The following is a 72,089-nucleotide window of genomic DNA, read 5'->3' on the forward strand; positions in this document are numbered from 1 at the left end:
AATTGCTTTTTAAGATTAGGCATACCCAAGCCATTAGCACAATGTCTGCACGTTAACACATCAGCACAAAGATAGGGCAAGGGGGAGGGGGAAAGAGTTATGCAAAAGTGCTCTGCGACTGCCACTGGGGCAGTTCATCTCTAAAAGGAAACACATGTTATCCAACCCTACACCTAATAGGGTTGGACAGTAATTAAAAAATATCTTTTATTTGGAGAGCTGGGTCTTGAAACTACCAACTCGCACCATTAATCTTTTTGATCTACTGCAAAGACCTGCAGCAAGGGTCAGCGAGCAGGATCTCTGCCATTTGTAGAGGGACGAGCACACTGACAGGACAGGGAACTGTAAAACACAACATATAGTCATGACATACAGTTATCGATTAACAGTGGTTGGGAAAGGCATCGTACGGTAACCATGACCTGATCACATCACCATCTGCTCTCATATCACAGGGCTGCCTTTGGTAAATCACCTCGAAAACTGCCAGCAGCTCCTCAGAAACAAAATTTAGGCGAGGCAATTGCACGGGGAAAATATTTGGATTGGATGGGAAGCAGGAAGAGGGCTCAGGGAAAGGTCTCATTGCCCTCAGGCTGCCTTGTTCTGCTCACCAGAGATGGCAGAGCAAAACCTACTGCTAGGCTGGAAATCTTGAGATTTGCTCAAGACATTTACACTCCCACATGTGAATGTGTAAAATGGGTTGGCTGAGCTTCAAGCTACACCACGTTAACTGTGCCGTAACAGTTGAAGCAGCGAACCCAGCTCGTCTGTCCCGTGCTACCCGCTTTCCTCCCAGCATTAACACGGGGCTGCTCCACCAAATGGTTACGTCGGTCCGATTTGCCCCAGCTGGGGGACCCTTCTGGTCTAAAGCACCTTGACATCCTCCACCGGTAAAACTAAATCCGCAGAGGGACTACTACCCATATAACCAGGCAGAGCTTGTGATCAGGGGAAAATCTATCCATAACCAGAACAGTCACCAAAAAAACCAGTTTCCTAGCACAGCTTGGAGGGCAGTGTTTTAGCCAGTCTCTAATGCTATCTTGCTGTCTCGGAAGATGTGTCAGTTTAGGCCCTGTTGTCATTCAATTAATCTCCAGCGTGGCTTCAGTAAAGAGAGAAGCTCTCCACTCCAGATAGCCAGGATGATCATTAATTAACCCATTAGTCCTGCTCACTTCACCATTCCTATCCTTTCTGTGCTTTACTGTCATGACACCACTAGATGTTTCTCCTTATTTTGAAGGGGCTAAGAATCTCTCTTTGGTTTTGTTTTAGATTTTGGGGTGTTTTTAAAAAGAATTTGATGAACACCTGTGATTTCATCTGGAAGTTGTTTTTATTCTCATGCTGTGAAGAGCTAACTTCCAGATCACCCTCCTGTCCATGTGTCTATCAGATGTGTTCGTGCTGTGCTGGTTTGGGTAGGGTTGGGGGGGGTTCACTACGAACTATGAGCTTATCTGACCCGTAGCAATGACTGCCGCAGGTGAGTTGTAAAGCTATCTGCTGTTCAGATAAAACTCAGATGCTATGCTACAGGTACGACCTCTGCTCCCAAGAGCCTTCTCCTGTGCTCTGTGCAGAGGGCCACCAGCTTTTGCTCCCCAGGGAAGGCTCCTTTGCCTCCAGGGAGCCTTATCGGCTACAGCAGAGTCAAATATTATGGAAACTCTAAATAATCGCTATGTTTCCTTGTGCTTTTATTTGTTATTCATCACTTGCCCTACAATTCTGTATCACTGTAAAAGATAGATTATCAAATAAAGATCCCGTGATTATTTCTTTGAATTCTTTCTCCCCCAGGACAGAGCAAACCGAGATGATTGTGTGAGCAATGGATTAGTTTAGCTTGAGCAAGTGTTCCCAGATCTGGCTCTAGGGTATAATAACACCTTTCTGTTGTCTCCAAAGTACCTCCACTCAGGAAATATGGGGGGAAAGACACCCTCAGATACATTTTCTTTTTCTCCTTAGACAATAGAAGTTAGCAGACTTAGAGCTAATCATGATCCCTCTTAGGTTAATAGTGTTTTTATGGCTGACTTCAGCAGCTATGATGAAGAGCCCACATACTGAAATACTCTGGAAAGGTCAGTTCACAAGAACACTCGACTTCAGGGGACAGGGCAAGTAAAACAACTCTGATGTAAAGACAGTTGATATCTTCTTCTAAATAAAAAGTTACAAAAAATTAGGACCAATTTGCTGGTTCAAGCCCAGTTTTATTTAATTTACATATTTAGCTAGCATACTTGTGCAAACAAGATAAAAAAATGCACTACTACTTTACCGCAGGTAAGGTTCTTCATTATAACCACAGACTTCTAAAATACGGTTTTCAGGCTATTCTGCCTTTATATACTATTCCACCATTATAAATCTTTAAACATATTATATAGCTATGTTTCCTGAGATTTCCAATGTATGGATATTTTAATGGCACCTGCAGTAGTGTTTAAATGAGTATAAAGAAATAAAATTTATGGATTTCAGATGCTTGTGAGTTTAAAAGCAGACTGAAAAATACAAAAATGAGGAAGTGATGAAGTATAATGAACTACAATTGCTTTGCATTTGGGATTTTCAAACATCTTTAAACCATTGGAATCTCTTCTTGCATTCAGATGTATTTCGATGAGCTTTAAAGATTCTTTCTTCCTATAGATGCTGTGCATGGGGAATGGGTGTGAACCAAAGCCTTACTCTGAACGCTCCTGTTCCAGCCCGTGGCTCTGCACCACAACCTGAACTTTGCAGCTAAGGTCCCTCCCTGTTACATCCAGGATTGCCAATTCTTGTAACACTTTGTGTAAGGTGCCGTCTCGAGTACTAAAATTGTATCAGTGACCTCTGAGGGCTACAACTGGGAAGAAGGGATGCTGAACTTCAGCTGCAGCCTCCAGACTGGTGCTTGGAGACTGGACTGCAGGGACAGCTGGTGTTCCCAGTGACTACCTGTGGAAACTGCAGTACCGCTAGTCATGCCCTGCAAAATATGATTGCTCTTCTGCCTGAGCAGTGTGTACTGAGCTAAAAAACAGTACACGCTGAGATGAGTAAAGATACAGGAGGTATGTGGCCTTCACGTCCAGGCTGCTGGAACCACTGTCAGAGAATAACTGGGACAGAAGGGAAAGAGGAGCAAAGTCTGCCTTTAGACACAAAGGTGAAGTGAGCTGGATGCAAGCAGGAGGTCTTCTCCTGTCAGGAGAAGAAATGGAGCAGGTGATTGAAGGAGTACAAGGCGGAGCCATGTCCAAGTAAAGATGAACAAATTAAGATGGGGATTTTTCTTCTAGGAAAAAAAACAGGACTACACAAAATCAGAAGTGGTGAGAAGAGGTTAAGCCTACCAGAAGGAAGGAGTCGCTGTTTGCAAGATGAGGAGGAAGATGCTGAGATACAGCAGCGTTTGAAAGAGTTGCTGTACACGTATCATACTGATGAAAAAGTCACAAAAGAAAAAAGAGGTATGTCAGTTCATATGATTTTAGACATTTCAGGAGTTACTGTAGAGTCTACACAGGGAAAAAAAAGGCCAATGGTGTTGGAAAAAGGAAAAATAAAACAGGACAGAGAAGTGAATGAGCCAGCCTCAAGAACTATGATGCTGGTGATACTTTCCACATGCTCAGTAGGGGCTTCCTAAAAAGTAGAGTGTCTTCTGATGCTGAAAGAAAAACAGATAAGAAAAGCACCAGTAGCTACAACTGTATCTCCATAAAACTTAAAGGTACACTTGCACATACAGCTTCACTATGAAGCAATGGTCTAAAAGGTCTGGGTTACTGTGTGACTTCCTAGGTTAATTTATTTATAGTCTATTTTTTCATGTTAAATATTTCCAAGTTAGTGATAATGGAGCATGATGCTTTTTTTTCTTCTCCTCTCCTGAAGGTATGCAGCAAGCTGAGTTTTGTATCCAAATATATGTGTCTCATTTGATATTGGTTTAATGACTACTTTCCCAAATACAATAATGCCTAGCCTCAACAGCATTTCTACTGTAATTTATATAACAGCCAAGTGCAGGGCCATTTCTCCTTTTTCTCTTTGTCTGACAATATCTCCTCATCTTTTTTTTTTCTTGTTTATTTCAACTCAAGAGTGACTGGGGACGGGGGGGGGGAAGTGAAAGTTATGCTAATGAAATTCTGTGTTTCCCTTTTAAAGATACAAGCATAATCTTTTCCTACCATGCCTATTGCAAATTCAAGCATGCAGGATCAAAATTCAAAATTATTCTCACTCTCAAACAAATACATAAAAATCTCTAGAACACAAATTTAAACCACAGCAGAGAATACCACACCTTGAAATCAACAGACGAGTTCAAATATAAACCTGAAATCCCACCACTAAAGACACTGCGTGGTGAATCTAGCCCAAGACTTTGTCTGTAGATGCACTTTATCAAACAACCCCACCTGGGACTGGGAGAATGAAGCCATAGCAGAGACCTCTCCAGAGTCACCTCTCCAGGAACTAAACTGACTGCAACTTGTCTGGAGTTGGATGTCTGGTTCTGGTTTTATTTCTACAAGGCTGAAGTTAAACTGTATATTCTTGCCCTCTGTCATTTGACAGAAGAATGTACTCAGACCCCTAACATTTGCACTGCCTGTCTTGCTGCCACGGTTAAGAGAACCTACTGCCTTGTAAAAATGTAACTACACGTGTTTCATAAAAATCAATATAAAAATAACAACACTAGGGTACTTCTTGCTGGAACAATTGAATTCTGAAACAAGCATCTCTGGTTCTTCCTCCTGCAAATGGATCAAATTACATTTCACTAGGTAATAAAGTGTGGTACAATAGCCTGCCCAATCTGTTTTCATCTTGTCTTGTACAAAGTCTCAGATATACTTACTCATTATTCAACCTAATGGGCCTGCATTTGGCATATATTGAATGTTAGCGCTCTCCTTGGAAGTTGCAGAGGTTAACTGCTCCTAACAGTCTCTTTCCTTCCTTTCTGGGCATGTTTTCACCATGAATAATAGGAAAAACAGAACGGAATGTCATAATACCCTAGAATGAAGGTGCCGGTACAAACCACAGAGATGAAGTAATGGTAGCAAATGTTTGTCCTAATCCCTGATCATCCCAATGGAACCTAGCCCATACCTGGAAATATTTTAAAATGTATCGGGGAAGGAATCTGCTCCTGCCAAAATGCTTGCAGAATTGAAGGCCCACATTGTTAAGCATTATTATCATTCTTTATTCACTTTATTGGTAGTGTTTGCGTGATTGTGGCTACGCATGAGAAGAAAAAATGCTGTCAGAAGCTGAACTGGAGATGTTACACCCTTCATTCAACTATCATTTCAGAGGAGGAAAGAAATATTTCTAAATACAAATGACCTTATTTAACTATGAGCTAAATCATGGTAATTGTAGTCCTGGAAGTGGTCCTGCTGCAGCAAGTTAGAAGTAAAATTACTTTTGAAAACAGAAGCTTGAAAAATATTTGTATATAATTCCTAGGGTCTATAGCAAGGAATTACACAAACTGCTAATCACGCACAAAAAATGAAAAAACTGTTGATACAGCTGAAATTTTTTCTTTGCTCTTGTTTTGTGCTATAATATTTTTCTAGTCCCTGCACTCAAAGTAGATACATCACATTTTGATGTAGTTAGGCTCTTTTCAAGGTGTGAAATTGGTAAGTACCAACACCAAAGGAAAAAAATTCTTTTAATACTGCACTGTGCCACTTGAAGCAGTATTACCCTTTGGCTTCAAGCCAACAAACTCCAGTGAGAACTATTTTATAGCACATGACTATAATAAAAGATATTTAAACATGGCCTAACAATGGATTAAACTAGTAAGACATAGTTTCTGTTAGATCCCAAGGATGAATATCAAAAATAGAGGCAATAGTTTTGAAACAACAGCCAGCAGTGAAAAGTTTATTTCTAATATAAACCAGACAGTCCTCAAAATAATTTGTGGTTTATTTAATTCTTACCGTTCATCTTGTGTTCTTTTGAGTAAGCTAAAGTAAGACACCCGCCTAAAAACACCAGCTGGTTTAGATTTTGATTCTGGATCTCTAGTGAGCTGAAAAACTGTAATCTGCATCTGCAAGGGTGGGGAGTCATTTCTGTAAACAGGGAAAATAAGGATTTGCTGGGGGCGGGGAGGGCAGCTTATGAGAAGGTGAATTTTGGGAGAAGAGAGAAAAACCAACCTCGCTAATATATTATAATAAATTACTGTTTTGTCATTATCTGGTTATGTTTGCACAAACATCAATTGCATGTGAGCCCTGAAAAAGAATGTCTCATTGCCTTTAATATGCACTGCAGTGTGCACCCATACAAAATCATTACTGTAACAAAACCAGCTGCGTGTAATAGAAAGCAAATGATTTGCAATGTTACTATAAGAAACTACTTTATTTCATATTATCATAAAAAGCACAGCACTGAAAATTTGCATGACAAACACAAGAATCCAGGAAATTCCAAATCTAATTCATTTTTAGGTTTTAATAGGTATTAACTTACGGAGGTGAATTGTTAAGAACATTTCTTGAAGAATATTTCCAGAGAGTTTAGCTGCAATATTGGAACTCGTATTTAGTGAAATGTGAACTAGTCCAGTAGATGAAGAAAATGCATAAGCCTTAAACAGCGGATTCACTGCTGGACCTAAAAAAGCATATTTATTTTTATCACCACGCTATGGCTGAAGGTTTGGGTCTATCAAGGACCTCTCTCTTAAGTCATTGGGACTTCACTCCTCTGAACAAAGACTGCTGGATCAGATGCTGTTCTTCTTAAAATTTCAGTTCTGTTATCAACCTGCACAGTTACAGTTCTCAACTATTGTGAAATTATAACAAATAAACATGAGCAGTTTCAAACCCATGTTCTGCCCGGTCATACGGAGTAGCTGGGTTACTCAACTGATTTAGCAGATTACGAAGGATCAACTCCCAACTCTATCTCACACAAGTCATGAACCAAGTTTCTGTTGTCTTGTGGAAGGTAAGCCTATTTTATGTAACTATCGAAGGAGATAACAGCTGTTACCAAAAAGGTGGCAGGCATGTAAAACAAAAACTAAAGTCTTGAACAAATGAAGCTTTATAAGACCCAGGCAGGACTCAAACAAATGTTCAATGAAAGTCACTTTTATGGCTTTACTTTGGTTTATCGCAAGGCAGTAATAAATGTGTCTCATTAAAAGCCAGTAAAAGAACACCACCTACACCACCAATTGCTGTAACTGCAGATATAGCAGATCTGGAATAGTTACCTAAAGACCCTCATTTCCTAGCATTTAATGCTTCCATGTCCATATAAACTAGCCTTCTATGGATTTAAAGACTGTTGGATGCTAAAAGCAGCAGCTGTTGCTGGGAAAACGACACTTTCAAAGCCCTGTTTCTTTCTCAAGGTGAAGTTAGAGGGAGGTTGAATGAACATGGAGCTCTCCTTGGCTAAAAAAAAATTGCCAGAGGAGAACACGCCAACAGAAAGACAAGCAATTCCCCTATTCTGGCTAGAGTGTAAGTGTTTTGCCTCAGCTTTATTGCTCAGCGGGTCAAATTCATTCCTGGTGAAATGGCAGTTCCCATGGTGAAGCCGCAAGAAAATTCTGAAACCTTCTGGCACCTGTCAAGAAATGGGGATGTGAAAGTGGGGGGAGGAACTGGCATGTAGAAGCTGGGATTAAGGGTGGGAGCCACCACATAAAAGGTTATTCTTGTTCTAGTTGTTAGAACTTTTTTATTGCATAGAATTTACATACATGCTTATTAAGTGGTTTAAAAAAGAAGCCTGACAGATATTAAACAGCATGCCACACTCTTTATGCTGCTGCCATACAGATGTGTCCAAAGCATAAACAGACTTACAGTCAGCACTCGGTTGCTCTATGGGAGAGTATCTCTGCAGTAAATTTCTCCAAACTTTTCAGGACAATTAACTTGAGAATTGGAAACTTTTTTTTCCCCCAGATTTGATCCTTTGCTTGATCTCTCACTGCTTTCCAATTATGCAGGGAAAATATATAGCAAGTGTTTTAATACCCTAGATTGAATTTCCTAAACCTAAGCTAGCAGCAGAATTACTGGGCCAGGGATTCTGGCACAAGAAGTACAGCTGTGTGTGAGCTGGTGGGAAAACTACTGGAATATCATGACTAGTCTTGGTGTTCACACTTCAAAGAAGCCATGGAAAATTGAAAATAGATCAGAAAAGAATGATTTCAAGAGCTGGAATATCTGCCTTGTAGGGATAGATGTATGCAGCCTAATCTGTTTACTTTATCAAAAGAAAGGTTAAGAGTCTTGATCATGATATATTAATACCTACATGTGGAGAAGATTTGTAATGGCTCTGTGATTTAGCATATAAAAATTCATCAAGACCTAGAAGCTGAAAATGGTCAAATTCTGATTATGGATAAAGCAGACAGGATTAGCAGTGAGGTTAATTAGTCATCAGGAAAATTTCTACAAAAGGATTGTGAGTTCTTCACCCCAGAAGCTTTTCAGTCAAGACTAGATGGCTCTTTGACATAAGGAGACCCGTGAACTGGGCTGGGTGCAGGATTCCCAGGTGAGGCATTCTGGCCAGGGCAAATTTGTTAATCGTGATGATCCCTATGACCAAGGATGTGCTGGGGCAGGTCAATCTTATCCAGTTGAACTAGTTGGCAAAATCAACATTGGTATATGAACCATGGTAAAACCTACATCCCAAATAGTCCCCTCTTCACAGCAACGCTGATGTTCTGGGAAGCCCTGTCACCTGTGCTTGGCTTGGTGTGCAGCTCCTTCCTTCCTTCCCAATACCTCTCATGCCTGGACTTTTCTGTAGAAAATATAAAAATGGAGCCAAGTAATCTGCTTTGTCCAGTCCCACTGGTGCCACACACAACCCAACTGCTCCAATCTTTCTTCTACCTCTCTACCCCTTTTCTGTCACAGACTCCTAAATTTCAGGCTTGCCACTGGATAGAAAACTCTGGAAAAATGTCTTCTTTGGGAACATATGCTGGATACTTAAATGTTGAAGTGAATGTCTGTTTCTGTGATTTAAGTAATTTCAGGGATGAGCCTGAGTAAAGGTTATTTGCACAGTAATGTTAGTTTTGTGCCTCTTTAGTCACCACTCTCTAGGCATTATCATGCTGCTCAAACCCAGCAATGGTGCAATTATCAATGCCTTACCTAAAACTTTCCGTGAGCTCTTGATATTGTCACTAGGGATAGAAGGACCCACGTAGTGGCAGGACACTGTACAAAAGATCCTGAGATAAATCAATCAGCAAGAACATCTGATTGCCAAAGTGGAGCATTTAATTATATAGCCTTTTCTATCACTGTAAATGAAGGTGGACATGCTGTTGCAGTAGTATGGGAGAGAAATGGGAGAGAAAAAAAAAATGAGATTGAGCAGCAGCAAAGAAACAAAGGAGAAGCTGAAGGCAAACAAAATATGGAGATGATTTAAAATCACTTATGAGACCTGTGCCTGCTAATGCATTTTTTCAAATGATTATGACTTACATAAAATACATTCAGACATCTTCTTCTCATTAGAAATACTGAGTTGAAAAAGATATAACCAGTATCCCAGTGTGTTCCTCTTACATGAGCTTTTGAACCACAGCTACGAAGTTGCATCCAACATTGGTATGCCTTAACATCATATGTTCTTGGATGATGAGACATCTGCATTCTTACATGGACAATCATATTTACTCCAAGATCAGTGAAAGTGTTTCTAGAGAACAATGGCTGATGTGTTAGTATGGCTTCTATTTTGCTATTGAGACTGGTATGCTCCATCTTTGATTTCATATTTTTCTAGCAGATGGGAGTTTCAAAAGAGCTGCTATAGAGAACCTTCACTGTTATTCACTGCTTTTTCACAGTGAGATAGACAATGCTGTCAAACATCAATGGAAAAAGAAGGAGCACCATTGGCTTAAGCCATGAAGATGCAGTGAAAACCTAAGGTAATGACCAAAGTAAGAAAATAAATCACTTTTGCTAATGCAAGGTCCATTCAAAGTGGTAGGTGAAGAAGCTCAGAGGGTGACGTCTGTATCCTAACACTGTTAGTATTGACTTTTTTAGTGAGGTTCAACCAGAGAGCGCTCCAGTGGCAAACTTCCACAGCAATTCCTCTTTCAGAAGCAAAGACGAAGGAGCATGAATTGCGAAGCTATATATCCAAGAAGAGATTGCAACACCAGGTAACTGTCTTCATTTTTATTTACTCAGACTCTAAAAAGAACTAAATCTGACTACATCACTTTGCTTTCATGAGCAGGTACATTTTCTGAGCACAATTCTAAAGCGATAGTGGACAGAGAGAAGAGCCTCGGTAGATTTCTAGTGTAGGGGAAAGGGCTTCAGAGCTGCAAATAATAACCAGAGGCTAAATTCTGCTCTCCATCCCACTGGAGAAAATTCAAAGTAATTACCCCACTGACTTCAGTGGAGTGATCCTAGATTTATATTACTGTAAATGACAGCAAAAATTGGACCCAATATAGAAATAATTTATTTAAGGCCCTAAGTATAGTTGCACAATTCAATCTGTAAATAATGCCACTAATGCACATATGGCTAATTTACATCTAGACTATGAGAACATATCCAGTGCTGATTTCCAGGATACTTGAAGCACCAGGCAGTGCCAAAATAAATTTGCAGTATTCCCATAGCCCTCACAATCTTTCCAACTTTTGGTGTTGCGAAGAAGATGCACTACAGATATTTTGAAAAAGTGAAATTTTATCTGTTATATAACTAGGTATTGGATAATTCTTACAAAAAAGGCATAGCAGGCTGTTAAGCAGCACTCCACATCTACTTGCATGAGCTCTGCAAGCTCTCTCCTCTCAATAAGTTGTTTTTATCTAATTTGTCTCTTACTGGGAGCAGAATTTTAGGAGCAGCTTGAGTTTTCTAAGAATAAACCATGCTTCAAAGAAAGAAGGGTTGTAAGTAACATTGGAGAAGAGTGCTTGGAGTACATACATTTAACGCACATAAAACTTAACTACAGCAATTTAATTTAGATTCCTTCTCTAATCACATATTTATATTAAGACCTTGCTGAAGCCAAATTGAAATTTATATTGCTAGGAGGCAAAGATGATATAAAATCTGAATTATTCATCAATTGAGTAAGAGAAAAAATTTCTCCCTAAACACCAAATATTGTTCTGGGTTTCTCTCAGCTCTGCAATGTGGGGTGGAGACTTAGAAAATCCATGTCTTGGTTTACCAGGGCTTGAAAGGATACATGTTAAGTCAAAGTGTAGCAAATACATCAACCCTTCTTCCTTCCTTCCTTCATAAAATATTTTATGTTATGTTATTTTATTTTACTTTTTTTTTTTTTTTTGGTATCATCAGGGAAGAAGGGTTCTCCTGTTACCAACACGCAGGAGGTGTTGAGACCCTGCAGTTAACTGCAGATTAATCACGGCTGACTCAGTGCTGCAGGTGGATTCCATTAGACCCTTCAACAACAGAAGAGACATGGGGTAGTCCTCTTGTAGAAGAAAATCCCTGGGAAGAAATTTTGAGGGCAGCTAAGCCTGGGAAAAAGTCTTGGGAATGAGCAGGAAGTTTAAATGTGTTGTTTTAGTTAAGATGACCAAACTTCAAGAAGGACTTTTCACTTTTTTCAAGGAGCATGCTATACTTTAAGGTGGGTAGGTATTTTACCTGTTTGCTGCAATTTCTAACTTAGTAGACATAGGAATGATGTAAGTATAGCAACTTAATCTTCTTGCAAATAATTCCCTTTTGTCTGCCTGTGTATGGCAGCCTACTGATATTCAATGTGTAGGTCCTGTAAAGTATTTTGAGGCCCGAGAGGGGAAAGAAGTAGAGCAGTTCAGAACTTCCATTACTAAGAACATTTTTTTAGGACATAATTTTCTGGTATTTGCTGTGATTCTCCTTAAGAGAGTTGATAATTTTGGATAATTTCTGAAGTAATGGTCTCTGAGATCCTTGGAGACCTATAAAGAGAGAATAAATGCATGAGTTATTTAACCAGGAAAAATACCTCTGAAGAAGCCTCATACTCAGACAATGATAAAAATCTCTCTTTTTTTTTTTTTTCCCCCTCCTAGTTCATTAGGAAACTAGAAAGAAGGTCATAATTTTGAAGTTGTTTTTTTCTATTGATAAATGTTTCTTAGGTTCTGACAAGAATGAAAAAGATTATTCTCTGCACAGATGGCAAAATTATCCTTGACTTTCCTTATATTTATGTCCATTTCCAATGCATAAAAGTTGTTTGTGACCTTCAAGCATCGGATATGTACTGAAAACAAGACAAGAATGTGCATATTTAAGTCTGAAAATAGATGTCATATAACCAATTTCCATTTCTAATGTAACTCTTTAGTTTGAGCCCCGGTTTGTGGTTCTGTGATTTTTGAACGGGTACTTCTCTAAGGGTCAACTTGGAGGTTTCTGTGAAGTTTTAGGAAAGCCGACGGCAAATCTGAATCTAGTCCTTAGTGGATAATTGTAGAAGAGCTGGATGTGACTGGTCCTGTCCCCCGTGGAGGTATTGCCGAAGACTGTTTGAATTCTGTGGCGTCTGGGGCAGGGCAATGACTTTTCAGTGTGCCTGAGGTATCCCATGGCTATTGCAGGTTAGAAGTGCTCAAGGAGTTGCGTAACAGGGATGCTTTGACAGAAGAGCAAAATGGTTTGCCTGCTTACGATTTGTGCAAAAGCTGCCGAGAGCTATGTGTTTTCATGTTTTTAAAAGACTGAATTGAAATCTAACCCAGACAGCTAACTAACATCTTGAGACACAGGCAGTTTGGGTCAAATCTGGATGACTGGCAAGTTTAATTATAGCATTTGATGACTGTTTTACAGCATTTAAGCCTCTTTGAACTTCACAATGGATGACAGTGTTGAAAGGCTGTGAAAGAAGTTCAGCTAAAAATGAACAAAAAAGATGATGCTTCCAACACTCTTAGTGGTACCTGGTATTCATCTGAAGTCTGATATTGCTCACAGTTCTACTATATCTGTGACTCCAGGTTTCTGGTGGAAAAGTACTGGATTTCTATCTGAACAATGGACTATGGGTATTTGCCTGATTTCAAGCCTTCGCTCCCCTCTTCAGAGACGCATTTCCTTTGCTGTTTTTTGTATGATCCTGTTTATTGCGGTAATGCAAGAAAGACAATGAAGAATGAGGCAGGGGAGACACAAACTGCATCCTAAGCAGAGGGTAGGATAAAACCGTAGCTGGCTAGAGAGAACAACAGCACAGAAGCAATGACTGTGGCCAGTACCTGAGAGCTCAGTACCAGTGAGGTGTCTGTAGGGCTGTCAAAAGCTATTGGAGAAGATTCAGCCCTGGTGTTGAGGCCAAACGCCAGCTCCTTCTGAGGAGACGTTCCGTAAGAGTGAATGTGAAAGGTAAAAGAGAGCACACAGAGCAGGACAGTGCCTAACTCACCCAGACTCAGAAAACCTTGAACGTTTTGGGATGTAAAATTTGGGTTCAGGGCAGAAATATGATGAATATTCATCTAGCTTTTAATATTTACATCAAAATACTTCCAGCTTAACCAATCGCTTTCAAACCAAGAGACAAGAGACAAAAACAGTAGCTTGAGAAAAACCTTCCAATTCACAGTGGTGGGCTTGAGCCCAGCTATTTGATTTCTGCAATCAATTAATTCTAGTGAATTCCTGAAGAAGTCACTAATTGAAAAAATAACGGCAGCTAAGATAAAGTTAACAGACAACAATGCTCAGTCTCAAAATTTGCATAGTCTCTCCAGAAAATGTGCAATCTGGACAGTTGCAACAGCTACTGAAAGTTAGAGTCAGCTAGGCAGAAAGCAGAAGCTTGTTACATGTCTAGACAAAACCAGCCTGTGCCTCACAACTACATAATGTTCAAAACAAACACACTGCCCGAGATCTGCCAACAAAGAATTATTCAGCAAATAATTTCAAAGAAGAGATAGCATTTTCATTAAAAATAACAAAATGTTTCCTACTTCATAAACAGAAATCGGGGAGAAATTAAATCACCAAATTATCTGCTACAGTTTACCACTGTAAGCACAACTGCTCTGATCCTCTTTAGCAAGTACGCAACTGGAAATGAAAAGCAGTGGATGGAGCTGTCTCGGCAGCACAAGCAAAAAGATTTTCTTGCATTTTCTTTTGCAAGGGCAGCCAGAATATCAAGCCTAATGTTTAATCAGATGTACTGTTGGCTCAGGAGGGAGAATTGAGACGGTATTTCAAATTACTGAAATTGAAAAAAATCCACCATAATTCTGGGAATTCCCTTTTTAAAAAACAATCTAGATCTCCTGGGCCAGAAATGCCTGGAAGAATGTGTAATAGAGATAGATGGCGTGCATGAGGATTAAGGTTCCGTATTAAATACACCATAGATATCCACTGTTGTTCTCTGATAAACGATCATTTTTTAAACTCGCTCTCATCACTGTATCATGTTTTCTGTCCCAGTCCACTCACGCTGAGGATGTTCTAGCATGAATTCTTCCAGTCCTTGGTTTTGTTTCTTTTAGAGGATTTTGAGCTCAAAGTGTTGTTTGGAGCTTGCTATCAAAAGTAGCTCCCTTGAGGGCTATATTGTGGTAAAAAGCGTTTCTCTCTGAGGATGGTTGGTAGCTCCTGTATCGTTCTCTGCCTTGCCCCTTTTCCCTGTCCTCCCAGTGCCTGTGTAGGATTGGAGAAAGACAGCCAAGAGAAGCAAGCCCAGAATTCTTGCTGCTGAAGAAAAAGCCATCAAAGCTGGAACATCTGGCCTCAGAACACTGTTTCTCCATTTCTGATTTGCGCTATCTGTATTATGCTCCTGGTGGCTGTTCCAATGCCCCCCTCCCCTTGTAGATAATGTCCCTCTCTTCTGTCGTGTTGTTAGTCCGCTTAGCTATTCATTCCTAAATAAACCACTGAAAATAAACAAACTTGTGGGATTAAGGAGCATTTTGATGACGTGAGCTAACTAGAAGGAATATGGTGACCTTGATACATGAAAAGATGCGAGTCCTTTTCACAGCGAAAGCATGAATTACAGATCTTGCCAAAAACCAATCTAAGAAAAATTCCTCCTTTTACCCAAGAGACATTTGACTTTTAATTATCTCTTTCAGAGTCCCTAGACTTTTCTTCTCTTGTATCTATTTTTGTCTGCGTATTCTAATCTGCAAAGAGACAGTGAAAACGGAATTTGTCCATCACTTCTGTCAGCTTCATGGTATCCTTCCTCACGTGAGCTGTTGTTTGGTTAGTGCCCATTTCAAATTCGGGCAGAAAAAATGATTTCTCAAAGATTAGTCATCCTCATTAGCATTCCCACTGTACTGCTAAGGCAAAGTATTTAATATTAATGACCACTGATATTCCCGCACTGTTTGTCCTGCATCCACAATGCTTGGCCTCAACATGGGGAGGAAAACAAAAGCAAAGAAACAGTACGGTCTCGTCACCAAAATGGTGCATAGAAAACAAAATGGGTTTTCTAATATAACATTCACTAAATCATGGAGAGTGAAGAGCAAAACCTACAGTGCATGCAGCCACTGAGTGGTGGTGGTGGTTTAGTGAGCGGGAATCTGAGTCGTTTCTGGATTAATGCTCTAACATAGTGCCAGGGGATACTGTGTTGCTGGAGATATCATTATTTCTCTGAGATGTTTTGTCATTTCTATCGCACGTTACATTCAAGAAGATGACAATGTCCCTATTCCAAAGAGAACGAAATCAAAAGGCCGGATTGCAACTTGACCCTAGAGGGGTATAAGAGGGAATAAAATGTATCTGGTGCACCTTGGAGCAGAATTTACTTCAAGCACAGGGGTGCTTGAGAGGGCATCTCCCTAATGCCTGCCCCACCAGCTGTGCAGAGAGAGGGAGAGACATGGGAAAGGGAGAAGGGCTCCGCTCTCCTCGTGTGCCAGACTGCGCATGAGGAGTAGAGGACTAATAATCTGCTTATTTTTGAAAGCAGGAAAGGCAGGTTGGATATTGTATTGTTATATTGCAATGTGGAACTACAGAAGTTCTTCCACCTTCCCCTGTTCAGCTGTGTGTGTATGCATTCCAGTCAGCCCCTGTTTAGAAAGAGACAATAACAAGAAATTATAGAATACCAATAAAAGACAAGGAAAAAGCACAAATCCTGCCTGTTGTAAGAACTCATAAAACTTTTCCTAAGACACAGCATGCGAGACATGATGTTTGACTTAAATTTCTGATTAAATAAATACATTCTGCCTACCTAAAATTCATTTCTTGTTTTGATTTGACGAGTGCATCGTGCTTGGTTTCAATTTAGCGCAATGAAGAATATTCTATTAAAACAGAATTTGGATGTGGTAAAATTCATTTAAGAAATAATGTGATGTACATATGTCTCCCTGGTTTCCAACAAGAACCCTGTGGTTTTCTCCCATGGCCTAAGCCTCCTGCAGAACACTGTCACCATAATCCTTCCTGGCTCTTCCAGCTTGAAATGCTGCTACTTTTTCCCTAAGCACAGCAGTTCACCCTGGGAGCTTTGTTGACAGCTCTCTGCAAAACATTTGGGAAAGATACCTGATGATGTGGTACGCTGGCAGCTGGAGAGGAGCGGTAGTGATTTTGAGGTGAGGGGGAGAGCAGTTTATGCCAAAGAGTTGATGTGCAACCATAATTTGACCCTTAGTATCTCACCAATACAAACCAAGGCAGATAACCATAGCATTAGTAACGCTACGAAATGACTACCCTAGATAATCCATTTACACGCTTTTGTCTAAGTATGATCCCAAGACATGTTGTGAAGTTATCATTTCCAACTGGACCATCTATTTTCCAACATCAACAAAAATCAGATACAATGTGGAGAAGGAAAGAAGTGCCAGCACCGTGTTAACTACCACAGCACGCAGATAAATATCGTTCCCAGTCAAAACTTAAGGGTCATTTAAGTAGTTATTTAAATTGCGTACCGAGATAATGCGAGCTGGGACTCAGACTAATGACCGTGTGTAGACTGGTGATCCCCAACCTTTTCTGACCCTGGACAATAACTCGCTCAGCACTGAGCGTTGCGGGCAGCATCATACTTTACTCTCCCTAATGGCCTTCAGCTTTAACTTTTTAATTTCCTGTAGGTCTCAGCAGTATGAGAAGGTCTCCCAAGGTTTTTGCTGCTGGCTAACCCGCGAGCCGTGGACTGGGGACTCATGAGCGAGGGGCGGTGGATGAAGTATTATCTGACTTGGCTGCCGATCTCCCTGCTTGTTATGGTTTGCGGGGGTGGGATACACAGCCTTGCAAACCCTAATTGCGTGTGGGCTTCTCTTCTTTTTTTTTTTGGAGAAACAAAGCTAATACCTGTGGCTCCGCTTACAGGTGCGCATGTAGACGCACACGTACACATGTAGCCTCCAGGTGTACCATCAATAAAGTTACGTCTCCTCAAAACATCTGACAATTATTTCCGCTTTCTCATTTAAATCCAACAGAATTACCAGGGCGGGCGGATGGGGTGGAAAATAATGAAGGACTTCCCAAAGCAGCTCGCAGCGGGACGGGCCGCCTGAGAGCTTGCTCCAGAGCAGCCCAAGCCCGCGGCTGGCCGCACGGCCGCCCCTGAGGCCCTAATATGTAATGTTAAAGAATAATGGTAATAACAACAGATGTCTGTGGAAGTTCCCTCCTCCCCGCAGCCGCCACGGAGATCTCTGTTCCCTCCACAGATAAAAACAGCGACGGGTTAATTAACGAGACGGGGATCTCAGGCGGGAGGGGGCCCCGAGGGCCCGGCTCCCCGTCACCCCCCGGGGGAACCCCGGCCTCTCCCCCACCCGGGGGAATGGGGGGGCCGTCCGCGGCGGCGGCCGGTGACCCTCGGCATCGCCTGCCCCGGGTGACCGGGCGGGGGGGAAGGCGGAGGCGAGGCGGCCGCCGCGGCGGCGATGGCGGGGAGGGGGGCGAACCCTGCCCTCTGCCCTCTGACCGCCGCCGAGGCCGCCGCCGCCGCTGGCAGCATGGGGGAAGGCGGAAGAGGGGAGAGCGGCGGAAAGGAACGGAAGGAGGAGGCGGAGGAGGAGGAGGAGGGGGGGGAGCGCGGCGAGAGGCTGAGGGAGGGAAGCGGGCGGGAGGGAAGGAAGGACGGAAGAGGAAGAAAGGAAGAAAAAGAGAGGGAGAGAGGGGGGAGGAGGAGGAGAAAAAAAAAAAGAACGGCAGAAAAGCACGGAGGAAACGAGCTGTGAGGGGGCAGGGGGAGGCCGCCGGCGGCCTGCGGGCCGGGCCGGGCCGCGCTGCCGCTGAGGGGGCCGCGGCGCTCCGGGCCGGGCGGCGGAGGGGCCCTGCCCCGGGGGATGCCCCGGGGGCCGGCGGGGAGCCGGGCCGGCGGCAGCGGCGGGAGGGGAGCGGTGCCGGCGGGCCGGGGGAGGCCGGGGGCGGGAGGGGAGTAGTGTCGGTGCTGCGGGGGGAGCGTGCGGCCCCCAGGCATGGAGTCGCGGGTAGGGCTGCGCGGGGAGGGGGGGACCTGAGGACTGGCGAGTGCCACCCGCGGCGGGGAGCGGTGGAAGAAGGACCACGCCGAGCCCCTGGCAGGTGCCTGCGCCGTTAAGTGCCCTTAGGCAGGAGCTCGAAGACTTACGGACTCCGTGTTTGTTGGTGCTGCTGCGATCTTCAAAGATGATGTTGGCAGAGCAAGCCCAGAAGTGGTTCCCAACTCACGTGCAAGTGACGGTCCTGCAAGCCAAAGGCCTGAAGCCGAAAGGTAAAAATGGCAGCAACGATGCCTACACCATCATACAGCTGGGCAAGGAGAAGTACTCCACCTCGGTGGCTGAGAAGACCCTGGATCCCGTCTGGAAAGAAGAGGCCTCCTTCGAGCTCCCTGGATTACTCATGCAGGAGAATCCAGAAAAATACATCCTGTACCTGATTGTCATGCACAGGTCGCTGGTGGGGCTGGACAAGTTCTTGGGACAGGTGGCGATAAGTCTGAATGATATATTTGAAGACAAGCAAAGACGGAAAACAGAGTAAGTCGTGGTTGGTTGTTTTCATCATAATTTGTATTCCTTGTACACTTGGGAGGGTGGGAAATAGTAGCCTTAGTATCAGCGTACTTTGAAACGAAATTAGGACGTTTCTCTCTTCTGTGGTGTGCTCAAAGCCCCTAATGTATACAGTCGTGTCATTGTGGCCTGACCTCTTCCAGAGAGAAGTTTACTGTAATCACAGTGGTCGCCCTGCACGGGGAAGGACTGTCAATAACATTAACATTTTTTGACAAATTCTTGTGTGCAACATGAACTCATTACAGTCTGTTTTTCTAAAGTTTTTTTTTTTTCGTTCTGCTCAGGGCCATATCCCCGTTCAACTCCTACCTCAGTTCGAACCATGTACGAGACTCAGACTCCCTCGAAGCCTGGTGTCGTTCTCTTTAAAAATGTTTTCCTTCAGTTGCTGCAACCAAGTGTCTTTAAATATTTTATATTTATGTTTTAGTGGTCAGTGAACCGTCACTTAATGAAGGCTTACCACAGCAGCGCAGTGCTTTTCTCATCCTGATTAGTCTTAGGCCGCGATCCTGCAGGCTGCTCTGTACAGCAGGCCTCAACAGAGAAGACTGAAGAGAAATTTCTGCTGTTGTGGTAACCTCTACCGTTACCTACATAAGCCTTTGTCAAATAAATTGGCCATTTGCCAGCAAATTCTGGCACTGGAATGCAAAAAAAAAAAAGCATCACAGCAGTTTTTTAGGCTGAACTGTAAACGTATCTAACTCTCTGGGTTTTTCAACTAAATTAGTAAAATTGTTATAATTCCTAGTTAGGACATGGTTGCACGAAGATGTCTGGTACCTGTGTAATTTATTCTCCAAAGTGTATGGGAATAAACTGTAGGTGTAAGCGTACAGCAGGCATGCCTGTGACTATATGATTTGTGTGTGTTTTAGCTATGCTTGTCCCACAGAAGTAGTCTGAGAACAGCATGGAGACCTCCAAGCTAGCTATATGTAGGCAGAGACGTATGAGAGCTGACAAATCTTTCTGCAGTGGTTAAAAAGTTCCTGCCCCAGGTGCCTTTCCTCCTCTAGTGTCTCTTCAGTGGAGTAAAAAGGTTCCTGTGCCCAAAGCTCAGCTGTTAAGGTTAAAGTCTGGTATTTCTTCTGTTAGTGATGCTGGGTCTATGGTAAGATGCTGGACTTGGCATCAGAGTGACCAAGAGGCTGGCATTGTTGTCTGTCACTAATTGTGCTGGGGAGGCATGAACCTCCAGGAGAGTCAGAGCAGGCAGCTGGAAGCAGAAATCAGTACAGCAACACCAGCCAGGTCTAGTTGATAGGACAACTGTTTCTGCAGCAACCATCTCAAAACCTGGTCCTGCTTATGTGCAGTGGCTGGGGTTGAAGGAGCACCAAAGACAAGTCAAGGCTGTCTTTGCCCTAGTGGTGTTTTGGTGGTTTTTTTTGTAAACTAAATTTTTAGCAAAACAGCATGTTCAATAACCATATAATAGGAAAGAACGTGTCTGTGCAGAATCTCTTGTGGCTTCATGGTCTGAAGTATTATACTTTTTAATTGCTTATCTTTTTAAGGACAAACCAGTTATCTTGATGCAATACATGGTAATGCCTGTAGCCTTAGGGTCTTAATTTCTATTTACACTTGATTCAGGAAGTTTCAGTGCTCTTTAGACATGCATCTTAAATATTCTTTAATCATCAGTGGTAATTATCTTGCAAGTCAGTAGGCAACTGCCTTAGTTTAAATACCTAGCTGCTCTACAGAAAAAAAGGTGAATGAATGAAGTAGAAATTCTACTAACTGTAAAAACTTTGTAAACCTAGGTAGAAATTTGTATTCAGAAACTGGAGGAAAATATGTAAATTATTCATGTATTACTGTGAGTAACAAAACATCTTTTCCCTTTGAGGAACTATATGCTTCTGCACCAATTTTAGCAAAAGTAGTGTTGGAGTCTTACAAAATTATTGCAAAAATTTGTAAGTGGTGTAATTAACATAGTCCTCGTGGTAGTTAAACAAACATTCAGATCTCTTCAGTATTTTTATATGAAGTTGTGCTTAGCAGGGCTTCATAGGTCGTCTTTATTTTTTTATTTCTTTCTCTGAAGTGTGAGAGGAACTCACGCTATGTAAACATGCAGCAGTGCTTCCCTAGACCACTGCTGAAATTACTAGGGCTCCCCAAGAAAGCCGTGCTTTGCCTGCGAGCTGTACTGCACAAGATGGGGCCTATGGGGAAATTTTTACAAACAGCCTTAGTCCTATTTTCAGAAGTTACTTGAGCATTTAAGATTGCAAATCTTATTAAAAGTTGATGGGTGTTAGGCTTCTAGAGCTGAACAGCTGTACTTGTAAAAGTCTTATATACATGTAAAAGTGCAGATAGGTGGTTAGTGGGATTTTTGGCAGCACATACTCACTTAATGCCAATTTAAATTGTTATGAGATAAGAGCCACTGAAAGTCCTGTTTTCCCATTGGTGTCTTTAGGTGCTTAGAAACCTAGAAAATGTCCTTTTTGAAACTCACTTCTGAAAAAATAATTCTGAGTCCTTAAGCGTTTAGATGTTTTTGTAAAGTTATCGTGGTTTTCTACTTGTATGCCTTTGTGCAATGCGGTGTGTAGTTGCTGTCTCCTTTAAGCATTAGTTGGAGACGTGGATGCAATATTTGTACGTATATGTGGGAGGAGGGCAAACTTTCAAGAATATATTTGCAAATGCGATCTCAAACAAAATGCTCTTTCTTTTTTTCCTTTTATTAAATCCTTTTAGATACAAAATATTCCTAGTCCTGTGTTGGCAGTAAACTAAGGGTAATATATTTGGACCCAAAGACCTTCTAGCCGTGACTATGGTGTGGGAACTGAGACACCCAGTGCCTTTCAAGACCAAGTCCAATGTCTTTATTACCAAAGCATTCTGATGGTTGAAAGCTATATTCATTGTTTCAGAAACACTAATCTGTTTTATTAAGCAATGTTTTTACTTTCAAATATGTTCAACAGGCTTGTGGTGTTATTAAATCCAGAGTTATTTTCTTATGTTGATGTAACCTTAACATTTCTTGCTTTGTTTGGGGATGAATGAGATCCAGTTATTTGATGAAGTGTCTATTGGTAATATTTCTACTTTTTAATATATTTAATAGCTTCCTCTTTCCAACACAGCTGTACATATGGTGCTGTAAGAGACAGACTCAAGAGTCACCGGGGTATTGCAAAAAAGATATTTAATATTCTGCACAATGCTGAACCCTGTCAGCAATTCCCTAGTGCTTTTTTAGTAAGGAGGTATGAGAAGTGAAGGCTACCAGCTGATTTTTGAATTCCTAGGAAGACCGTAGGGTGTGTGACATTCAGCTTTTTGTATTTTTATTTTTTTTTATTTAGCATTTTATAATTTGGAATAAAAATTTAAAAATTCACTGCAGCTTCAGAGACATTATGTTAGGGAAAAATAATCCTTTTTTCTGTATAGTTTTTTTTTGTTACTTGTCATATCTTAAGAAAAATACTCTCTGCAGTAAAGTTTTCAGAGAGAGGCCTCACGATAGGATTTGCGCGTCTTTGTTCTAGTAAACTTGCTCTGGCGCAGGACTTAATGAAACAAAGCAGTATATTTACCATAATTTGATAGTGAAAATTTTGTACGCACCATCATGCAATGTCCTTTCTCTTTCTTTCTGAAACTAATGATTTTTTGAATTCTTAAAAGTGAAAATTCCTGGGACAGTTAGATCCAGATGTGGCTCAGATGGTCCCTTACGTGGTCTCTTCCAGAGACTTCAGCCAAAGCATCTGCAGGATCCTAGTTAATTTTCTTTCTGTCTTGGTGCAAAAATGCCCATCACACTGTGCTAACTTTGTAAATTTATGTCTCTGGCATCTCTGCTGTAGTTGGAAATGGACAGGCTCTTTTTACTTCTTCTGCTCTTTTCTCCAGAGTTGAAAACTACGCTGCAGATGCTGAGAGGTTTTACTGAGTTTTTTTTAACAGTTCAAAAAGCTTGGGAGATACTGCTTTATTGGAAGTATATTTTGCGTAAGTTTTCAGATCTTAGATTTCTGACATGGTTTTTATTTTTTGCAGTAAAATCTTGTGGGTTTTTTTTTTTAATTCATCCTGAGAAATACATGACAATTTTTTTGGTCTGCTGTTGCAGAATAAATATACCTCTTTTGCTCTTGCAGTTTAAATGTACATGATGATCAATGAATGTGTTGTTTTAAAGTATATATACATTTTTGTAATAATTTCAATTCAGTTATAATGCATAGTTGCCTTAATACTGCTGATGATCTGACAATGCGTAACATCAAAACAAATTTTTGAGTGATCATGGAATAAAAAAATACTCATTTACTGACATGTCTTAATTTAGTATTTTTCAGTAGTTTTTCTTAATGACTTAATTTTCCTAAGGACTTTTCTTAATGCTTAGGGTTTTTTTTCTAGTGTGCTAAATGAACAGAGCAATAGAAGAACAAATTCTGTTAGCTTTCACCATAATGTTACTTATTTCATCAGCATTTGCTTCGTCCTTGTTGTTGTCTAATCCACTCTATTTATTGTCCATTCCTTTATTAGCTTTCCTGAAGAGCTAACTGTATTGTACGTTCAGCTGATTTAAGATGCAACACTTGTCTGGAATGTTATAAATTTGAGGAGGGCAGGTGATGGTAGAGTTATTTCTTACGGAAATTTTGTTGGAGGAGACATCTTTTATTTGTGACTTAATTCCCCTTCTCCCTGGTTTCTATAATACCTCACCACCACACCACCCACCCACCCCCAAACCCAAATTGCAGCAGTGTTGTAAAAAGTTCTTATTTGAGCACAATACAGTGAAGGAATCTTGGCCTTACCTAAGATACTTCTCCTCTGCTTACATCAATCGTATAAAATAGTCCATATAAAATCGTCAAAAACAGCTTCTCTGCAAACAAAAAAAAGAATAATGATTGCCCACGATCAGTACCCCTGTATTGTAAGCACTTACTCTTTAGTGCTGCTGAGCTTCCTGAATGATATGAAAATTGTGTGACTTCCTCCAAATGAATGTGAATTCCTTCTTGGCAGCCTCCCTCTTGGGTATGGACAGGTTCCCCCTTTGATTGCTTCTGCCCTGTCCCCTCTCTCATCTGTAGCGGCATAAGCAAGAGGCAGGTGCTTAAATAGGTGGCTTCAAATACAACTTGAATTGTGAACAAGCAAACAACTAGTAAATAGATAGTATGTCGTGGGCTCAGTGCTTGTTAATGAATAGTGCCTTTTAAAAATAATTCTATAAAACGTAACACTTTATAAATATTATTTACTAATTTTGCATCTTAAATTCAGTTTAAACCAGAAAAATGCATTTTAGATGATTTTAGGTGATAAAACTAAATAGTAGTGGAAATGGCAGGCTGTAACAGAAATTACCAAAATGTTGTGGTTAACGAGAAAGAGCTTACTCCCCTCTAGTCAAAAGTGGGAAGAGTAGTTAACTGAGAAATTTGTTAAAGGCATATAAATAATGAGCAGCCTGGAGGATCCATATGGATTTGTGCTGTTCCTTTTGTGGTACTACTCAGGAAATGTAAAAAGAGTGAAGGAAAGTTAGTAGTGAGGAACAGAAGAGAAAGGTAGTTACAAAAAGTTGCGCCCAGTTGTAGTTTTATGGGATTATAGCAATATTTTCAAATTATCTAGTAATATTCTCAGCATTTACATTTTGACAACAAATGCAAGCACATCCTCTGAATAAGTCATAATTCTGAGTCAGAGTCTGAGTGCCATCTGGACTGAAATACTCCATTTTCTGTGCACACACACACTCAGCTGAAATAATTGGCCTTAATTCGCATACCTTCAGTTATTTTGTTTCTAAAATAAAAGTTTTCACACATAGTCTTTAGCCAAAATAATAAGTAAACTAAGACCACTTTAATTACTGTGATTCCAGTTGATGTTAGCTAACCCCTTAGTAAGGGTGTTGTGATATGTCTCAGTTCCCATATGTATTGTGGTGTTACGATGTCACTCTGTAGTATTTATTTTTAAACTCTACTTTGTATATCTCATTTCAGTTGGCTTCCAGAAAGTCATAGCATTCATCTTTGTGAATGTCATCACTTATTTTAATAAATAATCTGTTTTCTTCTTCATTTCCCCTCATACAAAATGTAGACTGTGCTCTGCCCCTTGCCTTAATTTTCCTACTTACTGACTTTTGGGGCAGTCTCTCGGCATAGTATCTGAGTGATTTATCACAAAACGTACTTCTGCATTTTTTTCAAAGTGCATTTGCTGCTAATCAAAATGTTAGACAGTTCTGGGCTCCGGGTGTTGTTTTTTTATCCATTAGCTATGGATGTTTATGTTAGTGAGATTTTGTGAAGTGAGTTTCTTCAGTGTATCTCGCTTGAACATCATAATCTAAGATGAAGTACTGCTTTCCTGTGACAGCTGATGGACGTGTTCTCTCATTGGGATTTTGATGGTCCTTTTTAGGGGTAATTTTGCTGGTGTAGAAAATTCTCCTCATCACTGTGTAGCAGATTAAAGTTGCTTAGCAGATCAGGATGCTGATTTTACCTGTAAATCAAGGTTAGAAGCCTTGTCGATACTGTGATGATTGTGTGGCTTTTTGCAGAATTCCTTCAGTAATTTGTGAATTAAAATCAAGATTTTGCAAAAATCTTTGGGTGCAATCTAATGATTTCAGCAAAGCAAATTATATCAGCTCAGTAGATATTTACTGGTAGAGTGAAGGCAGAGTGGCATATTTGAGAAGCAGCAAAATGGGTGGGAAAATTCCTTTAGCAGTTTCCATCTTCGCCACTGGCAAGAAGGTGGAGTCAGAAGGTCATCTGTCATGCACAGGTTGAATGTGCCAGCTAGAAGTCTTCTAATTCCTTTTGAAATTGGTAGACAAGTATCCCAGTGGTTTTGGAGGCTGTATATAGTATATAATTAAAGTATATAATTAAAATGTAATTAAGATTACATAGTGTTTTTTCTTACCCATACTGTTACTATTTTTCTTACTGGTATTGTCAACCTATCCTGCTCACTGTTAAATGGTGAGCAGAGTAGGTTGAATGACACTTGTTAAAAGAAGAGACCAGGCTAAGACTTGGAACTGTCAAATTCCGTGGCAGATTTGGAGGATAAGACACCATGACATCAGCTTCCTGCTATTTGGAGAAAAGAAACAAGATACTGGTTTCAAAATATTTGTTAAATGCAGGATGAAGGTGCAATGAGAATAGTGTATATAAGGAAAAGTGAGTTGGAAAACCAAGTTCATATGGGAAGAAAATGAAATCAGGAAAAGGGGAGGAAAAGAACAGTTCAAGAAATTGTTCTGAAAATATGTTTGTAGATCACTAGCTATTTAGATAGAATAGGCCAGCCAGAATTTTATAACTTGCATGTTTATAGTAACTTACTTCAGTTTTCTCCTTCACTCTTCCTGTCTCCCTTCTCTAAGGTAAAGGGTTCAGCACTGGTAATACTACAAAATTTACTTTAATAAAATTGCAGAAGATGGTTACTGTCTTTCTTAGAAATAAGGGAGTTTGCTTTTTTCACCCCTGATTGTAGGTATGGCCAAAATTGAGTAATTTTGTCACGGTTAGAAAATAGCCATGTTTATTCAGATAGGGGTTGAGTTTTTCAGGGCTGACTGGGCAGCAGGATTTTTCCTATTCAGCCTTGAATCTTGATCTTCTCTTTACGGGTTCAAAAAAATTGTCAGCATACAGAGTGGCAATTTATATAATACTTACAAAATAAAAATGATCAGAAACCTGTGCAAGACAGGCAAAGCCCATTAGCGCACTCAAAACCAGATGAGAAAAAGAAGCAAGGGTTGTTCTGATGGAAACCATAGGGGAAAAGTCGAAATTAGAGGGTGTATGGAGGACGTTGTCCTACAGAACATTTGAAGGTGAGAGCAAGAAGTATGAATGTGATTCAGAAGGCAATAGGGCTTCCTTTGAAGTTGGGAAAATTTGCCAGACTTTGTACAAGGTCTGTTTAAATAAAGACTGTCTGCAAGACTGGATGTAATATTTGGTTATTAAATAAAAGGGCATCTGCTCTCATAAAAGCCACCCTGTTTTGTTCGTGTATGTTATTGGCTATTTTCCTACTTTGTACAGGCTTTCTATAGAATAAGCTTATGGCAGCCTGACAAATGGAGCATTTATTGTGGCTAAAAGTACTGTAAACAAAACCAAAATAGCAAGTTTTATTGGCTTTTATAATACATTACAATTTTTTAAATTGGCAGTGGTATAGTGGAATTCAGTATTTTAGGACCCAAATGTTGTTATCTGAAAACAGTGGACTTCGTTTTCCAATTCTTTTTTCTGTTATTATATACAGCGCTGTTTTTTCTATTTGTTGCTCACGCCCATGTGTTGTAGAAAGAGATTCTAATAAGAAACATTTACAGACTCAGTTGCTCATTCACGTGCAGTTCCACACAAATGCATTGCCTGCATTTGTTCTCATCTGTTTAAAAAAAGTAATTATTTGCCTTTGAATTTGAAGAAAATCATGATTTGAGTCTGCTTCTCATATTGTCTTGTTATGAGCTGAAGCATATGGAACCTTCATTATAACTAAAACAAGATAAACTCTCCAAGGTAACAAAGAAACCTCCTTGAAATGCCTATGAAAATTAAATATCTGTGTTTTATACAAAGATTTAATCCAACAATCATTATTCAAATAGAAATTCCACTGAACTCCAGAGGAATTTTGCTGGAGTAAAGAGTTTATGATTAAATTCTATTGGAATCAGTGGTAGTGTTGAACGTGGTCCCAGCAGGTATGAGGTCCAGTCTCTTATGCTGTTGTGTTCTCTTCTTAGGGTAAGGTGAGTTTGTTTTCCCAGCTGAACTTATTTTTAGTGTCAAGTTCTTCAAAGTCTGCTTTGAAAACAAATGTACAGGCTGCAAAGGCAGTGTATTAGTTTTGTGCTGGAATTCTGTCCTTCAGACCTGGTGAATGTCAAAATAGTATGCGGACATATGCTGTTAGCAGGTGAGTACTGATAGTGACACCGAGTGGTTGTTGATTCATGATAACAACGTCAATAATTGAGTTAATTTAAGTTCTAAAAGAAAAGGCTTTCTTCCACACAGCAAAAGCTTAAGAATTTATGTCTTGATATTGTTCTAAAACAAGTTAGCAAGTGTCATACATCTGTTTAAAGTTTCACTAATTCCTAAGTAGAAACATACGATAATTCGGCAATCTTATTATCAGAGATACAGTATTAATGTTTGAGACCGGGGGGGGGGGGGGGGGGGGAGATGGAGAAGGGGAATATCTTTTCTTACAGTGTAGGCTGAACCATTAAATCTGAATGTCAAAAAGTGAGGTCCTCTCTGCCTATTAAGCCTCTTAAAACACTCATAAGCCTTATTTATGTTTAGTGTCTGTCTAAGAAATCATGGTGAGGACTTTCTTAGTTTCAAAGTGATTTTTGGTTTGGTTTTTTTTTTTTCTGCATGGGCAAGATCTGTCTGATGGAGATTTGTAAGCAAGAGCTTGCTCATTATGGCTGTGTATTATTTTTTTTTTTTAAGAGAATATATGAACATATTTTCTTTTAAAGAAGAGTTTTAAAGGAAGTGGGCTATCTTGTCTTCCAGTTTTTGCGGTATGTCGCAAAAAAGATTTACTCTTGGTTCTGTTGTGTGTGTTTTCTGTAATGACTCTATAGATGAATTAAAGAGTTTCTGGAATCAGTTACCAAGAAGTGAACCGTTATTAACTAAAAGGAAAAATGATCCATCTTCTTCAGACACATAACATATTTCAGGTTTTGCATTTCATTTAAAATACATAAATGAAGTTACCTCACAAGAGAAGAAAAGCTTTCTTCCTAAAGGTTTAATTGTCCTACTGGTTTGAGCTTATGGATCTACTGGTCTGGATTCATGTTGTCCAGCGCTGGGACAAAGAAGGTCTGATATTTCTCAATTATTCTGGTTTGGTATGAGATATAAAACCTTTTGAACATCACAAAGCAACAAAAAAAGTCATAATACTCTTTATCATTTCATTATTTATTTGGCGGGTCACTTTTAGAAGTATTTTCACAACTCAAAAAATAGTATCTCTGCCTGAAAATTTGATTTCAGCTGTCACCTTTAAAAATATTTATGAAAACTGAAAGGAAATTGAGGGTTATTTTTCTCCTTTCCTGACCTTGTTTTCTATATTTGGCAGTATTGAATAATGTATGTATAACTGCATAATCAATTTTGCATCTGTGCTGATAGGCAATTTCATTTCTTTGTCTCCAGTTCAAAAGTTACTTCATCATGATAATACACTGTTGTGTTAGTATGTGTGCATGCATTTCTCCTGACAGTGGGTTTAGAGTGCTTGTTTGGAGCTGGCGGATCTGAAATATGCCCTTGTGCCCTTTTTGAAATAGGAAAAGGCTATTGATGATGGGTCTGGAGATGGGGTTGTCTTTTGGTCATTCATTTAGGTGAAGCTGTGGAAGGAGGATTGAGCCATAATTCTGCAGGGACAACGGAGCACAACAGGGAATGAATAAGACACTTGGATAATGATAAAGCCTTTGTTGGACCTGGCAAAGAAGCACGCTTGGCTTTTTGAAACAGATGATCACACCTTTGATCTCTTTTCAAGGAGTGGGGGTTTATGTCATGGTTCCAAAGACTGTGGAAATATTTCTGAAGTTAATCCTCCTGGTGACCTGCAAAAGAAGGGTCGGCTGTTAGATACACCTACGTGCTCACTGTTCTGCCACCGGCGCTTGTGGAGTTACCGTCAACATCAGTAGGGATTGCAGGCGCAGAACAGAAATGATGGTTGACTATTCAGGGGTCTTGGATACTTCTTTGCTAGTGCTAGTGCAGTTGACATAAATCTTAACCAGTGGCTAGAAGGAAGGGGAAAAATGTCTGCTAGCATAGAAACCAGAGCAAAATCAAAGCAGAAAAGGTTACTAGATTAAATATTTGCCACATAGTACACATTCAGGTTGTATACATCACTGTTAATAAAGGCCAATTGAAAAATATCAAGTGTTCTTTTAAATAGCAAAACAAAGTGTATTTGTATTTATAATTAACATTAGGTACAAATACTCCTTTGTGAGCAGATGTGAGCCCATTAGCTTGGATGAAGTTTAGTAAGCTTCCACGGAGTTGAGTTTGGTTCTCAAAACACGTGAACACTGCAAAGAGCTTCGTGCTTGCTTAGTTTTAAGTTTTCTTTTCAAAAACAAATAATAGACAAAGAAGTTTTTCAGTACAGGAGTGTTTCAATTTTTGATATGGAATTTGGTTTTCATATTTTAAATTACACTAGCCAGATATATTAACCAACTAACCAGAGTTTAATGACTAGCCTCCAGAAAACACAACTTAACTTGCTCTTTTTCTCCTTTAAGGTGGTTTCACCTAGAGTCCAGACAAGGGAAGAGAACTAAAGACAGAGGAGAAATAAAGGTCAATATTCAGTTTATGAGGAATAACATGACAGCAAGTATGTTTGATTTGTCAATGAAGGACAAAACCAAATCCCCTTTTGCTAAACTAAAAGACAAAATGAAGGGTCGAAAAAATGATGGGACATTTTCGGATACATCCTCTGCAATCATCCCAAGTACTCACATACCTAATGCAAACATAGAGGTATGTAGTGGTGAAGTACAGATGAAATCAAAACCAAAAAAACCTTTCCTTTTGGGACCTCAGCGGCTATCCTCAGCTCATTCGATGTCAGATTTAACAGGCTCACATGTCTACTCAGAAAAAATGAAATCCAGCACAGTTGGCTACTCCCATCTTTTCAGGCGTCAGCTAGACTCTTTTGGTTCCGTTGATGAAGGTGGTAAGTAAAACTCATGACCATTATAATTACAGTTCACTGCTATTAGAGCATTCAAAAGTCTGTTTCTTTAGTTTATGAAGCAATTACAAGGCCAAAAAGTTAAGAATTATTGTTGGCCTATTTTTTTTTTCACTACCATTAGTTGGTGGTAACTCATAACTGCTGTTTCTGAGCATAAGAAATAACTTACATTGGTCATAATTTATGGTAATTTAGCATTTTTCTTCTTATGTCCTCATTTGAGAGTATGTTGTAGTGAAGTATTGCATTCTAGAGGGAACTGGAGGCAAAATAATGTCTTGTGAAAAATAATTCTGTTTAAAAAGTTGAAAACTCTCACCAAAGTTTTAAACCTGATTTATACAAAGAACTGAAAATACTTTGCGTTGGTCAAAGTTACTGCGCAGCAGTAGACTACTGTCGCTTTCTGGAATGGCACGCTAGTCACAGCTGCCGCCTTTGTAGAATTTAGTTTTCACACAGGAAACAAAAGTTTGCTGTAGTGTCTACCCATAAACATTTCTGAATCACAAAGTGAAGGCCATAGCTGTTCTTTTTTGTTTTTTTTTTAAATAGCTTGCTTACTCAGCAGTGTTTTGAACTGAGACTCAGTTGCAAAGCTTCTAGACCTAAGCTAAAATGGGTTCTCTGCATGTCATAAACTATGCTATAGTATCTCGCTGATAATATACTAATGAGAGATTGTTTGCAGGGAGTCTAAAATCTCCACATAGAAGGACATTAAGTGTTGATACTTCTAAAATGAACCAGCTTGACAGCACAGTTGATGAAACTGCACTTGAAGCACAAAATGACCCATTTACGAATGTGAGTGCTTCGTTACCCCAAAAATTTGCTACACTGCCAAGACAGAAGAATCCATTTGAAGAAAGCCCAGCAACATGGGATCAAAACATAAGTCTGTTTTCCAAACCTGTTGAAATCAGAAAAGAAATTAAAAAAGAGAAAAAAGAGAAAGTTAGTCTTTTTGAAAGAGTGACTGGAAAAAAAGATAGCAAGAGGTCAGATAAACTTAGCAATGGGGGATCAGACAGTTCTACTGACTTGAAATCACCTAGTGCGTTTGGTGAAACTCATCAGGAGAGTTTTGATTATGATTCGACTAATCCGTTTATGACAAACTTCAAGCCTACAAGCATGTTGCCATCTTCAAGGTAGGTTTTTGCCGTATTTCGATCTGATATCTTGAACATGTTATATAAATGAAAATGTGAAGTGTTAAGGAACACAATCTTTATGCTTTATATACATTTATATCATTGCTTATCTGTTTCTAAGTAAAAGTTATGAACTTTTTATATAGTTTGATCTTTTCTTACTTCGTTTTGAAGTTACATTTATATTACTAATACGTACTGTGAATGTTCTTGGGTACTTGCGTTTTTGGGAGACCTTGTTCGTACTTCAGAATTGGTTCTTCCTGAAAGTCTTCTGCTTTCACTGAACACTCATTGCTAATTATTACACTGTCCAAAGTCAGTGTTTTAGAGGGAAAGGTTTCAAGTCTAAGGGAAAGATGAAACAGAATAAATAAAAGGGTGAAGAAAATGTGAGTAATGAACACAAATCCTGGATGTCACCATTTGGGAAAAAAATGGATTTAGGTTCTATACATTAAAGCACAAGAGTTAAAGACCGCTCTGTTTTTAAATTGGAGCACCCACATGGGCACTTATCACGCTTGAATTCATTTGGCTCACTGTAGCTTTGCTGAATTCAAGTCATTGCACAAGGCAGCAGTTTATGTGCTAAGCAGAATGAATTAAGTTACAGAGGCTGATAAGAAACTTTGATTTAAATAATCCATTTTAATCTTTTTTTGTCTATCAACAGTTAACTTGTTTTTCCTTAAAAAAAAAAAAAAAAAAAAAAAAAGGTGTGTCTCACAGTTTGTTTCCTTTCTGGCTTTTGTTTGCCAGTGAGGAAGATATAGTCTTCTCTTTCGCCCTCTTTCTTTTGCTCCCCCTCTTCCCCCCCCCATACACTGTTCCCAATAGGTAAATATTTAAGCAGATAATTATGTAACTTTTATTCATTTGCATTCTCATTTTTTTTTTCTGTATATTAATGCCAGAAGTTAAGTCCTTTTTGTTCAAGGTAATGATTAATTTTTATTTAATGACTTAAATTTGGTAGAAATTGAATTTAAAATTAAAATGCTCCAAACTGGAATTTTAAGGTTGTAAAATAAATCACCATTTTAAAGGAAAACATGGCTCTAATAAATTTGCCTTTTCCCTGTCTATTAATTCCTTAATTAATGACACAGTAGTATTTTCTTTTTAAAATAAAAAAAGTAATTTGTTTCTTGTTATCTTGTTCTTTAAGATTTTACAACAGATTGATCTTATTGTATCCCAACTCAGTTTTATTCATAGGTTAGAATGCACGCACCCCTGATTTAAACTTATAATCATTTTCTTAACAAAACTAATCACGGATGTGAATTAGATAAATGAACTGAAATGGAACTGCTATAGAAAAGATTTGGTTGCTAGAAGCTCATGCAGACTTCAATGAATTATCTTCTTAGCGTCTTCTATGAGTCAAGTCAGTTCCTAGTGTCTTAAATAACATGTTTACAGACAGAGTCTTAAAATATTATTTATTTAATAAAGGATTTCTCTAGATTAGAGTAAGGTTAGGTTGTAGCTTGGTTTGTCAGAAGTTAAACTTCCATTTAAATAAGCTCCTTTAAAGAGAAGTAATTTAAATAACAATTAAAATTACATAGCATTTAATTTTTTTAAAATGAAAAAATGTATTCAGGCAGATGCTAGATATAAGTAGTGAAATCTTTTGAAGTTCTTGAATGCAGCAGATCTTGATAAATATAAATCTTTAACGGTAATCATGATGGACTTTTTTTCTTTATTTTGTAATTAAAAAGCTCATCACAGTCCCCATTCAGAAGGACTCTAGTCATTTGTTCCCCCTCTTTGTATGAGTCTCTTTTACTAGTTCTTGACTTTCATGTAAACATAAACTTTTGATAAGACAAATAGATATTCTGTTATTTTCAAAAAGCCAAAAATAGTAAACATTTTGACCTTTTCTATAAGACAGCTGTTATGGAATAATATCTATCACGCAATAATTTAAGTTAGAAGCTCTCAGTTTTTGTATGCTCCAGTATTATGTTCTGTGAGAATCTTTTAGAATAAGTTCACTTTCTTTCAAATGTATCTTGTACAATTATTTTCTTTTGAAGTAGAAACTAATACAAAATGTGCATATTTAATAAGTTTACAGTTTAAGTTTACCTTTTATCTGTGGAGGATTTGTTGAATAGAATCCATTTTTAATTTTTCAAACTAGTAATACTGTGAAGAAAGAATTGTATAAATCTGTGGGCACAAAATAAATGAGGTTGAGTAACAAATTCAGTATGCAGAAAGCATACACAGGGAATTGAGCCTTTGAGTTGTTTTTTATTTACTTAACATGCTATTAAGCTCTTTTGGATGGATACCATTTCCACAAGTAAACCAGGCAGTATCTTTTTATTAAGGTGTGTCCAAAATCAGTGTTCTGGTGTGAATGAGGAGTTTGCTCTGCAGGTGGATCTCCCAGTTAACCCCACTTAGCTAAACCTTTGTTTGAGTGATGGAACGGTCCTGGGGCATGTGAACTGGATTCCTGTCTGATGAAACTCAACTGAAAGATGTATTCCAGGAGCACACTGTAGCCAGAAAAGGGTGTTCAGTCCATGGGACCAGGCTGGAGATAACGCAAAGTGGAAGAAAAAAAATCCACAGGAACCCTCTTTTCCCACCCTCAAAAAAAATGACCAAATCCAACTCCTTTATGTGCAGAGTGTGAAGGTCAGGTTCTTAGCACCAATGAACCTATGTCTGTAAAGTTAGTGGGAGTCTTTTCAGCAACTTTGGTGAGCTTTGGTTCAGGCTCAAGTGCATCCTAATTAATTGTGTTTGGTAATGTTGACTAAGCAGTAATGATGTGCAGGACAGCAGCTCCTAACAACATCACTAACTGATGGCTAGGTGAGTTGCAGAACAGAGTTGCTGAATAGCCGTTCCCCTAACCAATTGTTAAGTGCTAACTGGCTGTATGCATACTCTGTCACTAATTACTCTTATTTACTAATTAAAAGAATGAAGATAAATGCATCTTCCACATGTTTTTCAGCTGCTGATACAGAAGATGTAGAAATGGTTCAGCAACAGTTACAGGATGTTTTTTCCCTAAAAGCAAGAAGTATCCCAGGGTTATTTGAAAATTATTATTTACTTTTATTACTACTATTTATTATTGTTATTTCAAGAAGGTTTGAGAAGTATTTTGGAAAAGCAAAACAAAACCTGCCTGGTTTGTGTATAATACTAGTTGTCAGGAAATCACAAAATATGGACCCCTAATTTCTATTAACCTCTGCTCTGGCAAAGGCTTGTTCCGTGGCTTTGGCTAAATCACTTAGTCTCCCTGCTCCTGATCTGTAAAATGGGGATGATATTTTGTTACCTCTTACAAATGCTGAGTGTATAAATTAGTATTTTTTAAGGGTTTTATAGATACGGTATTACAGTATTACATAAGTGTTAAGATTGGGGTTTTTTATTGTCTGGTGTAGGTGTAATATAGATATTTATGAGCTGATTTCTTGACAATTTAAAAATGCTGCAGTCTCATAGTGAAACAAGAAACGCTGTTTCTGCAAATATTACAAAACCTGTTAGCTCCAGAGGATTTATATCATACAGCCAATGAAGAATTTTTAAGTGCACAATATGTCTGGTATTTTTAGCTAGCATTTACCAATGATAGTTTTGTCATTGTACTTCTTAATCCACTGCTTTGAAACTTTTACCTAATATTATCTTAAATCGCATTCATTCTTACAATTACTGCTGTGGTCATGGCTCTCAAGAGGTTAATTTGCAGTCAGGAGCCACGTGGATTTTGTATTGAACACAGTTAAAGAAATTGAGGGTACTCCTGGAAAACAAAGATTTTTTTGTGCCGTGACCAAACCTTGTGCATCATTTCTCTGAAATTGTTTGTGTTTAGGAAAATACACTACAGTAGGCTAATAAACTGATGTGAAAATTTCTCAATTTACACCACTTGACAAGTGCTAAAAGAAAAGCATCTTTAATTTTAATGTGTTATTAGGACCTTTTTAGAGAGATTGTACAAGTTATTAACAAGGTCCTCTGAGACAGGAGACGGGTAATTAACAAGACCTACAGAAAGAGAGTTTAGGTAATTAACAAGATCTTAGGCACTGGACAGAGGGAAACAAATAGTCCAATATTTAAAGCTGACAGGTTGTTACTAGTCTGATCAAATTCCAGATCTGGGAAACTGAATTGACAGGTGTTTGGGAGCTTTCTAACGTTATATATATAATATATATACATAGACACAAACAAGATAACTGTGTGGCTGTGTATACATATATGTACACATATATAGAGAGATGCATTAAAAAAAACCTTTAAAAGTAGCACTTTCATGACCTAAGTATTGTTAAAACTCAGACAAAAGAAGATAAAGCTTGTGCCTACATACTGGTTACACTTTATCTCAAGTTCTGGCAATAAATATGTTACATTCTAAACAATGTGGAAGATGGAGTAGTGGAGGAGAAAGAAACATGTATCTTCTTAGGATTCACTGTAACAATTATGAGTAATGTTCATATTTATAAAATTAGTTATTGGTCAATTGGAGCATAAAATACAAAAATATTTTTTAATTTTTTCTCTGTGTTCTTTTACTGCTTCAGCCTTTTTCAAAAATTGCAACTCAAAAAAACCCCAAACAACCCAACCTTTAAACTCATTCCTTTTGCATCTTTCTGCTTTGTCTGTCATTTCCGAATGTGGTTATTTTCTTCAGCCTCTCTCCCCCATACTATCATCACACATAGCCGTTAGAGCTGCCTGCCTCTCCAGTGTTGCCTCTTCCAGACAAATCAGTATCTGCAGTTTCATTTTTCCCAATGGATGCAATGTTTGAAATAAGCAGTGTCTCTGCATTTTGATGTGTTCATTACTAGATTTGGAAAAAAACAAACACTGAGGTGCCATGAAAACATGAGGCTCTTGATAACTGTGATGTGTGTGGATCATGTGAAATTGTTTGGATCATGTGAAATTGTTAAGTCTAAAGAACAGCTGATGTCTGTTACGTTTCAGCAAATATTAAAATTTCGTGTGTGTGATGGTCAACCAGTTGGAGCAGCTTTTGCAAAATCATGGTGTTACCCTGACTTTCTAGGTTACTGCTTGTCAGTTGAGCTATGTTAGTAGAGCAGGTGCCTGTCTCTAGTCAACTGCAGTGGTAAAGTAAAACCTGTTAGCTTAAACCATAGTGAAGATAAGTTATTAGTGCAATAACTTCAACATCATCAAAAGATAAATGACTGTTAAATGGTTTTGATCTCGCCTGTTACATATGATGTGCCTGAGGCATAGTTACTGGCCACAGCTCCATTGGAATGAAGCTGAGATGTTGCCTGATCAAAGCAAAGGATTGTAATGGCTGTATATTTCTTTACCAAATAAGTCATCCTTTTCCAGTGTACAATACAACTCACTATTTTTAATTTTCATATACCTTGTTCAGAAATGTTCATCTCTAACAAGTTTATTATTGTGCTTGCTAGACTGTTCTTACATTTTAACGTTTTTTTTTCTCTGTTAGTCAAAAAATGACATCAAGTGAACTATGCTATTTTCAGAATCTTGTTTCCCCTGTCAGTGTTAGCATGTTTTATTTTAAGAACAGCATACTTCTGCATTGCTTTTCTTGAAATGAAAAGATTTTTTTCAGTTCTCTACTGAAATTTGACTAGATTTATCTCTAGTCAACTGTGATTATCTATAGTCTAGGTAGAATATTGATAGACTATGACAGTGCATTAATTATACTGTAGACTGTTAATATTTGTTAATTCAGTGTAGTAAAGCTGTCAGCAGAGCATTATTTCAACAAAACAAATACATTACGGGTACGTGAGAGGTAAAGGGAAACTACAAAATGAACAGAAGTCATGCAAGGATTCTTAGTCTGTCCTGCCAGGACTGTTATCATCCAATTTAGAAAGATCACCACATGTGATGAGAGAATAATGAAATCTTTTGCAAAGCTACTACAAAGCAATGGTCACAGTATTTGGGACATTACTAGAGTGGGTTGGAGCAATCAATTCTGAGAGAGATATTGTAGAAATACTTAGTATTAATCTTTACTTTTGCAGACTCTTCACCAGCAATCACTTACTCCTTATTAGTTGTCTTAGGAACATTGTTTTGAAAGTTCATCCTGCTGGCTGCATGACAAGATTTTTTTCAAGCTGTCCTTGTCTATTGGTGTACGTTAGGGAATGTGAAATCTTTTCTGAGTGGATGCATGAGGCATATTATCTGTCCCAAGGGGAAATGCACTGCCTGTTCTATTTTCTTTTAAGAGAAAAATAATTAAATAGTTATACCCAGTTTCTTTATTAATAAATGCAGAAACTGTGTAAAATTAATGAACTTTTTTTTTCCCTGTTTCATTATAAGAACTAAGAATTAGTGCTATTTTTTTAAGCATTCAAAAGTGGTTCTGGAAGTTTCAATATAAGATTTTACTTTAGGGTTGTTTGATATTTTTGGTTGACTTATAGATCTCTAATAGTAGGGTCTTCTAGTGGAGGTGCTGGCACAACTTTTAGTATAACAGTTCTTTAATGGTCTCTTGAGAATAAAACTTCATTAGTTTTTTAGCCATAGCACAACTGCCTAGTAAAAGGAGGAATATTTATAAGCTTTAAAATACTAACTTTTTATGTAAAACTGTTGTTGTTTGTTTCCAGAAACTTTAATTAAAATTCGGTTGAGTACACTGTGTGAGATCACTTGATTTTAGAATGTCTTATAAGTCCTGCATAATAAATGAATTTGCACGACTAATGTGTCCAGCGGTGTGCAAGTACAAGTGCCATTGTTTTAAGACACTTAAATTTTTGGAAGGAGAAGGCTAGCGTTCTGGAAGAATACAGCCCTGTATGCTTCTGCTTCCCTTGATCTGTCTCCAGCAGTATCAGACACCTCAGAATTGGTCACCAGCCTTTTGTGGATCCAAATTCGTGTCTGTTTTCAAAATGAAGGTGTTTATACATAAAACCAAAATTTTGTTAAATTTTTCGAGTTGTTTTAACTGAAAGTTTCTGTGCTTCTATATAGTTGCATTGTTATGTTTCTACTGTGCTAAATTTGACATATACGTAAGCTACAAGAGAAAAGGCAACTTCCTTGAAGTGCGTGTTGTTCAGGACCATTATCAAGCACTATATTCTGAAACTATAACTTCTTTATCTCATGGAGCCTTCTGCCTTCTTTGAAGGGCTCCATAGAGTGCAGCGTTATACTCGTGAACAGACCATTTCCAAAGTAGTCTATGTAAAGAATATGTAACTTGAGAACAAATGATTTGCAAAAAAAGTGTGTCTTACATTGAAAGTTCAGGATTTTTCGTCCAGTTTCTTAACTCTTGGCCTGAGACTTTATAGTAATATTAAGAAATGGAGTGATAGCAACAAAACCTGATACTCTTTTTGTGTCCTCCTGGGGTTACACAAACTCCAGAAGGCCTTGGAGCATGGCTTGACAGCAGGACAATTTATATAGTGAAGTGTCTTAAGTGATGTTCCCCAGAATCTGATTGGGAAATAAATGGTAATACGCTTACTCCATACTTGCTTAGCTGCCAGACATGACAGTCATTCCTTCTCAGAGTATAAAGTGATGTCTGCATTGCCAGGCACAGCAGGCTAATAATATTCTATGGAAAGCTAAGTTTCTGAATTTCATTAACTGTATCTGATTTTATTCATTTCTTTTGTGTTTCTAGTACATTGGTAATAACTTAAATTGCATCCTAATATTTCAAGGTTTTGATGTGTTGTGAGAATCCAAAGAAAAATACATAAGCAATTGTCTTGGTTTAACCCCAACCAGCAACTAAGCACCATGCAGCCGCTCAGTCACTTCGCCGCCCACCCAGTGGGATGGGGGAGAAAATCGGGAAAAGAAGTAAAACTTGTGGGTTGAGATAAGAACGGTTTAATAGAACAGAAAAGAAGAAACTAATAATCATAATGATAACACTAATAAAATAACAACAGTAATAATAAAAGGATTGGAATATACAAGTGATGCACAATGCAATTGCTCACCACTTGCTGACCGATGCCCAGTTAGTTAGTTCCTGAGCAGCGATCCCCCCCAGGCCAACTTCCCCCAGTTTATTTACTGGGCATGACGTCCCATGGTATGGAATAGCCCTTTGGCCAGTTTGGGTCAGCTGCCCTGGCTGTGTCCCCTCCCAACTCCTTGTGCCCCTCCAGCCATCTTGCTGGCTGGGCATAAGAAGCTGAAAACTCCTTGTTGTTAGAGTAAACATTACTTAGCAACAACTGAAAACATGAGTGTGTTATCATCATTCTTCTCATACCTAACTCAAAAACATAACACTGTACCAGCTACTAGGAAGACAATTAACTCTATCCCAGCTGAAACCAGGACAGCAATGTAATAAGAATCAGTCCAAAGACCGAGAAGTAGAAATAGGAATGATATTTCAACTCTAATGGAAAATGAACATGGTAGAGCTTTGCTAATTACCTGTACACAGACGTTCCATATTAAAGGATAAAACCTGAAAGCTCATACTGAGCTTATTGGTGTAATGGATGTTTTACAGGATGTCAAATTAGCGTAGAAGATTTCAATACTTTGAATAGTAATGTTTAATGTAAATAACCTAGTTTTAATTTCTAATAATATATAGTACAATGATCATATAACTAATACGAATAGCAAAAGATAAGTAAAAAGTTTTTGTTCCTTGGGAAAATATGCTTTCCATACAGCATAATTTAGGAGCCCGATTCCCACTCATTATGTTGTCAGAGTAAATGGTTCAGGCACTAAAATGTTTAAATCAGTTATAGGAAAAATTTTTTTAAATATTGTTTTAATCTCTAGGCATTTAGAAACTAAATATTTAAGCAGCCACTAGACCTAATGTTTGAATTTTTAACTACTGTCACACTTCAAAAGACAAAATTACAAGCTCCAGTCATAAACTTGAGCTTGTGATACATCCTGAACTCAACTCTACTGTATTGAAGTTTCCATACAAACTGCAAGTAATCAGCATGCAATGTAAGTATTTAACTACCTCATAAAAAGTAGGTGTTATGAAAAAAAGTGAGAGTTTCATGTATTTCTAATGAAATGTATTTAACTAGGGAAAATAACAAGAAAGTATAAAATAATATGCTTGCTATGATTATGAAATAGTCATCCAAAACAGTCTACAGAATCAGCATTATAGTATGTCTGTCTCCATTATTAGTTAATATTTTTATTTCTCATCATTTTCTCCCCCCAGCAACATGGCGGTAGAGAAGGTTTCTCATCTCAGATGAGCTAAAATTTAAATCCAAGCTAATAAAACCCCAGAAATTCCAACAAACTTTACTGTTCAGTAAAAATGCCCATGTAAAGAAAAAGGTGCAATAAAATAAGGGATATGATACAACCTGATAAAAATATCTGATATAAAGTAACTGTTAAGGAAAGTAATTGAATTCCCATGTGAGTGGAATGGGGGGACAAGTAATTTCTGTGCTAGACTGAAGAAGTCTATTCTACTTATGGTGGGGTAGGGGCAGTGTAGAAGTTGGGTGGCTTGCTTGGTCAGTGTCACCTGCCTGATCCTCCTGCAGCTGATTTTGAATCTGTGCTGGTGTGATTTACCTCCCTTTTACTAGTTCCTAACTTTCTTGAAGGTGAATGAAAGTTTATTATCTGTAAAAGACAACCCACGGAGCTTCTGTTAAAATTCATTATGGGACCTGGGACCTGACCTTGAGGCACGTGAGACTCCGCAGTGGTGGAGAGGGGGGCTTCTTGTCCTGTCTGGATAAGTGGAAGAGGTAGATAATGACTTGATTCCTTGAGATGATGAAGGACACAGGAGCAAGAAGCTAGATAAGTTCTTTTCAGTGAACAGAAAGAGGAGTAGTCAAGCCAGTTTGTGTAGGTTGGAAGGTATTTCCAGTAAGGACGCGTTAGACTCAGATATAACACCTGGGAGTTACACACGGTGTTAATGACAATGAGGCAGAGAAACCCAGTTTGACTTTAGTTCTCAGGGTGAGTTGGCAGAAAGTCCGTCTGTTAGAAAAGAATCATCCTTTTACTTGTAAACTGAGCAAATTTACTTTGGGCATAATTGAGAAACGATAATTATAGAATCCCACAATGCCGCTTTTTTTTACAATCACTGTTCACAGAAAACTGCACTCAGAAAAAAGCTAAAAGAAATTTTTTTTTTTCCCAAGCTGTGAACATAGTTTTTTCATGCTTCCATAGCAAAAGTTCCTGGCCAGTTTATCAAACCCTGGGGGAAAACCAGAGATGGGACTATAACTAGCATTATCACTATGAACTGTGATTTTAACACAGAAAAAAAAATGACATTGTTTTTTATAATTGCTTAGATCAATGGTTTCAGAATGCTTTTAGGAAGTCAAGAAAATGGCTGCTCGAAGGAGGCGTATGATGGTTGTACAGCGTGTGGGCTGTAGTCCTAGAGGCATGTTTTCTGTAACCTATTGCCAGTAATCAAATGAGATGGTAACTTCAGGGGTGTATTTTTGTGATGAAATTTAAATTAAAAAATGAACGGTCTCATGAATTTCAATACACCAAACATGCAACTCCCCCAACTGTAGGCATTCATAATTTTACAGTATTTTCTTTTGAGGTATTACGTGGTCCTCTGACAGTGAATTATGGGTACAGCGGTGAGAGCCTGCGTCTGCTCACACTCACCTCGGGCTGGAAGCGCTGGCAGGAAACCTGCGGGGCTCAGCGAGGCCGTGGAGCTCCTACCTTACTTAGCAGACAATCTGATTTAAAAAATGTTATATGCAATCTCAGCACCTGTTTCTTCCTTAAGAAGCAGTATATTTTCCACATATCTCTTTAAAATATGAGTAAGAGTATTCATGGGGTTGGGGTTTTTATTGGGGAATATTTTGTTTAACAGTTTTTCATTTTTTTTGCAAGTATATTCAAATTGCTTCATGTAAAATACGCAGATGTGCTCTTTTGTAATTGCAGTTACAATGTCCACAATGTTACGAAAATGATTGCAGGTTTTTTAGCTAAAAAAAAAAAATTAGTCCGTATTGCCAGTGATTTATATTTCTGATTTTCAAATGTAACTTTTCATAGTCAGAACTGCTGCTTTTCTTTTAAGCTGCTGCTATGAAAGAGTCCTAGAACTTATTTCACAGAAACTATAAAGTCATTCAAGGCAATGAAAGATCTTGCTTTTTTAACCTTTCAGAAAGTCACTCAGTTGAGCAGTCAGGCCGTATTATTCTATATCTTGTCTAACATGAGGAAACAGTCCCAAAAGAAAGATATCCCAAATTAACGCCACACTTCGTTAAATAGAGACATTCTTGGTTTTCACCAAGCTAATTCGATCCAGTTCAGTTAACTCATTTTTTTTGTACTCGGATCACGAAAGGCAGCCATGAATGAAGGAAGTTCATCATGTGTTTGACACATCAGTGTGAAACTAAAAGGCGGGCTGTGAGGGAGTGTTCCTGCCTTTAGCTTTTTAGACAATACCCGATGAAAGAGGCCCCTCATTCAAAACTGGTCTCCAGCAAACTAGGCAGGCTGCTGCGGATCACTGTTACAAACAGGTATAATGGGAATTAGCCAGAACTTGATTCGTCAGACACCTCTTGATTTCTAGTTGTGACTGTTCGTGTAATCCAATCTTTATCTAATATCCTCAGTCCAGCAGATGGTTCACGGGACTTCTGTATGAGCAAAAGACTGCCTACTTTGGAAATAAAAAATAATGTAGAGAATAAAAAAATTTCATGTAAAAAAAAGAAAAATTGTAATGTGAACAAAAGGGTTTTTTACAGAAACAAATCAGGTTTTACATTTTACATAAATTACTAATGTAAATTATGTCCCTTCCACTTCTAGACCATGAAAATACATGGCGCTTAAATTCAGATAAGAGTGATGAACAGTCACAGAATACATGTTCCTTACTTTAAGCTACCTTTAAAATAAAAAAGAAGTGTAAACATATTTTTGTAACTTTTTGCATTATTCTCAGTCAACAGACTTCACCCTTGACAGCCAGTACATGCAATCTAACGAAATAGTAGATTCTGTGATGTGAAAGAATGATGTCTTCTATAATGCTACCAAGTAAATGGTACTTGTGAGCCATATCCAAATTCTGAACACATTTTCAGAGAGTTAGTTTCCTCTCCAAACTTGCTGTAGCAAGTACATGAGAACATAGCAGTACTGATTTTTGAAGATATTTGCATCAACCTGAGAGACCAGTGGACCATGTCTTAGGCCTGACACTTATGGCTGCTTTTATCAATATTCGCTGCACTTTTGCAGTTGAGGAAAAAAAAAAATATCTCAGCAACATCATGAAATAGCTTTGCTTTTTGGATATGTGGGATAATCACTAGGTTTATAAAACAATAGATTATTTACTCAATTTTAAGTATGGAACAAAAGTTGATGACAGAAGATGGCTTTTCAGCTCTGACTTAAGCTGGTGATCTCACTAGAATTTTTAAAGGACCTTTCTCCTCTAGCAGCTGCCATGAAAGCTGGGAATACATGTTAGTCTGCAGGGTTTTGTTGTTTTTTAACAATCTCATCCCAGGGACCTGTGTCCAGAATATTTCATTTAAAGTATCTCCTTCTGCTTAGAAGCTCGAGCTAAGTCTAGAGATCAGAGAAGAGCAAGGGAAGCCCTATCCATAATATCCTTTCCTGCATTTCTTAATTACTTACTCAAATTTTGTGACAAAATAATACAAAAAAATATGGACAAAGAATATATGAAGATTTCCATTAACTTTGAATATTTTCCTACTTTTACTAAGTTCAACAAATCAAGAAAATAAATCATATTAAATATTTTATGGCTCTATACCTAATTCAGTAGCGTCTTCTAGTAGATGTTTTGGTCAGATAAGTATGCACGGCTAATATTTGGGCTTTTGGCTTTTTCCCACAGTTTTAATATGAATCCTTCTGGCATTGAGGACCTCAAGAAAACAATGGTGAGTTATGAAGTGTTATGGAAACCCATCAGTAAACGGCAGCTAATTGGTGCCTGACACAATATAAGCTATTCTTGTTTAACCTCTTAGAAGGAACGTTGGGGTTTTTTTGTTTTTCTTTTGACACATCCAGAAAATCTAATTTGAAAATTACAGGCTTAATATAAATTTGGAAATAAAGAAGAGTTTTACACTCAATATGCAGTGTACTTTTGGTATGATGACGTAGAGAAGAAGAGAAAAATTAGATCTTTGCAAAGTAATCTAAAGTAAAAAGAAAACTGTTGCTTTCAGGTATTTCAGATGACTCTAGAGGAGTAATAGTCAGGTGAGGAACTCTGCATTAGGCAGTGATGTATTAATTGACCTAACAGGAGTTTCCTATCACTACAGTCGGAGACTTGAGGACAGTCTTTAGATGGCAAATCAAAATGGAAGCAATGAACTGATATATATGGTAGGATTAATAATACAAATAATAAATGAACAGCCTCTCAGAAAACACTAAAACCAGAAATACTAGAAGTTATTCAAAATACTCTTTTGACTCTAAAAGTACCTAGAATAAATTGTGTACTAAGAAAAGACCAAAAAAAATCCACAGATTTCCTATGCAGTGTCTTTGTTTGAAGGAAAATGTGGTTGTACTAGAATCTGTTCTGTGAATAGATGAAATCTTTAAAAGTGGGTTTGTTTTCAGTCTTTAAAATATATGGAAAGCAAGTTTCACAAGCGAATATGACTCTATACTGTTTGGTTTTTGCTGGTTTATGTAAATGATTTGTAATAACATTTGATGTTATTGTAAATGCCCAAGTTTTTATAATGTAAGTAACTGGTGGGAGATGTCAAAGTATATGAAGGCTGCCTTTGATCAGATAGTAAACTGAATTCTACCAGGCGGTTACTTAATCTCTGACAAAAAGCGACATCAAAAAAATTGATTTAACTTAGCAGCTATTGTCTGTAAAGTAACCATAATTACAGTTTCTATGTGCTTGCAAATGTACTGCCGCAAATCATGTAATTTATTGCTGGTAAAAGCATCGGTTTAATTCTTTTAAGAAATAAGATGTGAATTGTTTTATTTAAAGGATTTAAAGGTGATAAAAGAAATCCTTGATGATTTTTCTTTTGGAATACCGGCCATCCTAAATGTCAGTTGTAGGATTATGAGGTGGTGCTCATTTAATACAAAATACAAATTAGGAGGAGAAGAAACTATATCTCAACCGTAGTTTTGAATGAAACCGTTTGAATTTTTTTTAAAATATTCAAGATTGCTTTCTAAGGTGTTTGAAGTAATTTATTATTAGATTCTGCAATAATAGCCCTCACCAAGTTATTATATTTCTTCCTTGTGCATCACATTTAGTAATTATGTTTGTATGTCTTCTACTCTGGTGCCAACACCTGTCTGAAAGCGGTGTTTAAATGGGAGCAGTAGCCAGTTGAAAGGGCAGCGTGAGCTCTTTAAGGCCTAATTAAGAACTGAAAGGAAGATGAAGTAAGTAGGACAAAAGATGTGAAAGTAGCTTAGATGATATTCCCAGAGCAGAATTCCTCATTAGAACAATAAAGAGATGATCAGAGATTTCCAGGCCTTCATTTTAGCTAACTCCATTTCCTCTGGCTGTCAGTGTGTACCCCCAGAGTATTTTGTAGCTGAAACAATCGCTCTTTGCGTAGCTTGTTATTTAGAATCTTTTTTTCTTAATAATTCATTATAAGATTAATGTTTTGTATTAAAATTGTAGTATCTGGTTTTGTAAAGATATAGTTGTTCCTTATACATTTAAGTATCACTTATGTGCTCAAACTGAGCATTTAAAAAACTTCTTAACTTTAACAATATTTATTTCTAAGTACTAACATCCCTTAACTAGAATTTTCTTGTGTAATTAATGTCATAGGTTATTCCCCCCAAAGATCTATATGGAGCACGTGTATGATAAAACATCTTTAAAGCATATGTATTACACACAATTTTCCAGTAAACATTATATAATAATTAAAGACATCATTGCATCTTAATTCCTGTTTCTTTGCCAAATCAGAAAATTAGGCAAACCCTGTATTTTAGATGTGGAGGTGTTAATGATGTCTTTTCCAATGTGTACAAAAATTTAGTACCAGAAAGGGAAAATTTCACTTCCTTCTTGTAGAAGAAAATGTGCTAAAAATATAATGACCGCAAAGTGAAGTTATTTTCTCTTCTGTACTAGTTGGAAATCAATTACTAACCAATTTATAAATTTCATCAAGTTAGCCATTTTAATAAATGTGGGAGTTATTGATCACTTACAATCGTGTAACTTGATAAGTTTAAAATCCTGAATACACGTACATAAACGTGACATTAAATATCTCAAATGTAGTGAGAAACCCCTAAAAGTGCATATTTTCGAGAGCTACTATTAGAATATAATTGATGGAGAGAGGCTGATTGATCTGTCGTACTTCAGCCTATTTGCAGTGCACCATCACTTTTAATTAGGTTTATTTGAAAACTTTGGCCACCTGCGTATTTTAATGATTCGACATATGCCAATGTGCAAATACGGAGCTGAAGGAAAAGGAATGAATATGACTTTATTACGTGGTGTGCTTCCTAGCTGTGCAAGCTTTATCATTTTTAATGACAAGTTTCTACTGTAAACAACAGCTATCTTGTGTTCTTCTTCTGCCCTGTTAGATGTGCAGGATTTGAGAGGTTAGATTATTTTACTTAATTAACAGTTCCATATTTTTTAAATGTCTCCATTTCTGAATCAGATGAAACTTACTGCTTAGCATGTCTAACAGTGCTAATGTTTTTATAAACCAACTCTCACAATCTTTTTCTCAGTTATACATTTCCAAATGTTTCCTAATCTGGTTACTTAAGGTCACAGCTAATTCTTCTTGACACAGAGTAAGACATTCAAGTTTACAGTGTTTTGGATCACATGTTGCATGTTGTTGGGAAAAGCTCTAGAGCAAATGGAGGTATGTTGTCTAAGAGAAGTAGCTTCTGTCAAGAGCTGCACATGAGAAACATGGGAAAAGTGATAACCCATCAACTTGTTCAGAACACTGAACTATTTAATAAAATCTGGTGTTTTTTTAAACTTATCTCTAGGATGGAAATCCTTTCGACGCCACTGCAGGATACCGTAACCTTACTTATGAAGAGGTTTTGCAGGAGCTGGTGAAACATAAAGAGCAACTTAAGAAGAAAGACACCCATATTCGTGAACTTGAGGATTACATTGATAATCTTCTTGTACGAGTAATGGAAGAAACACCTAGTATTCTCAGAGTGCCATATGAACCTTCTCGAAAAGCTGGCAAATTTTCCAAAAGCTAAAAAAGCGATACTTGATGGTACTTTCTGCTGAATACGTTTGTGGAAGGAAATCACACTTTAACATTTTGACTTACCTTCATTCCTTTTCTCCTAAGAAATTCCAGGAATCGGGAGAGGACGGGACTATGGCGTGGATTCTTTTTCATTTGTTTTTTACTCCAAACACTAGCAGGGACTGCCAAAAGTAATATTCTGTTAGATTACCTAAATAACCTTTTTTTTTTTTCTCTTTGAAAACACCTTTAGGTACAGAATACTTACGGTAGAGTTAATAATGCACATTAAATACATCCATGCAGTTTATATAATAGCTTAGTGTTCACCATGTGGCAGTTTCAGCTGGGAAGGCTGTGCTGTACAAATGTTTTCTTGAACAATTATTGGTATTATGCAAATACATCGATTCTGATACTCCAGCATGCCATCAAGACCACTGTTTTCAAGCCAGTGTAGTATGCTTTACTAAACCTAAGTGTGGTTTGTTGCAATGGAATGTGGTTTGTTCTACACATATTAGAGGAAAACAGTGATGCACAGTCTTTGCAGAGTAAGTGCTATATTCTATACAATGTGCTTTTTGTATAACAATGTAAAAAATACCATGCCATTTCAGTAATGGCACATGCTGGCATCAGTTATTTTACACTTAAATGCTGAATTTTGTGTATAATGATTGAACTTTGGTAGTGAGCTCATGACATAAGGTTGTTTTGAGGATCTTTTTGTATGAAGTTATTGCATGCCTTTTTATATGTTAAAGTACTTTGAACAGTGTTAATAGAGTCAGAGGTAGGACTGGAGAAAAGTATGGAATAAAGGTATGAATACTTTGTTCAGTCAAAGTCTACTACAGTGAAAATGTAGGAGAAATGAACAGACTGACTTAAATAGACATGATAATTCAAAAAATACAGAACTGACTCAATTTAAGGTTGAGTTTTACATGATACATATCTGTCTTAGGTTTTTAAAAATCTTATGACAACGAAGTATATGCCTTTAGAAATAGGCTATGTTGCTTAAACACATATAGAGTACTTAGAAAGGCTTTTCATTAAAAAAATCTGTATTCCTTGTAAGTACTTCTAAAAGTCAGTTTTCATTGAGGCAAATGAAAGAAGAATGTAGTAAATGACTTCCTGATCATTTAAGAATTGTTTGTAAAATGACATATGAAAAAGGTATCTGTTATTCAATAAATTGGCAAAATATAGTGATGAACGTATAATGGGAAAATACTGTAGGAGAAGAATCCTCACAATATTAACATAAATAGATTTTAATTTTATTTTCCTTCATAAGAGTCTCAGTTGGATTGTTGCTGTGAAACAGTAAGATGAGATTAAAAAAAAGTACAGAGAATAATTTAGATTTGGATTTAAGAAAACTAATTGTCTTTTCCTCCTCCTCTTCTTTTTCTACACCTGATCTGTTTTTTTCTTCTTACAGCACCATGTAATGGCTGTTGCTGAGGAGGGGAAAAAAGCTTGAAATTAAATTGCAATTTTTTGTGGTTGTTGTAAAACTTTTAAATATGTTTTCATTTTTAAAACTGCAAAAATTAGTAGTATCTTGAATAATTATGATCTGGAAAAGTTGAAAAAGTTCTACTGTCTGAATGCTTTTGACGATGTTAGTGTTGTTTGACAGCACAGAATTATTTTTGTTAGAAAAAAATACTTCTTTGTACAATTGTTCTCAGATTTCATGTACTTAGTTTTGGCTTTTTCTTTTTTTCTTCTCTTTATTTTCTTCAGTTTTTAGCAACTACCTCCCATCCCCCTAGTGCTGTGTCCCTAAAATGTATGCAGTTTGAGTGTTCCCAACCCACCGTTGGGATCCCTTAGCATAGCTCATTGTGCCTGGATGGAGCCTGAGTGATTCAAGCCCTACCTATTTGTAGTGCTCTGCAGTTAGACATTTGTAGCACAGAAATGGGCCCGCTTCATCAGGTAGTCTCTCTTTTGACTACCTAAGGATTTATCAAGTTCGGTACCTCATAAACCGATGAATGTTCTTTTGACCCACTTAAGATCTAAATGACTGTAAATTTGTTGTAATATATTCGAAGTGCCAAAGGTTATGTACTAAGTTATGGTACGTTTACTGTTGGAAGTTAGGTTTTGCACTCAATTAGATTTTGATTTCCTAATTACACCAAGATGTATTTCGGTTACACAGTATTTCCATAAAAGTTCTTAAACATTTTCAAATGTTTGGCCGAAGCAAGTGGTTTTCTCATATTGTTAATGGGGAAGTGTGCAGTTGTTTTGAATTCCACAGTCATTTTCAAACTAACTGGTATGAGACCATCTGTAGTATCTACAGTGATTAAATCATACGCACCAATGGGGTTTAACAAGTAAACTAACCAGAGAATATGCTCCAATGACTTTTCACTTGCAAGCCAACTTATAATTATTAAAATGAAACTCTACTATATTTAGCACCTCTGAAATCACTTCTTTTAGAATGTAAATGTAGAATATCAAACTGCATAATTGACTAAAAGCAGATCATTTGACATATTTGCATACCAAGAATGATAAGCAGATTAAAGGTAGCGAAAAGATCAATTTTTGTGCATTAGTGAAGAAATTTAGTGAAGCTTTGAATGTGCTATCTAGTCTTTATCTGATCTGTAAGTGAATAAAAGCACCTTTTGTTTCTAACGGTTTGTCAAGAAAGAGGGGAGAATGACAAATGCAATTTAGGAAAAGGTAAAGTTACTAAGAGAGGCAGAATGGGACATTTACAACTATGAAAATATTTTTATAGAGTTCTTTAGCTAAAGATAGAGGCTGCTTTTGGAGCAATTCTGTAAAGATTACATGCATGTCATTTTCTGCTTAGAAAGAAAATTTTAATGTTTTTCTGTATTTTGAGATTATTTTTGAAAAGCATCTTCACCCCACGTGTATTTTTTGAACCATGCAGCTTTTCAAATGAAAACATTTCATACAGAGTAGTTTATATGTTGAAAACAAAGTTCTGTTTCTCCCATAGGATAAAATTGTAAACTTTCTTGCAGATAATTTTAAAACTGTAATAACTTGCCTCTTATGGTCAGTCTTTCTTGCCCTTTAAAATGTAGGGATGAAAATTTTGGACATCTCCACATTATTTTGTTTTTTTCTCTCAAAAATTAGCATAAGAGTTTATCCATGCACACACTATACTTTGAAATTATCCTTTGAAACAGCTCTGCTCATAGCCATGTACCTTACGTACTTTAAAGAACAAATATCAAGGCCATACTTTAACGTTGTAAGTAACAAATTTAAACTTTCTGCCATTCGAGAAGGATGTTTAATATTTATATATGTTACCTCTTGCTGCTGTATTTTACGTTTAGCTGAGTTTTCCACCTACTAATGAATGTAGCATTCTCCCTAGATTATACATAACTACATTTATTGCTGTTGGCTCTGCACCAAGAACTATTTGTAATTTTCCAGCTGTGAAAATGTTGCCTTGCATTTAGAAAGGTTTCATGATTTGGGGACCTAATGAAACTCATGCTCATTGGGTACTAGTCTGCATTTCTTTCTGTACAGGATGCTCTTTCTTAGATGCATATAAAACAAACAGAACTGCTGTCTTAATATGTTTACTGCTGCACTGGAGGTTTATTTACTTCCAGCTTTAAAGAAAAATTGTTGTCCTACATCAAGTACGTAAACTAAGCTCATGGTTTTTTCGCTCTTTATGTATCCATTACTGTTGTAGATATGATAGAGGCGTTAGCTGTGGGCTTTTAAAATGGTGGTACTTAAAGCATGTTGACTAACTTCCTCTCTTTGAAGTACATGGTGAAGGATTATAGCGCTGCTGTGTTGATGATGCTAGATTTAAGGGTCTGTCAGCACTTTCGGTATGAAACCCTATTTTCAGGGATTTATAACTTCTAAATGTAGATACAGTCACTGGAAGTATTTAATATGCAATAGGTAGCACTTTAATCTGTTTATGAAGCGGTTTGAGATTTGTTTCTGTTGAAGAAGTCATGGTCTCTTAAAGCATGGTGGGCATTTGCTTTATCTTTCATAATTTGTACATTGAAGAAGCCACTGTATGTTACAAATAGTAGAGCCATTCCTATTCATCTTAGAAGCTTCCAGATGTCTTGTATTACAATGTACTATAAAAAGCTGAAGATCCAGGTTATATAGGAAGTCTGTAAAAGATATGAACATACTTATAACTTAAGGGTTGATTTCGTCTCGTGCAATCAATGGTAGTTTGTCTACATTTAATAATGGTACAGAATCACAACTATATGCACATGTGAGAACTATAAACTTAGGATGCATGAAAAACTTTATTTTTGTTTCATTATTGCAACTTCAACTCCTTTAATTTGATTAAAATGTTAACTTAATATTTTAATTTCTGTTCATTAAATAAATATTGCATGTCTAACACTAATAAAGCACCACAATGCACTACCGCAGTATTTCTTGAATTGTGATATTAATCTGTATTATGCAAAGCATCTAACTCCTAAGCTCCGCTTAAGTATGTGTTTGGAAGAACCCTGCTGTTGAGACTCTCAGACCACGGAGAGGTGTATTTCCTTAAGGACAGCTCTAAATGAATATCCCAGCTGTTTGCAGGGTAGCCATTAAGGGAAATCTCCTCAGTAGTGTCCAAAACTTATAATTAGTGAAACAAATGGCATGTTCTTAAATGTGCTAATATCTTATGTCTTTTTTAATATGACAGCTGTAGGGCCTTTAAATGTGCCATTCCTCCAGTTCTGTAGTTGCGTAAATATTACTAGGAGATCTTTGGCACTGCAGGCCAGATCGGCATTTAGCATGAGGACAAACACTGTGCAAATTTTGATATGGAACAAATGATGCGTATTTCTCTTCATGCTTGACAGAATAAAACCCAGCCAGAATGACAGAAAACTAGAGCTTTCTCCCCCACCTCCCTGCCCCATAGGTATTTTTTTTTTCTATGCTCCCACAAGTTTTTCAACACACTTTTCTCAGAAAAAAAATGCTTTTGCCTGTCTTCTTTTCCTCTTCCTTGAGGCAAAAAGACAGCAAAGTCTGTCCCCTGACAATAGTAGGTTTTCAGGATGCTAAGGAGATAGGAAGAGTGGTCCTGGCTCAGGAGAAGAATGTTGTGAGTAGTTCACCCAATTACTTGGAGGCTTGAATTTCACTGGGATGCGATTCCTTTCCTTGCAGTTAACTTGCCCCGTGACTAGGTCCTTTGTCGTACAACTAGGAGGTTTAGAAAAGGTTCTTCTCTTTGAGATATGCATGAAATGTGGTGGTTATGGGAAATCACAGTCAATTTTTGAGATGTACATGTACTTACACGTGCTTTGTTATGCAGGTTTCCATCGGCTGTTTCACCTCATGTCTCACTGACTTTGCAGCTGTCCCCCGATGGGTGAGTAGATGAGGACTGAGGACAGAGGAGGAGGGCAGGTTTCTGAAAGCACCGTGCTGCTTACAGTTTCCATCTGTAATTCACATCTGGTAACTAATCTCAGTTCCTACGCCCATTGGAAAATGGAGCCAGCACAATTTCCCTACCTCAGAGGCATAATGTTTGTTAGTTGATATCAACTGTAATTCTGTTGACGATATAAGAGTCCAGCTTGATTAAATAGCTTCCAGTTTCCCCAGCACGGAATTGGGTTTTTGAGTTTTCATTATTTAACATCTCAACGCCCTAGTAAAGGTTTTCAAGGATATTTTGAATATAGTTTAGTAGTTAAAGAGCTATTGAAATATTTAGCTGAAAACTAGAAGGATCATTAAGGACAATTCTCTCTTCAGTTATATTTATCAAAGTTAATTCTTTATGGAACCATACAGAGTAAAAATCAGGATTTCATTTCCATATTTTGTTGTTTAATTTGTTTTTATGGGAGTGTTCCGCAAGCTCTGGCTGCAGCTCACCTGGCATGCGTTGCCTTTTTGCGTAACACTGGGCGTGTTAGTGAAGTTATAAATAATGATGATGATGACCAAATCCTGTCTCTTATTCTGCATTAATAAATTAAATGTTGGATTATTATGTGGGATTATTTTGTAATAGTGTCATTTTATGAGAGATAGGAATAAGGCTGTCTGCTAGAGGAAGCTGTTTTCTCTTTGTCTGTACTACTTATTGAGTGATGATGATAGAAGGCTACCACATTAAGTACAGCCCAATTTGAGAACTGTGTGACATTGTCTGTGTAATGTTTATATAAATATCAGTATATTCAATGCTGGAAGCCAATGGCTATTAGATGGAGATTATTACAATTTATTTATAATGTGTTTTTACAGCATTTAGCAACGTAGATCAGTCTTTGATAAATGAATGATGATTGAGGACAGAAAAGTACCTTCCGGGGCTAAATGCTGACATGTTTATACTTTAAAGGTAAGCAGCTTAAAAAGGTTTTAGGGACATGCAACATCATTTAAATGAAGCCGAATATTAAAAAGGGGGAAAACTTCATGGAACGGTCTTTTGTATCAGCCTTAACAGTATTTGCTGTGTGACATAGAGGGAATGAGTATAAGCAACACTGGGGAGATTCCACCGTTGGGATCCAAAAAAAACCCAACAACAAAAAGTTAGTAGGCCTAGGATTCAGATTTTAAGGGGTCTATTTGCCCAGCACGTGCCAGGTTCTTTTTGTAATGGGACGTTAACCCAGCATCCTTCACTAGCAACATCAGTGTCAGGGTGAAACCCCCCCAAAAAAGCGGGAGTTAGTTCCCAATGTGTTGGGCGCGAGGCAGGTGTCGGACTTTTTTAGTCCCTCTGACACTAGCATTAACTCTAGGGATTAAACGAACCACTTTCCTAGGAAAGTTAGGAAGTGCCTGAGGAAATTTGGTGTATGCAGCACGTGGCTGGCCAGATTGCCTCTTTTGTTACTTGAAGTAGGTGTCTGACTCAGGGTCTCATGGAGTCTAACAAATAAACCACCAAAATGTGTCATATCACCCTCTTGTCTAAATGATTCATTCGGGGCCTTCTTAGGTGATGAATGTCCTCTTCTCCGATAACTTGCTGCTTACATTATGAATTCCTTGAAAATTGACTCCCTGGGACATCTTTACAGGAGACATCAAGGCTCTCCATTTAAATTTAATGAATATTATGTAATTTGCCAAGGACTTCTACAACGCATTAAGAAAATCAGCCTCTTTGAGGCCAGAGCTTTGTCAAAATAATGGCAGCCTAATGGCATCTTTTAAAAGCAGCTGCTGACTCTCCAGCTATGAGTATTTTCTATTTCCTAATAAAATGTTTTCCCCATTGAGGCAGCTTATTTCATTAACTTATAAGTCATAGCTTAAATATGCTTATATTTTGCTAATTGTAGATTACTTAGTACTTATTTTTAAGGAACATTGAAGCACAAAATGCAAAATGTCAGGTTTTTTTAAAAGAAAACTCTTGCCTTGTGCATAGCAATTGCATTTGGATAAGCATTTTTCAATACGCTATTTTTAAGGAGTTTTTACGTGCTATTTTAAACTAAATCATTAAATGTGTATAACAAGAAACAATTCAAAGTGTTCATGCAATTTACAGTTTTAATTCCTTTATAGATATGTGCTCCAGTATTTCATAGTTATGATTCAAAAGCTACCACAGTTACATATTTTAAATTGTAAGGTAACATTGTGACATTCCAAATCTGCAGTTTTCCAAAGTATACAGAGCCAAAGTATCTCATATACTCTTTTGCATATTGTAGAAGTTAAAAGTGAGCTCTGGGAGAATTAAGGTTTTCCTAAAAAAATTGTACAAACCTTTGTGTTGAACTGCAGTGCAGCTAAACTTGGGTGTGTAGTCTCAGGCACTCCTTTATCCAACAAGGTAGCATCAAATTTGCTTTATTTCTTTATAAACTGGAGGACAAGAGAATAGGGATCGGTTTACAACAGGTGCTAGGTACTGCTCTTATGGAGCAAGGAAAAAAATGTTGATGTTTTGTGAGATGCGGTCTTGACTTTTTGTTGTGTATGAGGTATACTGAATGTGAATACCAGGCTTATGTGTTTCCAGAATCAGATATAGAAAACTTCCTATTTTCTTACATTTTCACATTTAAAAACTTGTATAAATAACTATTTCTTTATTGTTAAGGGCCAGATTATTGTTGGCTGCTATATATGTAACAGTTCACTTGATTAACATTACTGCTATTTGAGAGCCTCTTGTAATTGGCCTCCTTGTAATCCACACAGAGAATACTGTGAAATGGTGTGAATTTTAAGTTGAGAGACTAAATGAAAGGAATATCCAACAGCAGTGGAGAGGAATAAAATAATCCTAATTAAAAGCAAAAGAATTGTGTGGTCTGAATTAAGATTCAGTTGGTGGATACTGAAGAGTATTTTTGCTGGTATTTTTATTATAACTGTCCAGTATAATTGCTTTGGAAAAAAACCTCATCCTTTGTGTTTGATGGCATAAACTTCACTAGCTCTTTGTAAACCACATACTAAGTTAAGGACTTGGGCTTAACCTTTGTTTCGTCAGACGTGGTTTCAGAGAGTTGAAGCAGCGTTTTATTGATGGAGTTGGTCACGACAGAGTTATATTTACTAATGGGGTCTTAGCTATTCTTTTATCTGTTTCAGGATTTTCTTTGTAGTTTTAAGTTCCGAACATTTCACCACAGTCTATTTAGAGCATTATTTAAAACTTGTTCCAGTTCTCTTCATTCTTGCGCACGCCGATGTGCTAAACTACTCCAGAAACCAGCTTAGCTCTCACCATATTTGGAGGCTGTTCCTCTTCTTTGCTCTTGGACTGTTTTGGCTGGGGACTTACGTCTAAAGTAACAAATGAAATATGTGACGAGAGCTGACTGCCAAAACTGGGATCAAAGCAAGTTTCTGAAGGGCTCATTGGAAAACTATCTTGAACTTTGGAAGGATGACTCAGAGCCACAGTCTGAATAGAGCAAAACATAGTGAAATAAACGTCAAGGTGAGAACAGATTTCTTGAATACAGGTGTGTGTGGGGGGGTACCCCTAAGACTAGACAGTCACTTTAGTCTTAGGGCAAAGGAAGCAAAAAAGCAGATGAATTTCCAAATCCTTATCAATCAGGATGGGTTGGTCAGGGTGTTCTTCATCTGCCAGCCCACAAAGTTTTGCAGTTCCTGTTTGGGCTTACTGTACAAAAGTGTGTTAGCCAAGGAGCATTCAAAATAAAAGGTAACATTTGTTGATAATGTCATGTGGGACATCATTAGCTTGTTTGAAAAGTTGCCAAGTTTGGAGGTGTGTTCTGTTAAATACATTCAGTGTCTTCCTCATCTAACTTAAAAATAGGAGAACATTCAGCTTCGATTCATTAGTTTAAGCCAGCTCTTCTAAATAAAGAGACCACATTTTTCCCTGTATCCTTCTAAGAAACATGTAGACTTGCAGAAGACAACTGCTGTAACTGAGTGGATAGCTGTACTTTGCGGTTGAGTGTGTGTTAAAAAAAGCTAGCATTGGAGAAAAGAGAGTTCTTCTGTGAAAAACCTAAACCTCTCTCACAATCACAGCATCTCGCAAAGTCCAAAGATTTTAAGGTGTTCAGAAATAGGAGGAAAAAACGATTCAGCAATGATGGTCTCTAGCAATTGGGAGTTATGCATTTAGTTAAAAAAGAGAAATGTTAATTTTAGAAGGAGAGGAAGTGAGACAATTTTTAGATAGTCACTGTATTGAAGATTGATCAAATGCTAATATGTAAGACAGCTGTAGAAGGGAACAGTATCTCTCAGAATATAAAAGGTGAAGAATGAGCTTGTTGAGTTTTCCTGTGGTAGGCATGAGAAGCAATAACTGCTTCCTTACAGGAGGCAATAACTGACTAACTACAGTAAGCATCACACTTCAGGAGTGTGTTAGATGCTGTGAACACAAATAGTAACAGATTTCTCAGATTTTCTTAGTGTCTGGAAAAAAGTACACAAATTTTCCCCCAAAGTAAATTGTTTGAATTACAAGCCCCTGGTTTTCTTTCTTTCTTTCTTTCTTATGCAAAGGACAATTAGCAGATACACAAAATATTAAATATTTTACTGCTTTATTTGATTCCTCCTTTGACTTGCCTTTGAAAGAAAAATTATGGATTTTGGTCTGACTAAAGGCTGATGGAATCAATGCATTGTTCAAAGACTGACACATAAACAAAGAGTGATGCAGTTATGAAGGGGAGATACCAGGCTAGTATAGTTCTTTTTACAATTAAAATCTTTTAGTGAAATGGTGGTCCTCTGGCAGGAGTGCTTTTTGCGATGTCCTGAGAAACATCCTTCCCTCAATAAATCCCCATACAATGTAGCCGTCATTCTAGCTTGAGAAGAGTTAACAGCATAATACTGGCCAGTTGAAATAACCACTCACTGCAATCCCACATACAAAGTGATGCTTTTTCTGAAGTATTTTAGAAGGCAATGCTTCCTCATTAGAGCACTCTAAAAGATACTGAGGGATAAGATCATCACATTATAAAATTTCCAGAATTTCATCTTTTTCTCATTGCTAACCTAGGACTGGCACTTGGGTAGCTGAGTCAGTGTCTGAAACCGTTTGAGCAAGTTGGTTGTAGCCCTTGCAGTTTGCACTGTAGCAGATCTCAGCATGACTTTGGATTATTGTTATCCTTTTGCTACGGTACCCAATGGCACCACCGTATATTATATCAGCTTGTATCTCTCAACTGCTGGATATTAATTATTTAGACCATTGGAAAGCTGAACCTCCCTGCTTCCCACAGGTATAAAATCTGTTTATTTTAGATGTGGCCCTGGAGTTTACACTGCCTGTTGCTGCCTGTGAGAAAAGCTGGCAGCATATCTGCTAAAAACCATGAATCTCTTGTTCTCAGACCACTTCTCATGAGCAGCAAAACCCAGGAAGCTCGCTCCTGGTTAAAGGTTTTTTTTCCTTTTTCTGTCTCTAGACCCTTACTAAGCAGAAAGTTGTGGAATTCTCAAAAAGTGTAATTAATTTTTTTCAAACTTTGACATTAATGCCGAATTTTAGCATTATACCATGTCAAAATGAGCTTAAAAGGCTACTAAATTCCAATATTAACAGTTATTCCCACTTTGCACTGGTTTTAATGACTATCTTAGATCCAGGGCAGCAGACACTTACCCCTCCTGTTTTCAAAGTAGCAATTAGATTTGCTGACCTAGAGGAAAATTTAGGGCTGAGTATAAATCCTGGTCCCTATGAATGAAACATTTTGGCTTGTCTGGTGGTAAAGTTACACAAAAACTAATGTCTTTGTAGCCCAGGATTTTTGTGAGATGGCAGTAGCATCAGTCTGTTTCTTCCTGAGGCTTTTTCTTCCTCGTGGCACACAGCTAAGGAGTTGAAGACGTTGATTTACACAGCTTCAGTTCTGAATATAAGCTTTTTCTTCAGCTATTGAAATACTTTCTCACGTGTTGGTGCACCTGTACTTTCAATTTGGCTTCAAATCAGTATAGAGCATGCACTTTGGCAAGTTGTAAAAATTAGTGGAAGAATAATAATAAATAAAATGGCAAACTGCCCAAGCACATTTTATTTTCTTTACTAATCTAATTGCTCATTGAACATATTTTCCAGATACAGTTCTGTATATTTAAGTATGTATCTGAATAACTGCACTTTTAAATTCCAAGAGTCAAGTAGCTACTTTGTATGCTGCGCTTATCTTTTAAATAGAGTTTGATTTAAAACATTTATCTTTCCCGGTATCATCTCCCATGTCAAAGCACATTTAAATCATGCTCTGTTCCTAATAGCGCTCATGTTTAAAATGGTATCCGAGTACAAAAAAGTTTGATGAGTGCTCTGTTATTTGCCCACTTTGTAGTTACTAGCTGCTCTGTCATTGTTTTGAATATCACTGAAGTTGAGAAGGAGAAGCTTCAGCAAAGTAAACTTTTAAAAATTAAAGCCAAGGTCAGACTCCAGGGTTAGCAACACTAGAAGACTGCAATTTAAGATGCATCCAATTATGCAAAATCATGTGTTGAGTTACAGCCGCAAGTCTCCATTGGGATCTGTGAGGTTGCCTAGGTAAAAATATCAGAGGAATTTCAGGAGGGGTTTTCTTTTGTTTCTCCCTTAATCTTGACAGAGAATGATGCAATTCTGGCAGTACTCGTCGTTTTTAGATCAGTAACTCAAAAGGAAAACTGTTATTCCAGGAGCATGTAGCAAGCGCATCATTTTGGTGAAGGCAGCAGACCCAGCACGAGACTTCGGAGGCATTTGGCACCTTGTCACGTTTTATTGGTTTGCACAGGTAGAACATTCAGGCCGGACCTCTGAATCTAGAAGTAAATCAGTCGAGGGACAGCAAGTGACCCACTAAGGCAGAGCAGATTTTGCTGATTATATTCTCCGTATTTAATCCAAACACAGTCACAGTTAAGTGTTTTTTCCCAAGATCTTAACTTATCCTTACTTTTTCTTTATCTTTTCCTTCAGATAACTGGAAGGCTCAAGCACGCAGTGGTGCCAAATGGTGGCTCCCAGAAAAGGCTGGAATGGAGAGGTCAGACTCAGTTTACTTGGATGATTTGCGTGGAAGTTAGGATAATTAATTTGCCAAAAAAATCTATTTTACTTCTCTTTTCTGGGTGAAAGAACAACATCATGTGCTCTGCTTTTGAAGTACTTATCCCCAAGCCAAAACACTGTAGAGATATTTTGTAGTCTTCCTACTTCAGAAAACATCAAAACTTAGCACCATTACATTTTCTCAACTTCTCTGTGAATCTGAGGTATAAAGTTTCATAATTTTGATCATTTGTATGAAAGCATTCTTAATAAGAGAAACAGACAGATTATGTTCAATAAAAACAGAAACACAGTTCTGAATATGTTTAAACAAGTTTTTGCATTGATAAACAAAACCACTGGGTATTTTTTTTCAATCGCGCAGACACAAGAAAAGTCATCAGTACTTACTAAAGAATTTGTACAGTGTTCAGGGCAAGTTACAGCTGGATCCTCTTAAAAACCTCAATCTTTTCTAATAAATGACTCATAAAACTACTGTAGCTATGAAGCTTTTCAGAAAATTTATATAATTAAAAGGGGTTTTCACCATTTGAACAAATGTTATTGTAAATATCTGCTTTAAATATGAGGGAAAAAAAACATGTGTTGCTTTTGCAAAGCATTTCTCTTTCAAACGGCCCAGAGATTGAGTTTCAAAACTGACAAATTTACTACAGTGATTGTTCAAATGTTTTTGACAGAGTGACACTTCCTACTAGGCAGGGCTAAGGCACCTGGAAGGAAAGTCTTGTGCATCTCTCTGTGTAATTAGCTGAGTACGTGGGAATTTGCTGTCCAATTAACTCTGTAACAGTTCTACTGAGCCAAACAGCCTTTTCTTTTCTTATGCGAGGAAAACGTATGTATTTGTAAATATTACTCAAATTCCATCGAGTCATTGACAAAGGAAGTAAATTCTAAACCTTAACTCCTTCTGTCACCCTCCGGGATCTGCTCTCATCTTTTGATGTTGTTTAGCCCCCAAGACATTTCTTCTGCCTTCCACGGCTTGCAGGTGAAATCCTGTTTTAAGCTCTTCCTCCCATCAGTAGCTTTTCCTTCCCCTCCAGGTTGTGCCTTACCTCTGCTGCCTGCGTATCCATGTGGAGTCAGGAGACCCTCTGGTGAGGCATTGGGCAAAGCCGCCACTGAGAAGATAGTGACATAGCCTTAGAGAGGAGAAAAAGTTGAATTTAAACATCTATCTATCTTCTTCATGTCCACTCTAGAAGGAACAGTCTGTGCAATAAGGCCATTAGCAAGTCTAACCGAGAAGGCTAAATTATTTCTTCATGACCAAAGCACTAGCAGGAAAGAAATTCCCAGTCAATTTTTAAAATATCTAATGACTCACTGGGATGGGATCTCTCTTTTCGCCGAGTGCCATAGGGACATTTTTATCATAGAATAACTCAGGTTGGAAGGGCCCTCAGATTGGATCATCTAGTCCGGCTTCCAGGATCTTCAGGCAACATCACCTTTCCAGGAAATTTGTGGTGATTAAACAGTTTCTTCACAGGAATGTAACCAACTCTCATGTTTTTATATCTCGAAATGCAGAATTGAACCGGGTAACATCTTTTAAGATGTAAAACCAAAAAAACCCCTTGCAATCCATTATTCTTCTATGTTGTCCTATTTATGTTAACAGGACTACATTTGTGAGTAATGGGTATGGGATTAGGTCATCTTCTCGTCAGCTGAATGGTCTGATAATAATGAATTCAAACTGACATTGCAGAACTCCCCAGAGATGCGTGAAGGTAAGTATTGACGTTAAAATTGAATACTACTTCTAGGAATCCAAGAGCAACCTTTTATAAAAACTAATATGGACTAGAATAACAGGTAATATTAAAATATGGTTTTATTCTGATTAAAAATATTCATCTATATTAGCAGAAATATCGTTACTGAAACAAGAACAACCACAAGCTTTATAAAAAATTATTATAATACTGTACGATTATGTATTCTCCAAGGGTCATGTTAGAAAGCGCCAGCTTGTAAAAAAGATAAAACTGTATCTAAATATACTGTCAAATCAAGTTCTCATAGCCAATGAGGGGAAAAAAATTAAAAATCACTTAGGGCCTATAAACAGATTTAGATGTAGAATAAAACATGGACTGTTCAGTCTATTGATTTATCCACTGATATTAGAGAGATAAAATTTATAATAATCTAGAACTTGGCAAAGAATTTAAAATGTTGTGAGGTTACCATTAAATGGGTATTTACCCCAAAGTCAGAGGAGGTAAAGGGAGTTGGGCTGACAGAACTGAGTTAACATCTATTTGAACATAAGTGAATAAGTAAATTCAAGAACCACGTTGGACAATCATATTCTGATATCCTGTAAAGCTCTGGATATACTGTAAGTTAAGCAATGCATTCCTTAAATTAGGAAAAATTGTAGTCGTATAAAGTTTATATCAAAATAATTTTACTGAACTTTTATGAACCAAAACACAAATTTGATGTACCAAATACTCAATAACAAAGTCTGTACAGCATAGCTAAGGTAGGATAGCTAATGAGGTTAAGGAGGTCAAAATGGAAATTATTGCAACAGGAGCAGAAGCAAAATCAAAAGCTTAGCGCACTGAGAGGACCAAGGTTTCTCTAGCCCAATCTTCTCGTAAGAATGGAGACGTGCTAGTAGAGGCTTGCAATAAAGCCTAGAAAGACTGAGCAAACAGTTCAAAGATAATATATCTTTTCTTATTCTCTGCAGCTTTCAATTCAGTGTTAGAAGAAAGCACCTTTTTCTATGCATGGATACCACTTCGGGAAACTACCTGTTTCAGGACAGCATCCTCAGAGACCTCCAAGACTGAGCAGCTTTAAAGGCAAATTCAAGCTTGCCATAAAACATAATACAAAGGTGCAATATGGATAAATAAATTGATCTATTCAATGAGTGTAGAGGTTGAAAACACATGGTAGTTTGTTTGTTTGGGTTTTTTTATGGAGTGAAGAGATCCAAGGAAAGGTAAACCTTTTACAAACAAATGGTTGATAGTGCTCATCATGCTCATTCAAGATAATCCAATATTTGTTTTTTCTATAAAAGGAAAATTCTATGAAATTCATCTTTTTTTACCTAAAGGTCAACAAATACTTACCATAAGATTAGACCAAAGCTACAAGCCACAGGAAAAAAAGATATTTCTGTGAGCCAAGTTGAGCAGATTCAAACAAAAATAGTTACCAAAAGTAATTTAAATAATATTAATAAGCAAGCAGAACACCTTTAAGGCTGCTATAACTTTGTCTGAAATTTGCTCATATGTAGGGCACACTATATCTTGTATCTATTATTTAGGCACTTGTATAGATTTTTTTATATTTGCATTTATTATGGTGTGGATAATGATTGTATCCTCATTTGTGTAGAAATTATAATTCTAATGGATAAAAAAATCTAGGAATTAATCTTGTTGATGCTACTGAAATAAATTACCCTAAGTAGGCTAGATATATAAGAAAACAATATAAATTCATCTAAATTCAATTATTAAACAAAGGGAATATTGTATTTAATTAGAAAATTGAATCAATTTACTTACATTCATCCTTATCCTTCATAATTTTAGAGATGATAGATCTCTTCCTCTTACACTGTATTGTTATACACAGAAAGAAGAGAATAATCTCTCTTCCATTTTTCAATTCCTGTTTGATTTTTTTCAGCTGTGGATGAACTAATTACTAATCAGAACTAGTGGAATAAACTGAGGCAGAAAAAGTATTCTTAGACAATAGAAAAGGATAGTGTTGTCAAAACCTGGCTTAAGACTTCAACAACTGATACAGTTGTTTAGCCAGGATTTCAACTAGCTCAGTAGCTTGACTTTCTTCAAAATTTAGAGAAAACTTGCATGAATATTTCTTAATTTTAAATAGTTGAAGAGATTATAGTAAGATTCGAACTGACAAAAAATATTGTGAATTTATTGAAATGCAATTATTTTTGAAAGATTTTTAAAAATCAAACTTTTAAATTGTTTCTGTTAGTCACCTCAATTTATAGTGGATAAGTGGAAAACAAAACAAAGAATATGAAACTTAAGATACCTAATCCAGCTGTTGGAGAATTCTTTAATTGTTGAGTCCAGTGCAAAGTCTGCTCAAGCTGAAACCAGAAGGTTGAGCACAACAAAAGCTAAATGGGGAGAGATAAAAACCAAGCATGAGGAGGACATGAACTGTGCTCTGATTTCCATATAAGCAAAATCACTGTTTTCTTAATACTGAATGGAAATAAGTAAAAGGCATTTTGTCTTGGTTTAAAAGAGTGGAATTTGGCCACAGTACTGATGCTCATAAAACAGAAATTATTTTTAATCCTGACATTTTGTCATGCCTTTATCATTATTTAACCCCTCCGAACTCCCCTAAAGTAAGCTGATACAGGCTTAGGGTGTAACTTGTAACTGATGTTTGAAATCCCAAGTCACTGGACTAAAGCAAAGCTCGTGGTTCGGAAAGGCACAATATTTTCACACAAAGCAAGCAAAACAAAAAGAAAAGAACAAATCTGCTTTTGAAATAGACTTTATTATTTGGGTTTGCTGGACTTTTGGTTTTTTCTAAGGGAGACTTAGGGTACTTAATGTACAATAATTAAAAAATTGAGGATTTCTTATGATACTTCAAGATATCATAAAGGCTTATGCAAACCAGAGTTCAAATTGCAATTGGTCTAGTTCCTTGGAGCTGTTTAAGCTAGAAAGAACTCATAAGTTTTACAGTCTAGATTTTTATGAAGCGTATTATCCCAAATGGGTCAATCTGAAAATCACCATAGTAAGAGCTTGTTATATTTGGCTGGGATCTGCAATTGTTAGGAGTTGGTCCAAAATTCAGTGAAGTCATGGATTTTCATCAAGTCAGTATAGATTAATACAGACTAGATCTGTCACACTTCAGCTAACAATGACCTTTCTTTACGTGTATGTGCATTCCCTTTCTGAATTCGATTACCAAGATATCTGTTTCTTAAGCCCTACAAAGTACTCTTCTTGGGAAAAATACCTTGCCTGTCAGTTTTTCAACCAGTGATTATAAGTAGTCATGGTAAATCCTGCAAACTACAGTGAGACTAATCCTGGGAGAGGAAGACCTGTGCAAGTCTCAGGAGCACAGGTATCCAGTTTTTCCAAATAAATGCAAGTATATTTAAGTTTTTAAATCATACATGAATATTGAAAAAGATGCACCAATAAGTTTAAGGAGCTTCTTTGCATTATTTTTCCTGAGAAACTATTGGGCGAATTTCCACCCGAATTTATCATCACATACAAAATTGCTGTAGTTAAGAAAATTGCTGTTTGATGTATAAAGGGGTGGATTGTTCTTCTGAAAGCAAGGTATTATAGGGCTCGGCAGTTGTTATATTAGGGTTTATGAACTGTGAATGTTCTACAATGTTCCCCTGTACCTAGTGGGCTCAAACTGTTGATACATCTCTGAATGAATCTTGTAAACGGTGGTCCCGTGGGTGCTCTCCAATTTTGGAACCTTTGTTACAGCAAATGGAATAAAGGTTTTGATAATCAAGTAACGTATATGCTCACTGTAGCATGTAAATTACACCACTTCTGTTTCGCTAGATTCACTTTAAAAATACTTGATTGGCACCACACACTTTGTATATGGTTATAGAGTTTTCTTACATTCACTGGCATATGTGGAAAAGTTTTTTCCAATACACTGCAGATTATTCATTGATGCAAGTGAATCTAAGGACAGTATTGAGGTATTTAAGCGGGCATTTTGATTGACTGGGACACAATAATTTGTAGTCTCCACTGAGCTAGACTGTCTTCTGTAATTAGGATGTTTATGTAGTTCCTTTTAAAAATGGAAGCGATACTGGCCTTTTTTCATATTTTATTTTAATGAAGGGAAAGAGAGACATGAGCAGGATAAAGAGCGTGTTAGTGCTTAGAGGGCTTGGCCAAGCCTGGGCACAAGGACGCTCCACTTCTGTAGCTAAAGCTTTGCCAGCACTGCAGAAAGCACACCAAGTATGGGGCTGGGAAAGGAAGGAGGCAGAATCTCAGTTCTCCGATTCGGTGATGATAGCATTTGGTGCCTTAAAGCTGCAAGAGCTGTTGATGAATGTTCAGTGTTAAAGGCGATGCCACTCATGTTTAGGCATAATATTGGAGCTAGGCACTGAGCCCTCAGAGGATGATGGTGGTGCTGGGCTATAAACATTGCGGAAGTTTTACTGTTGAAAAGGTAGGTGCATATGTGACCTGCGGAGTCATACTTCTGTACCTGAGTGCCTACGTTTTATTCTTGTCTTGCTTTTTGTGCTTGCGTCCTTTGGCAGGTGATGGCTTTGGCGATTTGCCACAAATCATGCAGAAGGCTGTAATGGAGAAGGAAACTGAACCAAAGCCACCCATCTTTCAGGCTAGTGATATAATCAGCAAATCATCCTCTGGCCCTGCTGTTCTGTTCTGGATGATCCCTATGAAGAGGATCAGGTTCGTTTTAAGTTATCCACTCCATGGCAGATCCTAGGGGCTCCACAATGGAGAAGGCAAAAAGGCTTAATTAGGACCTGCTGGTGTGACCAAGCAGTTATTTACAAATAGGTGTGGTAAAAACCCCCAAGTCCAACAGGGCAGAGAAGCCTGTAGGGACACTGACAACCGTCTTGGAGTGCTTACATCCATGTGGACAGGCAGAAGTAAAAAAAAAAATTCACAGTGGAGGTGTGCTTCACAACTTAGCTGCCTCAAGAGTCATACTCTCCCAATACGATATAGCCTTCAAATTACATGTCGCACGCTTTTCCTTTTCCTGCAAAATCTCCGCTTCATTCGTCCGTCAGTCAGAACCGACTGTGGCCTCTGTGCTTCCACGTCAGCTGCTGAGGCATTAGGCCCAATTCATCTCACTTGGATGTTGTAAAATAATGAGTTAACAAGTGTGAAACATATCAGATGCAAGGCAGTTGAGGGTCTTTAAAAGTCTCTAAGAAATAAGTCTTTAAAGCTCGTCTCCTCTCATTAATTGAGAGGGGGCAGGGAGACAGCAAGAGGTATAATTTCAGCTCTTATCGTGAGCACAGTACATCTTGTGGAAAAAATTAGATGTGAATAATAAGGCAACCCTAATTCTGTTATTTCTCAGCTTTGGAGCATTTATAAACTTATATTCCTAACATTTCTTGATCTAGAATTTGATACAGTTTTAGCATAAGGCTATTTTCTACCGGCACTGGGAGGAGTTATGAACTCACCCTAATGCACGTGAATAAGCTTACACCTTTGGAGAGTCACCAGAGAGTAAGTGACCTTATTAATGAATTTAAGAGTAATGATGCTGTTCACCGGTGTTCCAACAGGCATCGAGGTGTCAGCGAGGTTGGGAATCTCATGATACATGCTCTGGAACAGCCTGTTCTTACAGTTTGAAGAGGCATGAGCTGGCACGCGCGTATTTGTCTGCGGGGCTTTCTGCCGGAGCGGTGCGCCGCGTCGGGCTCTCCTCGCCCCTCCGGGTGCCGCTCCTGGGAGGCTCTTCCCTGCGCGGGGCGAAGGTGCAGCACCCAGTCACGCTCTGCCGCATTCCGGGAGTGCTGCCCGAGCCCAAAATAGAAACTCCTAACAACCAAAGGTGAGAACTTTGTTTTGTAAATCAAAGAAAAGCGTTAGTTACTGAGCCGGGGAGGCCATGGAAAAATAGTTCTTTAGCAGTAGGTCTATCCTGGAGCATAACAAAATATACGCAGAGTTCATAGAGTGTGGCTTATAAATTTGCATGGTTTAGATCAAATTCTGTTCTTAACGTCAAGAAATTCTGTACAAGCCCGAGCAACACTGACAAAAGCAGTATTGCTCTGTAGTTCCTCTGATTGAAGGGGTCATAATTTGCCCTCAATTACCTTTAGCTAAGCATGGATCTAAACTAAATCCTTGGAGCTGACCCTCCTCAGATTTGCAAAAAGTTCAGATGAGCTCTGGCTTTAAATGTCGCACACAGCTCCCATCTCGCACTTTAACTGCAGTAAATGTACCTTTTGAGTTTACCTGTGCATTTGCAGTTGGAGAATTTCAGAAGATAAAAAGTTAATATGATATAAATTTAGGGCCGACATGCTTGCACTGTGAAGGCAGGTTAATCAGCCTCTTAACATCCTGTATTTCCCCTGGCAAGTAATGACATTATGCTTCAATCACATCAACCTTTTTTTAACACTGCCCTCAAGAAAGATTTGGAAAAGATAAACATTTCCCGTAACATTTTTTCCCCCCCTGACTTGCATCAGCTATATATGATTTATCTTTTAATGTGTTAAGGCCAGCTCAGTACTCCCTGCCCGAGATAATCTCTCATTGACTCCACCGGGAGATTTTCTCATGGCAAGAACATTAAACAGAACACCAATTTTATTTGATTTTTAATGTGCTTCTGACAATTTTTTAAAAATTTGTATCTCTTTTTTAATTTCCATTTCTGTCTCAGTGATGCAGTAGAGATAATATATTGGTATATAGTTTCTACACTATTGTTTCAGCCCAGCTTTAACACCTGCCATGGATGATAAATAGATAGCCTGGCTACTGGTGTAAATTATGGAAGTGCAAGTATTGCATTAGTCTCTCTAAAACATTGTCAGCCACAAATTACTTAATGGTACCCAAAGTTAATAGGACATTAACAGTATTATTGTGGCCAGTACGGAATGTACAATTGAATGGGGGGCAGGTGTTTGCATCACAGGTGTGTAATATGCCATGCGCTAGTATTTCATGAAATGTGATTCTTCCTCCTATGCTTTGCTTCTAACTTTATTTATTATAGTGGCCTTTGTGCATAGGCACCGAGTAGAGTAATTTTTGGATGGCAGGACTGCTGTTATCACTTACAATATTTTCTGCTAACTTCAAATATTCATCCTTTTTTGCTACGAAGGCACTTTGATAGTAACTTCATTTAAGAAACTGAAAGCCTACATAAACCTTGCCTTAATATTGTGGACTGTAGAGGCTAAAAAGTTATTACACTCTTTTCTTTTTGTACTGTGGAGGCAGTCCAAAATTTTATCCTGTGTTTGCTAACTTTAAATTCCACTCTTGAAAATGCTTGTATTGATGATTACCTTTAGCAACAAAAAAAGAACACATTAAATCAATGCTCCTGGCTTTGCTATGGAAGTTAAACATGTTTGGAAAATGAGGTCCTGAATTAGGATGCTATAGAGAAATTAGCTTTTCTTTGATGATGTTCTTTTATTTTACTCATCATGGTAGCTGTCATAATTAAATGCTTTAATTGGAAAATATTTTTTCCTTACTTCTTGGGAGTAAATGTTTTTTTTTTTTTTTTGTATGACTTTTGCATGAGCTACATTACAAAATGACATGATCAATTTAAAACAGTTACCCTAATGATTTTATAAGGCTTTCGAACCTTTTTCCTCATTGTGTGTAGTTACTGACATGTAACCAATTGCAAGATCAAAAGATAATTTTGCTTATGGTACATGTTATGAAGCACAGTGACCTTGTCCTTTTCAATTTTTCACCGAGATGCTTAGAATTTGCATCTCCCAACTTATGCCAGTTCCGGTGTGAACTTTGCCATCCAGTGATATTTAATATGAGGAATGGGGAGGAGTGGGGGGGATTGTTTTTGTTTTGCTGTGGGCTAAACAGACAACCAGAGAAGTGTGCCACTTAAGGTGGCAAAGTATTGGTGAAGGGACCCAAAGAAACTATGTCATTGCTGCCTTCCTCAGTTTTCTTCTGACGTCCTTGAATGGAAGGAGTTGGGTGCAGCAGCATAACACATGGGGAGGTCGTGACGTTTCTCTTTGCCTTGGGGGGCCAGTCATGCTGATTAGACTCATTTTTCAGCTTTTGGTTTCAATCAGCTGTAACCCTAAGAAAATGTAATGTCTTATTTGTCCTTGTCTGATTTTGGTATGTAAGAGCCATTATGGAGACCCACATAGGGATGGAGGATGTATCGCCACTGTTTTGCAGTCACTGTGCTTCCCTGCTGTTTGGCATGTGGTATGATGGAAGTGAAGTCACTTGACAGTCCTCTTGCTTAATTAGTTTCAAAGCTGCAGAGAATGTTTCATGGTAGACTTTCACTCCTGCTTCCGTAAATGAAATGAAGATGTCTCGAACAAAAAAAACCCTGAATTCCAGTGCCACAGCTAAGCCTTAATCTCCATCCAGGCTGCAGGTTGCAAAGCCCTACTGTGGAACTGACCCTGCAACACTGCACAGCTCCAAAGCGTATGCCAGGTAACTGTGCACAAAGTCCAGGCTCTCACTTGGATCCTTCTGCTCCATTTGTGTTTTATCTGTGTTTTGACTATACCAAATCCCGCTTTCCTAGTAGCAGAAATGGTTGCCCTACCTTGGAAACTATGGGGCCAGGTGTAATTTCTGAAGAATAGCCAGGAAAAGCAAAGTAGACCAATCCTTGGGATCCCTGCCCATCTTGCAGGAAGCATTGTCTGCCACAGTATCAGACCTTAATTATAGTAATAGAAAAACGGTAACACAGCAAGAAGAGATCAATATCTACTAGCTTCAAGTTCAAAAAAAGTCACTTTGTCCGCGGGATGATGGGTTTCCAGGCATCCTCAGACAAGAGCGTGTCTTTCCATGGTTTGGTACCCTCATGGGTGAGGCTCATCTACGCAGCAGTCATATTTCTGGCCTGCTCGCTAACAGTTACTGTCCCTTCTTCGTGTCAGCTCTAAAAATACTTTGCCAATGCGAAGTGGCAGAAGGTATTGAAATCATGCTTAAAATTGCTGTCACCGTGTTTAGTTCATTCACAGTCATTCCCATGAAGGAGGAGGTTTCTAGAAACATTTCTTTTCTGTGCTTGCACTCATTGCAATGCAGACTGAATGCCTCTGCATAAACAATTAATCTGACTTCTTTGCATCAGGCACCCTTTTGATAAATACTGCTGTTGCAACTTGTTTGCACAGGGTGAAGACCTATCACTTAAAAACATTTACTTGATATATTTACATATAATTCTGCATTCTCTCAAGACCTGTTGGCAGCATTAAGTTATTCTACAATGTCAGC

At 37.9% G+C, this 72,089-nt stretch overlaps 1 protein-coding gene and 1 long non-coding RNA gene across 2 annotated transcripts; one reads left to right on the plus strand and one right to left on the minus strand.

The window, feature by feature from the left end:
- Positions 1 to 2,242: 2,242 nt before the first annotated feature.
- LOC115348244 lies at positions 2,243 to 17,670 on the minus strand. Its single transcript, XR_003925773.1, has 3 exons — positions 17,543 to 17,670; positions 4,735 to 4,784; positions 2,243 to 3,685 (listed from the first exon to the last, which is right to left on the minus strand). It is a non-coding gene; the product is annotated as an uncharacterized LOC115348244 (long non-coding RNA).
- An 844-nt stretch (positions 17,671 to 18,514) lies between these two features.
- RAB11FIP2 (RAB11 family interacting protein 2) lies at positions 18,515 to 52,909 on the plus strand. Its single transcript, XM_030030742.2, has 5 exons — positions 18,515 to 19,069; positions 30,495 to 30,937; positions 31,650 to 32,112; positions 45,062 to 45,107; positions 48,229 to 52,909. The coding sequence occupies exons 1-5, from the start codon at positions 18,717 to 18,719 to the stop codon at positions 48,454 to 48,456; spliced, it is 1,533 nt and encodes a 510-aa protein (XP_029886602.1). The 5' UTR covers positions 18,515 to 18,716; the 3' UTR covers positions 48,457 to 52,909.
- The last annotated feature ends 19,180 nt before the right edge of the window (positions 52,910 to 72,089 follow it).

The sequence above is a fragment of the Aquila chrysaetos genome, chromosome 11, assembly GCF_900496995.4.
Source record: "Aquila chrysaetos chrysaetos chromosome 11, bAquChr1.4, whole genome shotgun sequence".
Classification (NCBI taxonomy): Eukaryota; Metazoa; Chordata; class Aves; order Accipitriformes; family Accipitridae; genus Aquila; species Aquila chrysaetos.

What these genes read in the sequence shown, in the direction of transcription:
- RAB11FIP2 (XM_030030742.2), top strand. Translation starts at nt 18,717, where the DNA reads ATGATGTTGGCAGAGCAAGCCCAGAAGTGGTTCCCAACTCACGTGCAA. An exon ending in AAGCAAAGACGGAAAACAGA is followed by an intron (nt 19,070 to 30,494) that starts GTAAGTCGTGGT and finishes TTCTCCTTTAAG; the next exon opens with GTGGTTTCACCTAGAGTCCA. An exon ending in TGGTTCCGTTGATGAAGGTG is followed by an intron (nt 30,938 to 31,649) that starts GTAAGTAAAACT and finishes GATTGTTTGCAG; the next exon opens with GGAGTCTAAAATCTCCACAT.